Source organism: Panicum virgatum, chromosome 1K (assembly GCF_016808335.1).
Source record: "Panicum virgatum strain AP13 chromosome 1K, P.virgatum_v5, whole genome shotgun sequence".
NCBI lineage: Eukaryota > Viridiplantae > Streptophyta > Magnoliopsida > Poales > Poaceae > Panicum > Panicum virgatum.
This window is the reverse complement of record NC_053136.1, coordinates 44542382-44604275: the sequence shown is the minus strand read 5'-3', so window position 1 is coordinate 44604275 and position 61894 is coordinate 44542382. Positions and strand designations below refer to the sequence as shown.

At 50.5% G+C, this 61894-nt stretch overlaps 7 protein-coding genes and 1 pseudogene across 7 annotated transcripts; 5 read left to right on the top strand and 3 right to left on the bottom strand.

Moving 5' to 3' along the window:
• Positions 1-5951: 5951 nt before the first annotated feature.
• On the top strand, positions 5952-6954 carry LOC120711582. Its single transcript, XM_039997172.1, has 2 exons — positions 5952-6172; positions 6298-6954. The coding sequence occupies exons 1-2, from the start codon at positions 6078-6080 to the stop codon at positions 6587-6589; spliced, it is 387 nt and encodes a 128-aa protein (XP_039853106.1). The 5' UTR covers positions 5952-6077; the 3' UTR covers positions 6590-6954.
• A 6528-nt stretch (positions 6955-13482) lies between these two features.
• Positions 13483-14730, top strand: LOC120711579 (aquaporin TIP2-1). The gene is made up of 2 exons (XM_039997159.1): positions 13483-13718; positions 13846-14730. Exons 1-2 carry the CDS (start codon positions 13592-13594, stop codon positions 14466-14468), a joined length of 750 nt encoding a protein of 249 aa, XP_039853093.1. The 5' UTR covers positions 13483-13591; the 3' UTR covers positions 14469-14730.
• A 187-nt stretch (positions 14731-14917) lies between these two features.
• Positions 14918-16679, top strand: LOC120655699 (annotated as a pseudogene).
• Positions 16680-19063: 2384 nt separating this feature from the next.
• On the top strand, positions 19064-20735 carry LOC120657342 (VAN3-binding protein-like). Its single transcript, XM_039935645.1, has 2 exons — positions 19064-19588; positions 19669-20735. The coding sequence occupies exons 1-2, from the start codon at positions 19226-19228 to the stop codon at positions 20575-20577; spliced, it is 1272 nt and encodes a 423-aa protein (XP_039791579.1). The 5' UTR covers positions 19064-19225; the 3' UTR covers positions 20578-20735.
• Positions 20736-23115: 2380 nt separating this feature from the next.
• Positions 23116-25921, top strand: LOC120711570. Its single transcript, XM_039997147.1, has 5 exons — positions 23116-23651; positions 24493-24706; positions 24875-24968; positions 25160-25394; positions 25628-25921. The coding sequence occupies exons 1-5, from the start codon at positions 23281-23283 to the stop codon at positions 25656-25658; spliced, it is 945 nt and encodes a 314-aa protein (XP_039853081.1). The 5' UTR covers positions 23116-23280; the 3' UTR covers positions 25659-25921.
• A 549-nt stretch (positions 25922-26470) lies between these two features.
• LOC120711562 (acetylglutamate kinase-like) lies at positions 26471-28085 on the bottom strand. Its single transcript, XM_039997136.1, has one exon. It carries the CDS (start codon positions 27760-27762, stop codon positions 26722-26724), a length of 1041 nt encoding a protein of 346 aa, XP_039853070.1. The 5' UTR covers positions 27763-28085; the 3' UTR covers positions 26471-26721.
• A 13846-nt stretch (positions 28086-41931) lies between these two features.
• LOC120711561 (ethylene-responsive transcription factor ERF039-like) lies at positions 41932-43022 on the bottom strand. Its single transcript, XM_039997127.1, has one exon. It carries the CDS (start codon positions 42862-42864, stop codon positions 42157-42159), a length of 708 nt encoding a protein of 235 aa, XP_039853061.1. The 5' UTR covers positions 42865-43022; the 3' UTR covers positions 41932-42156.
• A 7669-nt stretch (positions 43023-50691) lies between these two features.
• On the bottom strand, positions 50692-52133 carry LOC120657333 (ethylene-responsive transcription factor TINY-like). Its single transcript, XM_039935634.1, has one exon. It carries the CDS (start codon positions 52056-52058, stop codon positions 51162-51164), a length of 897 nt encoding a protein of 298 aa, XP_039791568.1. The 5' UTR covers positions 52059-52133; the 3' UTR covers positions 50692-51161.
• Positions 52134-61894: the final 9761 nt, after the last annotated feature.

The window sequence follows — 61894 nt, the reverse complement described above, 5'->3', positions numbered from 1 at the left end:
GATGAAGTAATTTTCTTATACTACAATTGTATATTAATAGTTCTGGGCATGTACTATTGTTAGCTTGCAGTGTATGTGTTTACATCATCCAGTGTTTAAAATAGGGGCTAAGTTATTTAGGAGTTGGTGTTTGTAGTGTGATACCACTTCTATCGTGGACTAGATACCTACACTACACTAAAAGGACCTTCACTTAGATAGTAATATGAGAGACCAATTCTATATGGGAACTCAATTCTTTATTTACCATAATTTAGTACAACACAAGACTCTTGCACGTTTATGTGGCTACACTATCATGATACTACTACACTATATGGCAATCTTATCATCTCCTACTTGAAACCTCTTATGTCATGGTATGGCAAGAGGGGAGTGGAGCACTTCTATTTGTAGGACTCAATGGCTTATCTGGTTTTATCATATGTTCATCTTTAACACATTTCTTTACAAAAAAATCTAATTTTAGAATTTTTCTCATACTTATTTAATCATACAAATATCTAATTTCTAGAGTGTTCCATATTTCAACATGAAGCTTGGTAACCATAGTTCATGCATACTTTCTAATCGTCTAGAAGCTTCTCACGCGTTTCTATTTCAATACCATGCATAAATCTATGAGTAATTTTGCGTATAAGCATCTATGTTTTTGTTAAGTTTCTCAGCCTATAATTCATTTGCATGCCCCTTAGATTTAGTTTTATTTTCAGGCTGCAATTAATTTCTGTTCTTTGTCAAAGGCACACCGTGATCGATCGTTCTCTAAATGGTGTGCAGAAAGAAAGATTAGTTGCCTAGTAATCTTAACTTGTAATTGATCAACACACATGTGTTCTTGAGCACACTACAAGAATAACAAAGCGGTCATCTTAATTGTGATTAGTCCAACCACCATTATTACAAATGTATTCAATGGAAAAGAGTAATCCTCTCATAAAATTCAACCACAAAGCTAACATAATGTTCTGGTAGGTGATTTTTTTTTCTAACGGCATCCTTAGCAGTGCTTTTGAGTTAGCTGTTTATTGTGAGCTTTTCACAAGAATCTTCGATTAACAGTTTTAGAGTAGCAAGCCATTTATGCCTCGGTGGTGCTTGCCTATAATAATTTCCCCCTTCGTACTGCATGAAGAGATTATTTTTCTTTCATCTTTTGTGTTCATCGTTTATGCTATGCACTTTGCTGCTATGTGTTTATATCTATGTTTGCTTCAGTTTACCTACTATTTATCTACTGGCATGGGGTTGCACAGGGATCCGTATTTGGTCCTGACTATTTATCTAATGATATTGCACAGAATCCATATTTGATACTGATAGGTCCTAGTCGTGCCTTTGTGATGAATGAGTCTGTGATCATTGAGGCTGAGCTAAAAGTAAGGCAAATGTTAGGAGTCACATGTGTGAATGACAGTCAAATCAACACAAGAGGTGGAACAATTTTTTTGTTACGGAACAACTTTTTTGTTACTGGAATAAAATTTTAATTATTCCACAACAAAAAAAATTGTTTTGGTAACAAAAAAATATTCTAACAACAAAACATGAGTGAGCCGATTTTAGACCGAAAACACAAAATTCTAGAAAAAGTGGCCTGCTATAACAGCTCCACTCGGGGTCACACGTGTGATCCCGGGCAACTCTCAAAAGTGAAGGGTCCTGATGATGAAGACATGCACGTATTCGCTCAGGCCGGCAAAATTAAAAAAAATCACCGTTTGGTGTCGCGGAGATTACATTCGAAGGCCGATGTGGTATGACACTGAGTTATGAAGTTGGAGCACTTGCATGGGTGGAGGCCACAATATTTATCCGAGTCATTGATGGCACATGGCCAGTTGGTTTTCATGGTCAATTTGCTGCCCGCACCGCATCTTGTAGAAATGAAATCATGCTCAGTATTTCAGTTTAACGGCGATGACTTGACTACTACGGGTTTTGATGGCAACATGATACATTTGCGCCATGCTGTTTCCGTCGGAACTTCGGAACGGCTGGTGGTATCTTTACAAGGCTTGGAAAGGTGACACGGAAAAGATGGAAGGGTACGTGGTATTCAACCCGGAGATGTCAGGTAGAAGCTGTGGTTATCTTAAGGTTGTTGGCCCGTGTAATGTGGGGGGTACTTGTCGCCTGGTCGCGTATGCGGCCTGCGCGTGAGGAGCTGATGTCTGATTCGCAGATGCAATTGTGTTTCTGAGATGCTCAATGTACGGATGCTGCTCAGCAGAGATCTTCCTGCCCTCGCCGATTCGCCAGCTGCCCCGTCCACATCTCGCTGCTGCTTGCAGGCTACAGAAAACAGAATATTTTTCTTTTTAAAAAAAACAGAAAACAGAAGACTTGCATCCATCAACGGCAAAGCCAGGCACCCCTTGTAAAGTTTGGTTTATTTTAATATTTATTACATATAACCAGTAGACTAGTAGAGGAGTTAACCCCTCCTGTTTTTATTTTTTTTGTTGAAAAAAAGGCAGGCAAATCCTAGAGGCGGTGCCAGGGCGCGCTACCCGGCCCACTCCCGCGGCCCACACTCGCACTTTGTGAGCTCGCCGCAGGATTCAGTGGATCAGGCGTGCACTCTCTGTGCGCTCGCTGCAGGATTCATTGGCCAGCGGGCGTCCGGCTTCCGGCCGGCGTGCGCGAGCTGGCTCGCCGTCGCCGTCGCCGCCGCAGGGCAAATAGGAACAATCTCTGGACTGATCGGAGAGAGCGAGACAGCAAGAGGGCCGGTCGGCATCGCCTACCTGCCGCGCCCTGCGCGCGTCAGCGTTCATGTGCGTGTGGTGTACGGCCCTAATCAAGCCCGGCGGTGCGGCGGCACATGCCGTAACAGTAACCTGACGGCGCGGCGCCGCGGGGCTCGGGCGCCTGGACCACGGAAGGGGGAAGGGGCTCGGTCCACGCGGCCGCCATGGCGCCATTACCTCCCTGCGCCTACCCGCGGCTTCCGGGCCGCCGCCCAGCGCATTGGAGTCAGGAATTTATTTTTTTTATTATTAAAGGAGGATAAATCATGCTAATTTATATAAAAATTTTATTAAAATTCAAATTTTCAATATAAATTTAAGAGTCAAGGGGGGCCAGGCCCCTGCCCGCCCCCACCCCTGTCTACGCCCCTGCCGTCAGCTGCAGCTGGTTCTACGAACTGCTGGTGCATGCGAGACTAAGATCTTGTTTAGTTGCAGGTTGTAAAGTTTTTGAAATGATATCTTTTTATATTTGAAGTACTAAATATAGATTAATCACAAAATAAATTACAGAACTCGTCTGTAAATCGCGAGACGAATCTAATGAGCCTAATTAATCCGTCATTAGAGGTTGTTTACTGTAGCATTAATGTAGCAATTTAGCGTCTAATTACGACCTAATTAGGTTCATTAGATTCGTCTCACGATTTACAGGTAAACTGTGCAATGCGTTTTTTATTTCGTCTAGATTTAAATCTCCATGCAGGTGCCGGAAAAAAATAGAATTTTGAACTTTGCAATAAACAAGGAGCAATGACAACGAGGAGAACGAAACGAAATGAAAGCACGAGCGAGGTGTCTTTTCCTCGAAGCAAAGGAGCGAGGGAGAGGATCCAGAGGGGACCCGGCCGTTTAATTTGTACTGTACTCGCGTTAAGGTAGTACAATTAACTACATACGCCGCAGCAACCAACCGCAGATTATTTCACATTGCATCCCAAGGCCGGCGTCAATACTACGTTAATTTCGTAGAACACACACAGTGAGTGCGCGTGAGAGAGACATCATCTTTTTTTGGGTCGCCGGTTCCCTTCTCGTCAAAAGGTACAGGATCCGCGTGGCACGTATACATTGGCACGTTTATCTCAATGTCTTCATCATCACTAGCTCGCCACCTTCAGGATTACCCTCTACTCAACTGTGAATGTGAAGTACATCGGGAGTCTTCTTTCTCGACCTCTCCAGATCTCCACAGTAGAGAGCGGCGACCGGAGGGCAAATTCCCATTTCCTCCGTTGATTCGCCGTCTTCCTCGTATCTGATGCCCTCGCCGGCGTCGCAGTAGGAGGGAGGCCGGTTGAATCGACGGCGGATTTGAGTTCCCTTGTATATAGCTAGCTATATAGTAAGGTTAGGGTTACGGTGGCGCATCTCCGATGGCTGCCGGTGCTTTTGCTGTCCCTAAGCGCCGTGGGAGGGTGCAAGTGTCGTAGATTTGGTGAAGATGTCGGCGAATCTGCAACACCTTCCTTCAGCGATGCTCCAGGAAGAATAAAGGAAGAGCTTGCTGGATTTGGACTTGCGAGTGTTTCAGATCCCGACCGGTTCTTCTACTGTCCCTCCCTTGTCCTCGTCAGCGCTGGTGCGGGCGTTTATGACGGAGAACTTTGGAGGTTTGTTTACCAACTTGAGAAATCGGGTTGGTGTTTAGATCCCACCTTCTCTGGTGGTTTGCATCCCCTTTTGGGTGTCTTCTTTTCCGGCGTGTTGGGGTTGATGCTGCCTGCGGCGTCAGTTCTCTTCTTCACCATTGAAGAGATGGCCTACGGCCATCTTCCTCGGTCTATACATTCATCGACTTCATGGCATGTTGGATTCCCCAACATGCTACTCTTGGTGCCATTTTAAAACTTTGAAGTTGCTTCGTCGGGATGGTGGACGGCTTCAGTGCGTCTTCTCCGGCCGCCGGCGACAAGCACAACCAAGAGCTTCTTACAAGGACTTGTGTGCAATTCTATTTTCTTTCATGGATGTCTTTATAAGTTGTACGATGTAAACTATCAGATTTTTCTGTGAAATATAATCCCAGTTTCTCAAAAAAAACTGTGAATGTGAAGTACGTGCATGATGCTTAACACATGAGTATTTAGATATTTGTATAAAAACTAGCACACACGTGCACCCACACACAAAATACATAAATAAATAAAAAATAAAAAATGGTGCCCAAGTAAGCTCAAATCTCTTTAGCACACTGGTTTAGATGCAAAATTTGAAATTTTAAAAGTGTCACATCGAATGTTGCGGTCCTATATGGAGAATTAAATATAGATGAAATAAAAAATTAATTGCACAGTTTGCTTGTAAATTGCGAGACGAATCTAATTATGTTGTGATTAGATACTAAACTGCTACAGTAACATATGCTCTAATGACAAATTAATTAGACTTAATAAATTCATCTCGTAGTTTACAGATGGATTATATAATTTATTTTGTAATTAGTCAATATTTAATATTTCAAATGTGCACCGGAATATTTAATACAACATTTAATTAAACAAGGCCAGTAAACTTGAGCATCTTATCCTCGTTATAAGAGCATAGTACAAATAACATAGCGGGGAAAGAACAGATGTGCTCATTTTTTTTTTGGTTAAAAGAAAAAAAATCTTCTTTTCACCTCAACACATACTCACTACTACTAGTGCCGCCGATGAAACCATACCACATACTACCACAGGTAGTATCCTGCTGCTAATAAAAAAAAACGCAGCCCCAGGGGGGGTTTAACTGATCCCACCTTCTTTCATTAAGAGAAAGTGACTATGGCTTCTTCTGGCCGCGAAAAAACTCACAAATTCTGGCTCATGCCCGAGAGGGCCAAATCTTTTGGCGAGTACAACGAGAAATTTTTTTTCCCCACAAACAGAAATTCATTCTGAGCTGGCCAACTCGCCCAACCTTTCGCCCGGTCGCTGCTAATCACCTGGCAATCACAAATTAGAGCAACCGACCCTGCGATTCGCGCGCGCCAGTTCCCGCCCTTTACACGCACGTATAGACGCCGGGACACGTGGACCATCTCCCGCGCCGCCCGGCTCCCGGGGCCCGCAGCTCCTTCGTCGACCTCACACCTGGGTGCTAGGTGGGGCCCCCGCCCATCTGACGATCTCATCCCTCCCGGCCTCGCCTCCGTCGACATCTCGCGCTCTCGGATCAGTATTTAAGCTCCTCCTCCCGGGCCTCTGCTCCTTTGCGAACGGATCTCTTCCTCCTCCTCCTCCTCCTCCTCCTCCCTCCGGCGTCCGAGTCTAATAGGCGGCTACAGATCATCATCCGGTCCACGCGGACGCGCGCGTCTCCGGCCGCGCGTGCCCACCGATGGCGGGCGCCACCGTGTGCGCCATGTGCGGCGACGTTGGCTTCCCCGACAAGCTCTTCCGCTGCGCGCGCTGCCGCCGCCGCTACCAGCACTCGTACGCTCTCGCCGGCCGAACCTTACTATCCTATATACGGTTGAATCCAGAGCTCGCTCCCTTTACCGGCCGGACTAACCATTTTCGATTCGCTCATTTCGATGCATGCGTGCACGCACGCGCAGCTACTGCACCAACTACTACGGCGACGCGGGCGCGGGCGTCTGCGACTGGTGCCTCAGCGACGACGTCGTCGGCAGCGGGAAGAAGCGGCCGCACATCTCGTCGTCGGCGTCGTCGGGGTGCAGCAAGCAGCAGCAGCAGGAGGCGGCGGCGCAAGCCAGGAGCAGCGAGCAGCAGCCGCCGTTCCCGCCCAGCGGGTGCGGCAAGGGAGCCGGCAAGGTGGTCACCGGCGGCGAGCACGAGGGTGGCCGGCGACCCCGCAGGTACAAGCTCCTCAAGGACGTGCTGTGCTAGCGAGCTGCCCGGCTACCTACTAGCAGGCGGCCCGGCGTGCTCGGATTTACAATGCTCGGTAATTAGACAGGTAAAACTAGATTAGCTCGCTCTAGATGGTTCGATCTTTTTTTTTACCATGCATCCTTCTACGAGTGCTTGTGCCTTATGAGGGACTGGTTATGCATGTGTATAAGCTAGCTGCTGCCTTTGCCGAGACTCTTCTTCATCACATGCGTGTTGTGTTTGAGTTTGAGGTGGTTAGCACAGCATGTCATCGTCAAATGCGCTTGATCTTGCGTATCAGCAACTCATGATCAGCCAAGGGGCGGCACTTGCTTCCGTAAGATCAATCTGCATGCCGTCCGGGAAACCATGCGTTCTTATTTTGACTAGCCGGTGTGGTCGATGTGACGAAAGTGTTTTAATTTTACTAGTAGCTTAGGCCATAACCAAAGCACACTTCACCTACCCCTAAAGTAAAAGGAAAAAAGAAGAAGAAGAAGATGGACGTCTCAATCGAACCTAGGAGTCTTGCTCTTGCAGTACGCATGGGTTAGAACGAATAAAATGCTTGCGGAGATTCTTTTATTCAGGGGCAAGGATGCTAGTGTTCCTGTTGACACTGTGTCTGTACATGGTACCCATGCCATGCGTAGTAGTACTCCTTTCATCAGTCTCCTCCACGTCGATGAGATCTGGAAAACTCTGGAAGGTGGTCGGCTGACGGCAGTTGCTTGGCGCCGGTGGTGCCGCCTCTGGTGGTGGTGAGCTGCTGGACGGATCGGATGGATTCAGCCTGCACGCACAACGATCGACGCCATGGGAGATTGGGAGTGGCCGACACGCCCCATGTCGAAGCATGCCTGAAAGCCCCACTCCTGCAGCTAGCTAGCGAGAGCATCGCGATCGGGTTGCAGAGATCTTTGTGCAGTGAGCGCGCGAAACAATCCACCCATGAAACGCCACTCGCGGCGTTTCCCCTTGATGGTCCATCAATCCGTCTGACGGGCCAATCTGTCTGATGGTCAGCAGTGCCATGATAGCGCCATATGATAAACGAACGGTTTGTGCTCTGCCATGCAGCAGGCCTCTGATGGTCTCTTTGTTCAGGCATGTGAACCTTGTCTGATTAAGTACGGAGCGGGTCTTAAATTCTTAATTGCCTCGCTGGGTCGGATTATTAGCTGGTGGAGGAGATGTATGTATGAATTCGGTTTCTTCATAAATCGATTGGTGGGAACTGATGAATACTTTCCCTTAAGTTATCCACAGGCTTCAGTTTCAGGGGATTGAAGTCTGAATTTTTGTGTGTATTGGACGAACCTAGCTCCTAGCGGAATGATGATGGGTGAAATCCAAGCGTGTTAACTTTTAAGCTAGGGGGCATTTGCATTGGATGATGGGACTGGGACAGGATGGGATATCTTCCCACTAGCTAGGGAATGCTTTGATCTCATTCATGATGCATGTATCTATCGATCTCTTTTGAGGCACATGCATGCTATAATCAACTCGATTATTAGTATAAAGTATATATGTGCGCTGATGTTTACAATAAGACTCGGGAGTAGGTGCTTTAATTTATAGGGAACGTATCAGGTGTAAACCAATCTTTCTGTGCAAACTATGAAAACTTCAATCTGAGTCATTAGATCAACATCTAAGGGGTATGGGAGATTGTGTAATTTTACAATCTGAACCCGCCCTTGGATTGATTAATCACACTTTTTCAAATCTCCCCTCCCACCTCTCTGTGCCTCTCCCCTTGGATGTTGATCTGATGACCTAGATTGAAGTTTCCATAGTTTGCACGAAGAGGTTTGTTTGCATCTGATATGTGTTTATACTAGGACACAAAAAAGAGGGCTAGCTGATGCATCCACATGACATGCATGCACCAGAGACAAAGAGCATGTGTGGTCACCATACTGCTCCATCATGCGTTGACCCTACCATATATATATATGTTAACGAAGATCCAAGTGCTTTGCAATTAGTTGCCAACCGTGTCCGTTCATCGATCGTTTCAGTCTTTGCAGCTTAGCGGTAACGAGGCGCGCGGCCGGCCAGGTTCGCTTTGCATGCATGCGTCGAAAGCTGCGGGAGGCGAACGGCCGGCGGCGTGGTCTGCCCGCCGCCGGTGGCGCGGCGGCCGCCACCGCCTTGGTTCCCGCCGCAACGCGCGGGTAACGACGAGCACACTGCGCGCGCACCCTGCACCACCATTCTTCGTTCATTGGCAGGCGAGGTGACATTTGCTCTCGCGCCCTGCTAGATTCGGAGATTTCAGAAATAAGCGAGCGACAGGCAAGTGTGCGACTTAAGGTTTCCAAGATTAGTGGACAAGTGAGGATGAGATTTGCGTGCAGCCTGCTGTATGGTACCATCTCTCCTGCTAGAGTCGATCTGTCTGGACCATGACGTCTCGTGTCGAACGTATACAGTGTGTGGACCGTGGCGCGTGTGCGGCAGCGTTCGCGTCTGCTCGGTCGTCTACTGGCAAGCTGGCCGGCTACTTGAACTTTCCAGTTCCGTCGTCGTCCGTCCGAGGAGACAGTACCACTACGGGTCTCTCAGCTAGGGTCAAATTAACTGGCAAACTGCCGGATGCATGGATACTCTGCATGGTTGACGGTCCATGCATTTCAGCATTTGCCCTGTCATCTGTGGTCGAGAGGAGATGCATGGGCGGGCTGTATTAGAGCAAGGTATTGAACAAGACAGCAAAGCTGCAGTACGAAAAAAAAAATGTGAGAGGTAGTATATTAGTAGATGGCTACCGGTGGCAAACGGATGGGGAATACAAGCATGTTTTGACAGATTGGGCCAGAATTTACCCAGTGGGCCGCAATTTGAAAATGCTTCTGAACTGGACGTGTCCACGATAAGCGCATATTTGTCTTCACCTGGGCTCTTTCATACGACTAACTAACCTGGGCCCTGGTTACTCATGCACACATGCTAGAACCCAATTATAAATTTAGGCCTATAATTCCAAGTCCAGCCTTTATTAAGCCCAACCCAAAACGCTTCTCCAGATCAATCTGGCTCCTAACCTGTTCGCGCCGGCGCCGTGGTGTGGTCCTCTCCCTCTCCCGTGCGGCGTGGCCGCAACCCGCGTTGACCTCTCGTCTCCGTCCGACGCCGTCCTCCCTCCGTAACTGGCATCCGCCTCCTCGTAGTCAGGGTCGTCGAGGAGGGTTACCGCCACCTCGCCGAAGGTCACCGCAGCGTCATCACGTCAGCTTTGCATCCTCGAGCGGCAGCGCTCGCTCGGACTCCGGCGATTTCGTCCAACTCCCAAGCCGCAGCCGCCTGCCTGGTTATATAGGCCCCTGCCACCTGGGACGAGACCTGCATCTTCGCTCAGTCTAGGCTAGGGATGCGGTGGCTTCGCTGCTGCAGCTGCCTCCGCCTGCCCATCCGGCGCGAGCGCGATTTTGGCGGGTGTCGCCATCCGGAGTCCGACCGAAGTCTCCCAGATGGCCAGATCTCATCGGCGGCGTAGAGGAGGGAACCGCCGCCGGCAGATCACAGCAATGCGCGGCGGGTGCTCCAACATTTGACATTAAGCACCTGCCCCTCTCTAATGCAAGTTTCGTTCCTATTTATGACAGCATCTGTACATTGCAGGATTTTCAGACATGCATGACGAAATTTGGTGCCCGTACTGATCCCGAGGAAAAGAACATAAGCCCACGGAAGGCATAGTGGCATGTAAGTCAATTACATAGCTTCCTTCCAACGTATCATTCCCATCTGAATTCCTTAAGCTACCATCATTGCTGATATCCTGCAATCTGCTGGTTTATTTTCCAACTAAGGTTTTTTTGTCACATTTTTTTTGAACTTTGGCTAACAATAAGTTTCAAAATCTTTAGTCTGGAGATACGGAAAATCGTTTGTGGAGTGGTATCATAAATCTGTTGAATTTTACAAGTACAGTGTGATTGAGAAATGAGAATATAGTGGCCAAAGGTATGCTGACATGTTCAAAACCGAAGCATTTCTTTTCCGGAAGGTAGTAGCTGTGTACCAACGTAACCACTGACAACTCCCCAATGTACCCATTTATTTTCCAAATCGACAATTGCTGTAGACCAGTTACGAGTATGTGGAATACTCTTCTTTTCCCTGGAAAAATGCAACTGGCACCGATGGCATATCTAGCTTGTGAGATCTCAGATCTACCATCACCATGCACGCTGGTAATGGTACTAGTACAATTTTCAATTTTTTTATTTGCAATGGTACGTAGATGGCACCTAGGGATGAAATCGAACGGGAACGGGCGGGAAAACCCCTCAACCATTTTCGTTTCTGTTTTTTATACCGGAAAACGGGAGCGGGAGCGGAATAGCCGGGTACGGGAGCGGAAACGGGATATAACGGACACGGCAACAGGCGGGAACCGGAAAATCTACCGGAATGTATTATTATTTAATCACCACTCGTTTTGCATGAATATAACACTAGATACTCCTTTACACAAGCTATTTTTCAAAAATATGATTAATATTTCTTATTTCCTACTATTAAACTGTGAAATATATGTATTGATGTTGAGAAATATGTATTGATGTTGAGAAACATGAGAGGATATATGGCGTGTTAATTTATTTTTTCCCCGGATTTTATAAATACGGAAAAAAAATAAGGGATTATCCCGGCTAAAAACGGGATCCCGCAAATACGGACGGGATACACCCTCTCCCGCTTTCCGTCTCATTTCCGTATTTTTTCGTAAATACGGAAACGGTCGGGATAAATATAGAAATACGGGCGGGACGGAACGGAATTTTTCTGTCCGTTTTCATCCTTAATGGCACCGTCGGTTCCAACAGTCATTCGCCTAACCGACGAACCCAGAGTTCTGAACTTTGGACTTCTCTTTAACTTCAGAGCTCTGTCACTGAGCTCTGTCACTATGTTAACGTGGATCTGGAGTTTTGCAGGAGCTGTGAAGAAAGGCCGTACCTAACAGTTTCGCTCACGAGGACCGAAATTGGCAAGCCAGACAGTCAGAGAGACAGGGCTTCTTCGGCCAACTGGACAAGGGATTTGCCAGCCATGAGCTACGAGATTCCAAATCCGCAATTGCAGACGTGCCTTCTCGATCAGTTTGCACAAAGCGATAAGGTAAACAACCATTGGAGCGTTTGCATTGTTAACAGCAGGCTGTGTCTGCCTGGCACGGCGCGATGCGTCATCTGAATAATGCGGAGGGCAGGACAGTAGGACAGGACACCTAATCCCTGCAAATTTTAATGGCTATGAGACGCTGATCATGGCCCAAAAGTGCTAACCACTGCATTACAAAAACGTGTGGGTGCTGCGAGTTCCAACTTGGCTGTTGTCACGGAATGGTAATGAAAATGCGAAAGATTCTCTCTGCTTCGTTAGAGTTTTGTAAATTGGGATGACTTCAGCATGACAAGAGCACAAAACCTTACATATTTGGTAAGACTTTGACTTGAAACAAAAACCTAAAAGAATGCTATAGTAGATGTTACGAACAAAAAAAAAGGAAAACAGAACTAGCATTAGCACTTACTGTTTGATCGCGGTTGATCAAAGGTGTATGGTCCTCAAACAAAGCTGTCGATGATGGTCAAAACACTTCTGCTACTCTATATCATGCAGTTGTCCTTTGGTACATCTGAAATTTGATCTCTTTTTTCTTTAGAAAGAAGTTTGATCTTATCATCACCATCAGAAGTTCAGAAAGCCTTAACGAAACAAACGGAAAGGAATACCATACTTGGCTCAAATTCGTATTCAGTAATAAAAAGAAAAGGTACCCAAAAGGTTGTTCCTAATTACCATCAGAAGTTCAGAAAGCCTCAATGAAACAAACGGAAAGGAATACCATACTTGACTCAAATTCATATTCAGTAGTAAAAAAAAAGGTACCCAAAAGGTTGTTCCTAATTATATGCTGAAGTCGTTGCCACCGAAGGCAGCTGTACTATCATATTGTCGTGGTTTTTCAATTGCTGTACCTGATGCAAACGTAATGGGTTTACTAATCCTGCGCTCACCGACTTCAAAATGAAGAGTGCTCATTTGGTCCACGTCACCATCGCCGCCTCGAACTGTCTAGAATGGCAGGCAAAGCTGATTGGACAGGCAGGCCGCGAAAAAGAGCACCGATCACGATGGATGAGAGTTCCCAGCATTGCGAGCAATGATTATCAGCCACACGACTTACTCCAAAAGAACAAAACCCCTCCGAGCTAACCACCACCGTCATCCACGCCTCTCAGAAAATGAAATCTTATTGTCATGATCTACATCGACGTGAAACAGTCAGTCATGCTAAAAGTGCTAAACCTTTCATCGATCTCTCATGTTGGCGCATCAGCAAAAGAAACGGGAACATTCATCTGCAACGCAACTCTTGATGAGCTTTCGTTTGCTGAATGACCAGCGAATGAATTTCCAAGCATTTGCAAGACCATAGCATGACTTCTAAATTTCAGAAAAACAGACACAAGCCCCTAAATGGGCGTGGAGATAACGTATCCTCCAAATGACAGGCCATCCGACACTTGCAGCCGTTTAAATGTACGATTAACAAAGTACTTAAGCTCTAAATGAGATAACATATCCTCCAATTAGGGCGTTTAGTATTGTCATTAGCTCGTAGCCATGGCGTATCATCACCTCACATGGACGCTGCACAACTACTTCATAATGGCAACAGACATCTGAACAAAAGCATGGTGCGCGTGACCAGACCGGGCCGGGCTAGTGCCAATCATGGAACGAGCCAGTACTACCCTAAACGTAATTAAAATGTTTCCAGCGATTATCCACGCCGCCCAGAGTACTCTAATCCACAAGTTGAGGCCGCCCAGTAAGCCGTGCCGCGCCAGGGGGCGGTGCTGCGTGTATAAAAGGGGCCTGGGCAGAGTGGACTTGCCGCATCAGCGTAGCAGGCAACAGCAATCTCGAGGAGCAGGTAGTAGAGCGCTAAGCTTCCGGTGCGTGGAGCGAATAGCGGAAGCGGAAGCGAAGATGGTGAAGCTCGCGTTCGGGAGCGTCGGCGACTCCTTCAGCGCCACCTCCATCAAGGCCTACGTGGCCGAGTTCATCGCCACCTTGCTCTTCGTCTTCGCCGGCGTCGGTTCCGCCATCGCCTACGGTGAGTTGAGAGTTCAACTGTTCCGGCGGCGACGATCTTGAAGCGTGCCGTGGCCACTTCGACTTTTGCGTAGCTCGGCCTCTGTGCATGCTGGTCAATTACTTACTCGACGTGGATGCACGTGCAGGGCAACTGACCCATGGCGGCGCGCTCGACCCTGCCGGCCTGGTGGCGATCGCGATCGCCCACGCGCTGGCCCTCTTCGTCGGCGTCTCCATCGCCGCCAACATCTCCGGCGGCCACCTGAACCCCGCCGTGACCTTCGGCCTCGCCGTCGGCGGCCACATCACCATCCTCACCGGCCTCTTCTACTGGGTCGCCCAGCTGCTCGGCGCCTCCGTGGCGTGCCTGCTCCTCAAGTTCGTCACCCACGGCAAGGCCATCCCGACCCACGGCGTCGCCGGCATCAGCGCGCTGGAGGGCGTGGTGTTCGAGATCATCATCACCTTCGCGCTCGTCTACACCGTGTACGCCACCGCCGCCGACCCCAAGAAGGGCTCCCTCGGCACCATCGCCCCCATCGCCATCGGCTTCATCGTCGGCGCCAACATCCTCGCCGCCGGGCCCTTCAGCGGCGGCTCCATGAACCCCGCTCGCTCCTTCGGCCCCGCCGTCGCCGCGGGCAACTTCGCCGGCAACTGGGTCTACTGGGTCGGTCCGCTCATCGGCGGTGGCCTCGCTGGCCTCATCTACGGCGACGTGTTCATCGGCGGCTCCTACCAGCAGGTCGCCGACCAGGACTACGCCTAAGTCCGATGGACTCAACCGATCGAGTGCAGCGTTTCAGTGTCTCAATCGTCGTTTGCTTTGCTCTTCACCACGTCACATGGTGACAAATTTGTATTTACGAATGATGTGTCGTCCATGGTTCTTCTGTTCATTTCCCTTTTCTTTTTTGTTAAATCGATGTAAAGATCTCATCCGATCTGCGGTTCTTGTCTTTCAAGGTAAAAGATGTGTTTACTTTTTAATTCTTTCTTTTATTATGCAATGAATCTCTGGTTCAATTTCAGTTTTCAGCCATGTCTGAAATCCAAATTGTGACGGAACGCAACGATGCCAGCAACTGGTCCTGCGCAAACTTCCATTTTACGGGCGCGCCTTCGGCCTTTTAAACTAGCAACAGGCCTGCCAGTTTTGTCTGGAATTCTTGAATCGCACACGATAAAGAAGAACAACACCGAGACAAGTTTGCAACCATGGCGTCCGGCGTGGTGGTCTGCTGCTTGCAGCCGCAGTTCTCACCGTCGGCGATCCGGTCGTACCTCGAAGAGTTCATCTCCAGTTCCCCACCTTCCTCTTCATGTTCGCCACTGCCGACTCCGCCGTCTCTGCTCATCCATCAAACGCCGCCCCTGATCTCCTCTGTCCTCTGAAGCTTTAGGCGCTGTTTAGTTTCCAAAAAAATTTCCACAGTAATCGTAACATCGAATATTTGGACACATGTATGAAACATCTAATGCAGTTGAAAAAATAATTAATTATATAGTTTAATTGATTAGGACGAGTCGATTTTTTAAGCCTAATTAGTACATAATTTGATATTAATTATCAAATAACAACGAAATGTGCTACAGTACCAAAATCCAAACCTTTTCGCGAATTAAACAGCATTACACAACTGCTCTCGCCGAACTCACTGTCTGTTTCTTGAATTTTTTTTATGCGCCCTGCAGGTATGCTCACGCCGGACTCGACATCTGACACCTCATCCCTGGTGACCACCCCAGGCGTTCGAGGTTCTCACTGCGGACGACGCCAACCCCGCCGTCACGTTCGCCTTCGCCATCCGCGGCCACATTGCCGTGCCAAAGCCAAACTGCCAATCGCGCCGTCCTCTACCGCGCGCGCCGCGCAGTTGCTCGGCGGCGCCTCCGCCTGCCTCGTCGTCCATAGTCCACACCCTCTCCGCCGGCCAGGTACCGAGATCCGTGACCGCGCAACCGTCCTCGGTCCTCCCATCACGTCAGCATAGCGGGCACTTCTCCCGTGAACGAATCTGACGACGTATCTCTGAGCATTCCATTCCATGTGTCGTATGCCAACACGCCGGTGGCCGAAAATCTTCACGCAGGCCGTGCCGATGACGAGGGTCGCCGCGGACATGGCCGGGCTCGGCGCGCTGGTCGTGGAGGTGGCGGCGACGTTCATGGTGGTGTGCACGGTGCCCGCGGCGTGCGACGGCCACGGGGTCGGTGGCGATCGGGCTGGTGACGGTCGCGTGCGCCCTCGAAAAGGATATACATCGCGCGCGCTATAAATGATGGATCCATTGCCTGAAACATTCCAGTGTGATTGATCGTATAAATTGGACCCATTATCTCTTTCCACCTGTTGTTACGTGGCCCAAGGTAAGATTAAACTATCAAATGAGTGGAAGGCTCCTGTTATTTTCATGGAAGGCTGCTGCGCTATAAATGTAAAGTTGTTGGTACTCGTGGAGGGCCGTAAGATTGTTGATACTTTTAATGGTGACAACCAAATTTTATTGCTTTCTCGTTCCGATTTTTTCTGCTTTTTCTTCTTCCGTTGCTAGTTTCATTTTCTCCGCTCTACTTTTCTCTTCCATTACACTTACTCTTCTATCCATTCTTACAAATCTTTTTAGTCTTATTATTTTATTCTTTTCTCCTCTTATTTACTTACTTATTTCTTCTTCTACTCTTAGAAGTTGTTTTCTTTATTTTATAACCATACCATTCTCTCTTCTTTTCTTGCATGTACACAAATTCATAATTGACTCTTTAAAAAAAATGTGTCTCACACGTTCTTTATTTTTTTATTCTCTTTCATGTTTTCTTTTACATTATTTTTTCCTTCCACTTTTTCTTCCATATTTTTCTTTCATTTTTTCTTCCATTATTTTTTTCTCCCTTTTAACATATTTTATCTTCTTTCTGTTTTTTGTACTTTTGTTTTCAGTTTTTCTCCCTTGAATTTTATGTTGTCTTCTTCCGTTAATAAGAATAAATTATTTCTTTTGCAGATTAAATTGTTTCATGATTTTGACTCATTTGTTTGCTTTGTAGATTAAATTTGTTCCGTGTGTTGATTCATTTGTTTGTGATTCATTTTTCATATCTATCCTATACAATCAAATGTTTGAGATGTATAATAGTTTGTTCGTTGTTGTACATTATTATGTGTTTGTTATATTTAATTTTTTGTTCATAAAATAATTATTTGTTCCCATGTTTTGAAATTAATTATTTAGTTCTGAAGATCTTGTCAAAGAAAGATAATGGTACATTTCAAATTTACGACAAGAAATATAATGGTGCAATCCAAATTTAATTTGGATGTTAGGTTTAATAGTTATAACTTTTTTTAAATTTGCATGCATATACATAATGTCATCTTTGTTTATTCTTTTATATGCATGCGTAGAATCTCTGTCCTATTTAGCTGACAGCATGCATGTACCAAATTTTTTATTCGTGATGTTCAACAGTGTACTATTATCTGTTCATCGGATTTAATGTTTTGTTCCCAAAGAGATATGTATTTGTTCGCAGTAGTCCATACGTTCAAGTTTTATCAAAATAATATTTAAAAATAAAATTCTGTAAATATAGTCAAGTGTGATCTTGACGAAAGAAATACAATGCTGCAATCGGAATTTAATTTGGATATTCTCTCTAGGATTTATGGATTTTTTTTGTTTCGAATATGTTTGCATGTGGATGATGTCATTGTTTTGTCTTATCTGCATGCGTATACATATATTTTTCTTTCTCCGTACCCAAACAGTAACTTTTGATTGGAGAAATACGGCCCACGCTGCTTCTTCAGGTGACGGTGGGACGATGTATAGACTCAAGTGGTGTACAGCCGCCCCCGTGCGCCGTGGCCACGCGCGCGTCAACAACCCCCGCGCGCTCCTTCCGGCCCGCAGTCGTCGTTAGTGGGGACGACATCAAGAACCAGGCCGTGTACTGGGCCGGCCCGGTGATCGTTGCGGCCCGGATCGTCCCCACTTTAAAGCCTATTTTGGCTCAATTATTTACTGCAAATATATTTAATATTTTGATAAAAATAACTCAACATTTTATTAAATACGTTCAACATTTGACTTTCAAAATGTTGAAACTGTAAAGACAAAATGTTAAAATTATAAATATAAAATATTAAAAATATTAAATAAAAATGTTGAAGATTTCTTCACTGGCAAGACCCTCCGCCACCACCGCATCGCGCGCCCGCAGCAGCATGCACACAGCAGCAAGCAGCAGCAGCCCGCAGCGGCGGCCACGCAGCAGCAGGCAGCCGCGAGCAGCAGCACGCGGCACGCGGCGTGCGGCAGGGAGCAGCAGCACGCGGCCCGCGGCCCGCGGCCCGCGGCAGCGAGCAGCGGCGAGCGACAGCGAGCAGCAGCAGCCCGCAGCGGGCGGTGCGCGACGGCGAGCAGCGGCGGCCTGCACCGCAGATCGCGGCGGGCAGGCAGGCAGGGGCGGCGGCGGCGCGTGACGAGGAGGGGGGCAAAAGGAGGAAGAATGTTAGGTTTGAGAAAATCCAACAGATAAAATAGTTTGCACAAATCTTAAACACTGGTGGGGAAGAAAAAATCTTTCGCAAAATATATAGAATCCACGGTCGTCGTCAGTGGGATGACATCAAGAACCAGGCCGTGTACTGGGCCGGCCCCGGTGATCGGCGCGGCTCTTGCCTCGTCGCGGCCCGGGATCGTCCAGATGGGCGTTCGGGGTTGTGGCCCATTAACGTAACGAAGTGGCATGTTGTAGCATCTGTTTGTGAACGATGATCAGCGTTGCGACATTGCATCTGTAGTTCTGGATTCAACTTGAAGTCGTGAGCAGTGATTGTGGTGATCTTGTCTTGAATCTTGCCGAGCACCTTGGCCTTGCTGTGAAATGCCTGTTCGTTGCGACAATCTGTCAGTGTGCTTGTCCAAGAGGATGTAAACAAAACATCATGAATCAGATGATCTCTGAAGTCTGAAGTTCTCCGAGCACAAACACTAGCTAGTTACTCCAGCTTTTCCGGGGCCGGTGGTCGTCTAGTGTGCCACAAAAATTTCACCAGATGTCCACTGATCCACCACCCCCTGCGTCCTGACTCGTGTCCGTTTGCTCCGACAAGCTCGGCGTGGATCCACCCGTGGTACGAATAAAACTAGCACGGAATGTGGGCTGGCAGGCTCACGAGTCCGAGGAGCAGTCCTCATCCCCTGGCTCGGCGTCTTCTTTATGCAGCCACGCCGACAAACCCCGACGCGCCTGTCTCCCGCGCGCCCTCCCACGCCGCCGGTGCAGCGTACGCGGTCGGCAATGGCCTTTTCCGCAAGCAACACTGCCTACGTGTCGCCCGATCCGCGCCGACCCACGAGGGCAGGGGGAGGCAGCGGCGCCAGAGGCCGAAGCCTTGGTGTTTCCTGCCGCCCCCGCAGCCTCTCCCCCGTGCTCCGTGCTTGCCGATCTCAGGCATCATCGGTGCTCCGCCGCTTCGGATATAAAGGCGCCGTGGGGGGTTGGCACCGGCTGGATGCGATGCGGATGCAGATGCAGCACAAGGAACACACTGTAACGGTCGAGGAAGGGAGTGAGGAGCTGAGGATGGAGGGGCAGTTGCTGGCGAGGATGAGGAGGAGGGACCACCTGCTGCTCCCGGACAGCGCCGGGGCGGCCGGGCCGCTGGCGGTGCTGTCGCCGCAGACGCCGCTGGAGCCCATGGAGTTCCTGTCGCGGTCCTGGAGCGTGTCGGCCTCGGAGATCTCCAAGGTGCTGGCCGGCGGCGTCGGCGGCGGGAGGCGGAGCTCCAACTTCGTCGTCGACCGCCTGTCCGGGATGCTCATGCCGGAGACGCTCGCGCTCGCCGCCGCCTCCGGCACTACCATCAGCCCCCGCAAGCGCGTAAGGATCGACCCGATCGAATTGATCTACATCTCTGCGATGCTAGTGCGGTTGAATCAATAGAGTGTTCTTTGCCGCAGACCCTCAGGAGCAGGAGCGCCATCTCCGCGCACCAGGTCCACCACTCGGTCCATCACACGGTCCACACGATCGGGAAGTGGTTCCAACACTGGGACTCGAGCACCCGGGTGGACAAGGCCCGCGCCGAGCGGGCGCGCGTGCACGCCGCGGTATCGGTGGCGAGCGTGGCGGCCGCGGTCGCCGCCGTGGTGGCAGCTGGCGCCGCGGGCTCGGGCGCGGACGTCGAGGGCGCCAGGATGGAGACCGCGCTGGCGTCCGCGACGCAGCTGCTGGCGTCGCACTGCGTCGAGATCGCCGAGCTCGCGGGCGCCGACCACGACCAGGTGGCCTCCGCCGTGGAGGCCGCCGTCGACGTGCGGAGCCCCGGGGACCTCCTGACCCTCACCGCCGCCGCGGCCACGGCCCTCGGGGGAGCCACGGCGATGAGGCACCGAGCGCAGCGGGAGGCGAGGAGCAGAGCCGCTGTGGCGCCGTACGAGACGAAGGCCGGGAGCCACCGCGCGGACGTCTGGTGCAAGGAAGGGGCGCTCCTCAAACGCAGCCGCAAAGGCGCCCTGCACTGGAAGCAGGTGGCCGTGTACATCAACAGCAAGTCGCAGGTGATCGTGAAGCTCAAGAGCAAGCACATCGGCGGCGCGTTCTCCAAGAAGAAGAAGGGCGTCGTGTACGGCGTCTACGACGACATCCCGGCGTGGCCGGCGCACGCGGGCGGCGGCGCGCCAGGCTCGGCGGCAGAGGCGTGCCACTTCGGGCTGAGGACGGCGCAGGGCCTGCTGGAGTTCCAGTGCGAGAGCAGGGCGCAGAGGCAGGACTGGGTGGAGGCGGTGAAGAACCTGATCCGGCAGGTGGCCGGCGGGACTGCTCAGCTCGAGCACTCGTTCGAAGCGCTCAGGCTCAGCTCGTCCTAAGTTTGGACGTGGCTGTCTGGTCTGGTGTGTAAATACTATGCACCCGTTTGGGTTTGTCCACTCGGTTTTATCGCTGGGAGCAACCGAGGTGCGCTTTGCAGAATAATGTGCAGAACTGTATGCAGTAGATAAACGTTAATCTCAAGAACCCAATCTATCCTCCTTGTCCTTGATCACTGTCCAGTGCCCAAAAAGTCATTTCCCTGGAGATTACTGATACACTTTTTCAAAATGGGGGCTATTTATCCTTTTGGAGTTTTATAAAGCTCTAATTGATCCAAAGAAGCCACCTTTTGATCACTTTTGCAATCTCACAGAGGGTTTTAGTCTGCCGAAACTCTTTGTGAATTGGCCCACATGACAGACACTGAACACAATATTAGGTGATCAATTTTCTTGCCACATGTATGCGCCATGGGTGTTGTGTCCCTAATTTGCATTGCAATTGTAATTTTGTTCTTATTTTTTGCAACTTTATGATTTACTCTCACTATTCACAAGTCAACGGGATAAATTAACTGTTGACTAGAGGTAAAATCGACTTAACTTGTGAATAGTAAGGTTAACATCACAATATTGAAAAAATAAGGGTAAAATCATAATTTGCACAGCAAAGTGCGGGGGAAACACAAATGCTTGTTGGGCCGCATATCCGATGGACCAGGCCTGTTTGGCTGTTTCCAAATCCCGGCCCAACAATGAAATGAAACAAATTTTCTGCTATTTCGTTTCGCAACGGCGACAAGAACGGAAGAATCAACCGGCCACCATGGAGGCGGACCCGGCAGCGTCAAGCGGCGGCAGTTGGGTCACCGCGTCATCCGATCGTCGTGCGATGTCTTGCCCAGCCCTGCCGGCGGCCTTCGTCCCGCCTCCCGCGCCCAGGGCCCTTGTTCTGCTCCGGGTCTCCGCGCGCGGTGTCCTCGATCGGTGGGGCTCTAGCCGCTCTGCCGACTGCCGCCGCGCCTCGCCGCGGTCGGATCTCTCTTTTGATTCCTTCCTGCCTCGGCACCCCTCGCTGGCTCGTTGCTTCGCCGTCCTGTTTTTGGGCTTGCCCCTCCTCGTTCGTCACGGAGGAGGGATGGTTGGCCGCGAGGCTCCCGGGCCGTCGCTGTCTCCTGGATCCCTTCCGGCCCGGCGGCCGGCGCACGCTTCGTGCCATGCCAGCGCTGCGGTTTCGAGTTTCGACGCGTCGCAGCTAGGGGTGGTAATGGGCCATGGCCCTAATGGCCTCTTCACAGCCCAATAAAACCCTTAAAATTTTTAGTTCAAAAATACATATGTTTAGAGCCCGGCCCTTTTAGGGCCCGATCCTTAGATTTTCTAGTGCAAAATGTTGGGCCCTTTACCACCCCTAGTCGCAGCTCCTCCCGTTCCATGTCTGTCGCGTTACGATTTCGACGTGCGGCGCGTCATGACGTGAAGGCAGCACACTCGCGGATCCAATTTCGCACGCGGGGATTATATTCAGGCGTCACGTGAAGGAAGGAGCTCGCGGCCGGGATCGACGCGAGAGGTCATTCCGTACGTGCGTTAGCCGGCATGGCTTTTCATGCCTTTGCGCGCGTTCTCGGAAGTCGAAAAACGGAACGGGATGACACGCAGATTACACTACACGGGCTTTGGGGGAGCAGTAGCGTGCGCGGACTCTGAAAGCAACTGCGTGTCGGACCGAGAAAGTTCGGCGGGCGCTACGTACTGACATCATGACGTGACGTGCACCAGCGCGAGGAACCCCGTACATAACCTGACACCTCCTGGGACGTGTGGGTTGGCGTTGCTCCTTGGCTGGGACGGCGGCTTTGGCCATTTGCGGCGCAGGATCTTGCGGCCGAGCCCGAACGGCGACGTGGATCGATTCGGCCCGCCCCGTAACGAGAAGCGGGCAAATAAAGCAACGGTTGCCGTTGCGGGGATGGAAAACCGTTGGAGCACAGCTCAAGCTACATGGGCGGCTTTTCTGCATGAGCATGGGATTAATGCTGTTAGCTGTGGTTATCTTTTCATTTTTGTTATGCGTACAATAAAATTTCCTAACTACATGTATGCTATCTGTCTCTATCGTCAACACATAGTACCTCACCATCCATTTTCTTTTGCTAAAGAGTCTTCTTGGTTCACTTAAATTACAAGAAAGCATCGTAGCAACAAAGAGTATTCTAACTAAACTACTAAAGGGCTCCCTCAATTCAAAGTATGAGGTCGGTTCGCCTTGACAGAATGAGAGCGAAAACCGTTTTTAGATGATAATTTCTTTACTAGAAGGAGAATAAATTCTGCTTCGAGATGATCATTTTTTTTACTGGAATACGTTAATAATTGTCATCTGTGGATTCTTTTCAAAGACCGGTCAATTGCATAATATAAAAACCTAACTTGATGGAATCATATGCCAGAGGAGTATAGTGGTACCAAGAAGCATGCTCAACACCACAAGAAACCGCCCGAGTAGTTTGGGTGACCCCTAGCAATACTCAACCTCCCTCAAGACAGTATATATAAGAGCATAACAAATTCATTGGGAGATTTTTGCAACTCCTCGAAGCTCCAAAGGCCCCCAAAACTCCCTTCCTGCTCAAGCCATTTTTTTTTATCTATATCCCATTGCGCGGAGGCAGTCACAGACGAGAGCGGATTGGATAGCGCGCGCGGTGCAGGCGACCAGACCTCGGAGCCGACGACATCTGCTTCCGGCCGGCGACGATGAGGAACCCGCCGGGCAGGCACCTCCTCCGCCTCACCAACCGCGCCGTGCGCTCTTCCTCCACCTCGTCGGGACACGGCGCCGGGGCCGGCGCCTCCACCTTCACCTCCATCGCATCCCCGCGCCCGCGCACCGTTGCCGGCGGCCTCCCCCTTCGCGCCAGCTCCCCGCCCCCTCCCTCCGCGGTCGCCGCCGCCGCGTACTGGGAGTCCCGCGCGCTCCACCCAGACGGGGAGGAGGGGGGCTGGGAGGAGGTCGTCCCCGGGGCTCCCGGTCCCGGAGAGATGGAGCAAGAGGAGGAGTACAGGGTGGTGTTCTGGTCCCCGCCCACCATAGACGAGGTCACCGGCGCCGTCACCAGCATCCAGGAGTAAGATTTGCTGGCGCACCTCGTTAGAGCAGAGTTATCTCGCATACTCGCTTAGATTGGATCTACCTTTGCGTTTTGATGTTCCTTGTTTTGGCGATGGGCGTGATTGCTTAAGTTAACCTTCGCTTCGACGGGATTGAATTAGATTGGAGCTGTTTCTTTATGTAGTTTGATGTGAGATACTCCTATATAGATTCTGGTGGGGACATGAAAGCCTTCCATGCTTCCTGTTCATTGGTTTGGGAGCGTTCTATTGGTGGTTTGTTTGTCTTCATTCGTGATTTGATCTGGGTGGTCCCTGAAATCGTCGGATGGAGACCAGGGGAGTTGCATGGACAGACATCCACAGCAACTTGCCGTACCAATTTCGTCATCCAGAATTCATGAACCATCATAAATGAGGTTCTGCTGATGCTGTTTAATTTAATCATTGGATTGCTCTTTGACCTGACTTTATGGTAGTCTGTTGTATGGACTGTTATAGAATGTTCGGATGCACCTGATTATATCTAATAGCTGCGATATGAGGAATTAAAATAGAAATTGTGGTAATTCCTAGTGCATATTTGCTTGCAACTTTTTCCAACATATGGGTTGTATTACTTGCACACTTTGGTTCATTCCTGCAAGGTGATCACCAGAACTATCATTGCGGCGTTAACAGTTTTGCATTTAGTTTGTAATCCAAAAAAAAAAAGTATGCTTCATGAAAAGGATCTTTCCACCCTTAAAATGAAGCTGTAATAAACCTTTGCGCATTAAATCGCATCGAAACATTGGACTTTAACTGCTGACTGCTGTTGTTCTTTGCTCCATCTAATTGAGTTATCCTTTCTTTTAGGGTGTTTGAGAACCCTTTTGATGTGGATTCGGATACAACCAACAGACAAACAGCACTACTGACCACCTCAGGACATTCATCTGGCAATTCATCAGGATCAGATGACTGGATAGAACCTGCCGCCTATGTTCTCAACTCAACGGCTCTTCTTTCGAGGGAACATAGGAATGTTTTGGATGCTTTCCGTCTGTTGCAAAAGGATCCTACAATTCAGGTTTTAACTGAACCAATTCATCTTATATTTCACATAACTTAGATACTGGTATTATATAGTATATACCACATCATGTTACATTGCCCTGTGATATTTTGATGTACCGCTCGTAAAGTTTCTGAACAGCTTATCTCTCCGTTACTGTGTTAATCTTGTTCATCAATGCAGAAAATGGTTATGTCTCTGTCATGTGATAAGGCTGTTTGGAATGCTGTCATGAATAATGAGGCAGTTCAAGATTTCAGAAGATCTTTACATGATGGTAAGTTGCACAAAACTTTCACGCACATGTATGGACATACATCGTTCTGTTTGTTAATTCCAAGCAGTTCTCTGTTCTGTTTGTTAATTCCAAGCAGTACTCTGACGAACCGGCTGATCTTAGCTGTGTAACTATTGCTTCTCGTTTTGGTCTCTATGTCGTAACTTATGTCGTCTAATCTCATCTTCCAGGAAAAGAAAATGATAGAAAGGGAGGCGCTGGTGGTCCTTCTGAAGTGCTTAAGTGGATCCTGGACAGTGCCCAGGCAAAAATATTGGAATTCCTTGAGAATGTGATGAAGATATTCAACATGCTGATCCACCCTCAAGAGGATCAAGAGAAGCCAGATGCATACAGCGATGCAGTGAAGGTGTCGTTCATGCTCACGGTGTTTGTCTTCATCGTGGTGGCCATTGCTCGTATCAAGTGAGCACAACAATCCGTCGACTTTACATTTCTATGTTTCGTTGTCTCTTGACTACACACGGGAGGAACTCTAGTCAGTTAGTTAAATCAAGATTGGTGATGGCAGCATTAGTTTGACAGGCCTAGAATTTGCATTTGCCACTGTGTGATTGTGGGGAATTATGACATATCATTAACAGTATTATTCTTGCATTCAGCGTGCTTATGCTTTTCCCTGGTGCTTTTGAATACAGTTCTGAACATTGGGATTTCAAAGTGTGGTGATGCGAGATTCTGGCATTCTTCAAGCCGTCTGAACATGTTTTGTAGAACAAGCCAAGCTTCATAACTTAGGTCCACACGAAATTATACATGTTTACCATTTGACCCTGGCAGCTCATGCGAGGGAATGTTGTTCTAGGTCTTATTGTCTGTGCGCTCAAACCTTGGAGCCACAGAAGTTCAGTTCGGTGAAGTAAAACGAATAAATTCTCATCAATAAAACTCTTTGTATAAATAAAGTTGCAGGTTGAATTTGATTTGATGCAGTCCATGAATAACATAGCCCACCAGGTCACGGCAATACACTCTGGTTCAGTTGACAAACACTTTGGTGCGTGTGCCAAACAATTCCGGCCATTAGGCCACTCCCAGCGGAGGTTTCATGAGAGTTTTATACACATTAAATATAGTGTTATGTCACCATTTTAGATGGTGTGGCACTGATTTAATGAGGAGAGATTAAATGAATTTCATCTAGATGAAACCATGTATGCACGGTTACCAACGCTTGATGAGTCTTAGAATTAAATAGAATGAGAGTCTATGAAATAGCAAATACTCCCTCCTTCCCCGTTTATAAGGCATGGTGGAACATGACACGGTCTTCTAAACAACACTTTGACCATTTATTTATCATATATTATATCACTTTTGATTATAAACTTATAATCATTGTAAAATATATTTGATTATGAATCCAATCATATGAAATTTGCATTATAAAAATAAAATTTTAATAGTCAAATTATTGGTCAAAGATGACAAGGTTTGAATCTTGATATACGTGTATGCCTTATAAACAGGGAAGGAGGGAGTATGAAACAATGATGAGTCTTAGAATTAAATAGGATGAAAGCCTATGAAATAGCAAATATGAAACAATGCATCGTGGGGGTGAGTTTCATCTATAATTTCATTTGTGTTTTGGTGATGTGGCACTCTTGGAAACAACAAAATGAAACTATCCATTGGGATTGGCCAATTCACCACTCACCTCTCATGCAAACAAAACACGGCTGATGTCAAAAAAAAAACAAACAAACTGCTCCCCATAAGCTTTCAAGCTTCAGCCGGTGATCATGGTGCCGGTGCCCTCGTCCGTGAGGATCTCGAGCAGCAGCGAGTGCGGGACGCGGCCGTCGATGATGCTGGCGGTGCGCACGCCCTGCGCGATGGCGCGGACGCAGCACTCCACCTTGGGGATCATCCCGCCGCCCACCTTGCCCTCCGCAATCATCCGCCGCACTCCGGCGGCGTCCACCTCCCTCACCAGGCTCCCGGGGTCGTCGCGGTCCGCGAGGATCCCGGACACGTCTGTGAGTAGCAGCAGCTTCTCGGCGCCGATCGCCGCCGCGATCTCCCCGGCCGCCGTGTCCGCGTTGATGTTGTAGGCCTGCCCGGCCTGGTCTGCGGCCACGGTGGCGATGACCGGGATGTGGCCCGACGCGATGATTGGGTGGAGCACGGAGGGGTCGACGCGCGTCACCTCGCCGACGAAGCCGAGGGAGGCCGCGTCGCGGGAGGGCCGCGCGGTGAGGAGGCGCGCGTCCTTACCGCAGAGGCCGACGGCGGTGGCCCCCGCGAGGCTGATGAGGGAGACGAGCTGCTTGTTGACCTTGCCGACCAGCACCATCTCCACGACCTCCATGGTGACCGCGTCCGTCACTCGGAGCCCGTTGCGGAACTGCGGCTCCACGCCGACGCGCGCCAGCCAGGAGTTGATCTCGGGCCCGCCGCCGTGGACGAGCACGGGGCGGAGGCCGACGCACGAGAGGAGCACCAGGTCGCGGATCACCGACGCCTGCAGCTCCGGCGACTTCATCGCCGCGCCGCCGTACTTGACCACCACCGTCTTCCCCTTGAACCGCTGGATGAACGGGAGCGCCTCCGACAGCACGTCCACGCGGCTCAGCGCCGGCGCGGCCGTGGACGCTGGTGTGGGCTGTGCCGCCGCCGCCACAGACGCGGCGGAGACGCGGAGGCCGCCCCAGCGGCGGGAGCTGGACGAGGGTAGGGGCGTAGCGACGCGGTTAGCGGCCGGGCCAGGCTTCGGGAGCGCCGCGGAGGGGGCGGCGAGGGCGGAGGGGTGGGGCTTCGTGAGGAGCATGGCTGCGACGTGGCCCGCCGCGGTGCTCGACGAAATGCCTCACCCGGGGGACGGCTTGTGTTTGGTGAGGTCTGGGTGTCGAGCGGGAGCGGGCTGGTGCTCGGCGCAGGATGTGCCGCTGCGGCGCAGCGGAAGTGGCTAATTGTAGATGGGGACGGCGCCGGCGGCGGAGTAGGTGGAGGGTGGCGACACCGGAGCTGGTGGAGCCGCCGGCGGTTGACCAGAGCACGTGTTTTCGTTTCGGGATCGACTTGCTCGCAGAGTCGAGTTTTTTCGTGCTCTAGCTTTGACCATATGGCACGGGGTAGCAGCAGCACATTTGATTGAGAAATTCGGCCCAAAAATATGAAAAGCGCAATTCCCATCATGAGATGTCTTGGTCCTTATGAACTTTCCGGTGGAGTTTCTCTGTCTTTTTCACAGACATCCGATGGAGTTTCAGTATTCTGATGCCGACACACAGAACAAAAAGGAAAAAATTATCAAAGAAAAAAATTAGGGTTTCCATTTTCTGACGGGCCCCAGCCCGGGCTTGACAGTTTCAGTATTTTGTTCTTTGAGCTCAAATCAACTTTCTATGCAATGTGAGAAGGCCAGTATAGCCCGGCCCATTATGAAAAATAAACCCGACACCCTTTTTATGACGGGTTAGGTTTGATCAGCCCATTGACAATACGATATATATGGCGACCGCGAGGGCCTAATATCATCATGGTAGCCTTCATTTTCTTGGGCCGTGAATCGGCAGGGTGGCTCATTTTTGGGAGTTTTGGAGATGTTGGACTGTAGTGACCCATTTATCCCTTAACTTTTACTGTACATTTATTTTTCTGTTCCTTTCGCAGATACTGAGATCAAGGTGAAATACTGTGTGTTCGTAGCAGCGTGCAAAACAGCCAGAAAGCTTATACAACAGCTGTATAAATCTACTATGTCAGCTAAAATACTTCGTGTACTTGGGGCTGTCCGCTGTCGGCATACGCTACTTTGCGCATCGAGTAATGATTAGTTTCCTGGCAGAGTGTTTTGGACGGGCCCGTTTGTAATCTCTGGGTGTGTTTAGTTCGCGAAAAGTTTGTGAAAAAATTGTTGTAGCATGTTTCGATTTTATTTGGCAATTATTGTCCAACTATGGAGTAATTAGTCTCAAAAAATTCGTCTCGTCATTTGCAACCAAACTGCGTAATTAGTTATATTTTTAACTATATTTAATACTCCATACATGTATCGTAAAATTCGATGTGATGTGCGTCAGTGAAAAATTTTGGTAACTTTTCGCGGAACTAAACACATCCTCTGAGGCCCTGTTTGGATCCAGGGCGCAAATGTTTGGCTTGTCACATCGAATGTTTTTATGTTAATTAGAAGTATTAAATATAGATTAATAACAAAATCCATTTCATAACCTCTAGGCTAATTTACGAGACGAATCTAATGAGCCTAATTAATCTATGATTAGCCAATATGATGCTACAGTAAACATATGCTAATTATGAATTAATTAGGCTCATTAGATTCGTCTTACGAACGAGCCTAGGGGTTATGCAATTAGTTTTACAATAATATCATGTTTAGTCTTCCTAATCGGCATCTATAATTTTGATGTGACAAGGGCAAACTTTAGCCCCTGAAATCCAAACACCCCCTGAAGTTTTTCCATCGCCAATTCGCTCATTCGCTGGCAGCAGTAGTAGGCTAGTAGCACGCACATTGATGTATGGTTTCCCTTCCCCTTTTCAGCCCCATACAGGCGAGAGTCATGTCAATCAACCACCGTATTCATTGCGGATTGAAGGCTGGATACGCCCGGCGCCTCTCACTAGTCACTGGGATCACGCCCATTCATTGTGGTAAGCTCCCTCTGCTGCTCCCGACGTGGTGCCGGGTGGTTGGTCACGGCGGCCGGCCGGAGCCCGGAGGCCGGAGCCCGGAGGGGTCATGTCATGAAAGGCAAGCACCAAGCCGGCATGCCGCATGCAAGCAATGCACTTTGAATGAATGAATGAATATCATCAGAATATGAATGGACGGATGGGGTCTCCTGCGTAGAAGTATCATTCGTGTTTTGACCGCCTAACAGTGCTTTGCTGCCATAAAAGCGTGCCGCTGTCTGGCCATTCCTTCAGGCCCGTGTTTATGCTGCGCGCCACCTGTTTCCTTTTTTTTTCAGGTCCTGTTTTGCGTGGAGGTCTCCATGCGCATCCCTGTCCATGATCTGTAGCAGCTCGTGTTTTCAGGCTTAGCGAATGGCGGTCGGTAACAAAGCTAGGCTGCTGCATTGGCGTAGCAATTGGCACATCCGGAATCATCCGAGGAGACACTTTTCCGAGGGGGGTAAACCCTCAGAATCCCCTACACACACAGCGCGGTTGACTGGTTGGATAGTACTCGTAGTCGTGACGTGTAGTCCTCCTCCCGGACCGGTAGAGTATTGATTGCCGCGAACACTGCACGTTGCACCACCGACCTCCCGCCGGCCCTGCTCGGCTGCTCCGGTGTCCGGACCAGCACGGCAGAGCAGTCCGCACGTCCCCGGGCTCCCACACATTCAATGCCTTTCCAACTCATCCATCGAGCCCGACCCCGGAACACGAGCGGCGCGGCCGAGCCCAACAGTCGCCGGCTCATCCCTGGCGCCGCCCGCCCGCCCGCCCGCCGGTGATCAGGCCCCGCCGCCGCTCCTGCCGCGATCGCGTGGACCAACCGAGAATACGCGGCGGCAAGCCCGGCAAATGGCACTGCGCGCCTGCGCTAGCCACGAGGCCTTCACGACCTGCTGCTGCATGAGCGCGCCACCGGCGCCGCGCGGCCACGCCGGCGCGCGCGTTCCAGCCGCACCGCACCTGTTGACCTGTGGACGGAGCGAGCACTCACGCCGGCGTCGCTTTGGCGTCGGTAGGTGCACTGTGGTTGTCGCCGGCTTCGTGAACGGTGAACGGAGATGGATATTGTCGTGGTGCTGCTAACCACAGCCGGGTGGCGGAAGGCACCCGCCCTAGCCCAGAGGGTGTGTACTCGGGGGTTAGCTAGTCTTAGATCAATCTTCCTCAAGAACTCGATGAACACAACGGGATTTAGAGTGGTTCGGGCCGCCGGAGCGTAATACCCTACGTCCACTGTGTGTTGTATTGCCTTCCACGAGAGTGAGAAGGTGCGAGAGTTTTTGCATGTCTGGATTGTGTAGATTGTCCTGTGCACAGCGGGCACCTCCCTTTTATATCTCAAGGGGGCGCGTACACGACTGTTGGATCCCCGACAGGTGGGCCCAACGATGCGATATAAAATAACGAGGTGTTCACACATTATGGCGTTGCAGGCGAAGGAGATCTCTCTCTTGGATTCGCTCGCCTGCTCCCGGAGCCCTCCGTCCATCATGTCTTGGCGCTGTCTTGTCGAGACGGAGCGCGACGCAGCTAGTAGCATCGCTTGTTACGTAGCTGAGCGGCTGTGTAGGGTGCGGCGTAGGCGGCATGATGGAAAAGGGCCGGGCCGTCGTATCCATTTAATGCGGCAGACGGGCTCTGCGCGGGCGCGGCTCAGGCGGCTCCACTGTGCTCCTTGGTAATACGCGGCGCGCAGCGGGGCCTGACAAAAGGCTGTCTTGTGTACCGCGGTGGCAGAGCACGCCTTGTCCATCGCATTAAATGCGGTAGGTGGGCGAGTCTTCCTGCGGAAGACTCGCGCACAACCCCACGTCTCCGGGACACGTGGCGGGTCCGGACCCCTACACGGTGAGGGGAGTCCGGACGGGCGCAGGAGGTTCCGGACCCCTCTGGGGGTCCGAGGCCCCGGCGGTCAGCTCGGAGCTTCCCTTCTGTGTAGACACATGGCGTCACCGGACCCATCCTCAGGCGGGGAACGGTCCGGGGCCGTTGGCCTGGTGAGGGAAAAACCTGGCCTGTGGGGCCTGGCTACTCCATCTTTCCCGCGCAGCTACGGGTAACTTACGCGGGTCCTGCCTTGCTGCAGTAAGAGTGGGTATCCCTATTACAGGGTACCGACAGTGGCCCCCGGGCCCACCTTGGGAGAGGTACGAACCCACAGGTGGGGCCACTTCAGCGATTTGGCTCTGTATAGCTTGAAGCTCCTTTCCGCAGGGGTCTTGACCGGCTTTGACCGCCCATTGGGTTGGTTGCTGCTTCATCACGTCGCAATGGATTACTGGCTACGGGCCCCACGATCAATGGTTCACCTAGTCACACGCGCGACGTTCGGCATTGCTGCGGCCGGAGTAAACAGGTCATTTACCACCGGCGCAGCTCCCGAAAAGCTCGGCCACGCCTGCGATTAATGCGCGCACGTCAGCTCGGCTTCCGCCTTGCTTCACGCGCGCAGGCGACGGTTCGGATCCCGTCTTCTCGCACCCTCGTTGATTACCCACCCTCCCTGACATGTGGGCCTGGGCCCCCACGTCATGGACTGGGCGGCCAACTCCGGGTGCGGGCGTCGCTTGAGTTCCGGCGACGGTTCCAGGGCGCGCCGGTTGAGTCAGGCTTTATAACGGGGCATACCGCATTCCACGGTTGCTTTCCCGCATTCGTCTTCTTCCTCCAGCCTTTGCGCCCCTTTGCCTCCGAGCTTTCCTCGCCCTTCTCTCCCCCTTACACAGGCTCCTTCCTCACTCACCAAGAGATGGCATCCCTCGTTCATCCCCGTCGCTTCCAGACCGAGGGTGAGCTGAACACAGTGCGTCGCCTGCTTGGGTGGAGTGCTCAGGAGACCGGCTGGGGGGTGCGAGCAGGCTCGGTTCCCCTTGGCAACCTCCGCGCCGGGGAGTTCGTGCTATTCACCTCGCATGTCTCCGCCGGCGTGGGACTGCCGATTTCTTCATTCTTGCTGCTGCTGCTGGAAGACTTCGGCCTCCAACTTCAGCATCTGACGCCGCACTCCCTCCTCCTGACGTCCATCTTCGTGCACCTATGCGAGATGTTCGTAGGAGTTCGGCCCTGCGTCATCCTCTTCCGCTACTTCTTCATTCTGGTGAGGTCCGGAAGGAGCAGGGACGAAGTGGGAGGGTACTACTTCCAGATAAGGAGCGACCTGCCGACTCCTTACATTCCCGGCCTTGCTGGCGGAAGGTGGGAGGAGTGGCGCAGGGATTGGGTGATCGCCACCACCGAAGCCAACGAGCGCCTTGCCCTGCCGATCGCGGGGCCCGCCTCCGACAAAGCATCCTGGAGGGCCAAGCCGTCGCTGCAGCCGGAGTTCGACTCCGTGCTGGACAGGATCAGGTCGCTGGCGGAGAGCGGCCTCACCTCATGGCACGTGCTCGGCGACTTCGTGAAGCGGCGGATCGCCCCCCTGAAGCAGCGGCCACGACCGGCGTGGAGCTTCACCGGCCTCAACGATTGCAGCAGGACCCACCGCGGGGAGGGAAGCGACCTGACCCAGGAGGCCTTGGAGGTCCTGGTGCGGAACGTGACGGGAGACACCTTCATCCCGGAGAACCTGATCCTCCCGCAGGGCATAGTCCCCCTCTGCGAGGACTCCGCAAGGGTGGCGGTGCTGGCAACCCTGCCGACTCTGGACGACGGGGGACTGGCCCCACGCCAGACCGGAGGCGACGCGAACCGCGGGCTCCGGATCCCTGGCACGTCCGGGGATCAGGCTACGCTGGGCGCTGCGGGGTCCGGTGTCACTACGAAGGGGAAACAGGCTGCGGCTAGCAGCGCGGCCGCGGCCGGTTCTAGCCGGGCTCAGAGCAGCTCCGGTGCGTCGTCGGGGGACGCAGGCCGGCGGAGGCTACTCCGGGGCGACGGGACCCTGGTCTCGGAGCCCGCCGCGAAGCGCCAGAGGTCTTCTGAAGGTGCAGGCCAAGGTAGCTCCCGGGCTGCCGGCCCCCACGGGTCCTCTGGCGCAACTGGACCACCACCATCGCCGCCGAGGAACTCATCGCGCCGGCAGCGAGAGCAGCAGCAGCAGGAGCAGCCGCAAGAGCAGCGGCAGCAGGCGCACGGACGGCAGCAGCAACAACAGGTGCGACCCCGGGTTGCGCCCATGCCGCAGCCGCAGGAACAGCAGCAACGGGTGCAGGCCCGGGTTGCGCCTGCATTGCAGCTGCACGGGCAACAACAGCAACAGCAACAGCAACAGCAGCAGCCACAAGAGAAGAGGCCCGGGCTCCAGGGACGCTGGGTACCCGGTACTGCTGGGTTAGTGTCATCCTGCTCTCCTTGCCTGCGCCGGTGTTCTGTTTGTTTTTGTTGATGGCTTTCCTGCTTTGCTACCAGGCCTTCCCGCCCCAGCGGTTCTTCTACCACCGTTGGCACATCAGCAGGTGTCCGGGCGGCGGCGACCTCGGCATCGACAGCGACGGTGGCAGCAGGTGCGGGACCCTCAGGTACGACGTCCTGCTGCTTACTCCGTGGCACATGATGCGATGCTGACTGTCATGCCATTTCCAGACTCTGCAGTGCTCAGTGCAGCAGCGGCGGCGGCGGTGGCGCCGGTGCTGGGTGCAGCCGCACCCGATACGGTGGTGGAGGTGCCAGTGCAGGGCGCAGCCGCTCCTGACGCATCGGTGGAGGGGGCACCCGGTGCGGCCGCGTCCGTTACGGCGGCAGCGGGAGTGCCGGAGTGAGGCTCGGCCGCGCCCGACTCGGCGGCAGCGGGGGCACCAGAGCTGGGTCCGGCCGCGCCCGACTCAGCAGCAGCAGCGGGGGCGCCGGAGCTGGGTCCGGCCGCGCCCGACTCGGCAGCAGCAGGGGCGCCGGAGCTGGGTCCGGCCGCGCCCGACTCGGCAGCAGCAGGGGCGCCGGAGCTGGGCTCGGCCGCTCCCGACTCGGCGGCATCCGGGGCGCCGGAGCTGAGCTCGGCCGCTCCCGACTCGGCAGCAGCGGGGGCGCCGGAGCTGGGCCGGGTGGCGGAAGGCACCCGCCCTAGCCCAGAGGGTGTGTACTCGGGGGTTAGCTAGTTTTAGATCAATCTTCCTCAAGAACTCGATGAACACAACGGGATTTAGAGTGGTTCGGGCCGCCGGAGCGTAATACCCTACGTCCACTGTGTGTTGTATTGCCTTTCACGAGAGTGAGAAGGTGCGAGAGTTTTTGCCTGTCTGGATTGTGTAGATTGTCCTGTGCACAGGGGGCACCTCCCTTTTATATCTCAAGGGGGCGCGTACACGACTGTTGGATCCCCGACAGGTGGGCCCAACGATGCGATATAAAATAACGAGGTGTTCACACATTATGGCGTTGCAGGCGAAGGAGATATCTCTCTTGGATTCGCTCGCCTGCTCCCGGAGCCCTCCGTCCATCATGTCTTGACGCTGTCTTGTCGAGACGGAGCGCGACGCAGCTAGTAGCATCGCTTGTTACGTAGCTGAGCGGCTGTGTAGGGTGCGGCGTAGGCGGCATGATGGAAAAGGGCCGGGCCGTCGTATCCATTTAATGCGGCAGACGGGCTCTGCGCGGGCGCGGCTCAGGCGGCTCCACTGTGCTCCTTGGTAATACGCGGCGCGCAGCGGGGCCTGACAAAAGGCTGTCTTGTGTACCGCGGTGGCAGAGCACGCCTTGTCCATCGCATTAAATGCGGTAGGTGGGCGAGTCTTCCTGCGGAAGACTCGCGCACAACCCCACGTCTCCGGGACACGTGGCGGCTCCGGACCCCTACACGGTGAGGGGAGTCCGGACGGGCGCAGGAGGTTCCGGACCCCTCTGGGGGTCCGAGGCCCCGGCGGTCAGCTCGGAGCTTCCCTTCTGTGTAGACACGTGGCGTCACCGGACCCATCCTCAGGCGGGGAACGGTCCGGGGCCGTTGGCCTGGTGAGGGAAAAACCTGGCCTGTGGGGCCTGGCTACTCCATCTTTCCCGCGCAGCTACGGGTAACTTACGCGGGTCCTGCCTTGATGCAGTAAGAGTGGGTATCCCTGTTACAGGTACCGACAGATATGTGCTGTTGGGTTGGTCTGAGTGAGAGCGCCCTGTCGAGCAAATCATGTGGTCGCGCCGGCCCAGCCGAGACTGAACGAACGGGACGCACTGGGGCTCGGGCCGGAGCTGTGATCGACCGCGAGAGTTTGCCAGCCGCCCACCACGTAGCATGCAGATTGCCTGATCTCCTGCCGTCCTGCTCCCACTGTTGCCATCCTGACCAAGGCAGCATTCCAGCTGAAACCATGCATCTCTCCTTGGACCCTATCTATCCCCTCTCGCATGCTCTACGTACGCTGGAGGTCGACACAACTTTTGCGTCACGCACAATTAATAACGCGTGTGAAGAATCGTGTCAGCCCTGAGTCCTACAACTACAAGTTAGAAGAAGCAGCTTTGGCACGTACCACGGCAATGACACGTGAGCCTGCCGCAGTGGTGCCACATAGTACTAGCTACAATACTAGCCTAGGGCATTCCTTCCTTGCTTGGCGAGCGACCAACCAACAGAGGCCGGATGCTTTGCCACAGAGGCGCTTCTAGGAATCGATCCCAGATGCCTACCATCACGCGTACGTGGCAATAACTTTCACTACTGTTTTAGTGTTCCCCCACATTATTGAAGCTGACCCGCCTGCATAACCGTACTGTGGATCCTATTTATTGAAGTAGGAGTAGTAAAAAGCCGGGGACGAGGCCGTACGTACGTACGCTCACTTGTAGCTGGCGTTGCCGGAACTGGGGGCCGGGCCGCCCGCTGGCCTGCCTGTACAACGCCGTCATCAGCCTTCACGAGAAGTTGGAATCGGATTCCTGCCCTCTTTCACCCCCACGCCCGCGCCCGCGTAGGATTCCCTCTGCTATCTCTCTCTGCCTCTTTGCCTTTGGTTTCAGCAATCAGGATTGGAGCTGCTCCAACCTGGAATGCTTTCGACAATCATGCGCTCGTGGCCAAGGGAAAGCGGGTTGCAGGGAGCCGGGGCACCTTGGGTGACGCGACGCGGCCAAGGGAACGGTGACGAGTGATGACTGGTGTGGTGACACGAGCACGTACTCGCCTGGCGGAATCACAAGGCCAGCACCAGCCTCGCTCCAGCCGCCGCGAAACCGCGACATGTTTTCGTAATGCGAGGCACGAGTAGTGCACGTCTTGCGGAGCGAGGAGCGCACAGACATCCCCGGCGGCGATGTCATCGAGCACGTGAGCCCCACCCAAAAAAAAAGGTGGCAGGAACCTAGTACCTGCATCGGCATTGCTTTATTCAGGCCTCTTTCTTTCGTGCTTTCCCTAGCGCCGTTCAGGCTCCGTCCGCTGCAGTAGTGCTAGGGGTCTCTGGTCTGCTTTGTTCTAGAACCAGCCAGGACCATTTCTTTGGACTGTAGCAGAGGTCCTGTAGTACGTTCGTTTTGTGCGTATACATCCCCCCCCCCCCCCGCTGCTGGGTTATCAATGCAAGCACGACAGCTACACATACCTCGCCACTGCTCCCAATCATTGAATGAAACGAATCCAGCGCCAGTGCGCGTCGCGTACGATCGATGTAGCTTTAGCGCAGCACCTTCCTTTTCAGCTGCCTACGGATTTTGTCTAGCTCGCTCCATCATGACCGATCGAGCGAGGATGATAGCGTGTACTATGCAAGACATGGACACCGTATCATCCATGGCTAGATTTTTCCTGCCCACTTCTTATTACCAGCCATACCCACCTGTAAGTGCATGCCTGCACGACGCAAAGTGACCGTATGATCCGGTACGCGATCGATGGGTGCCCTTCGTTCCGATCCACTCGACTAAACGCTGGTGGAAGCATCGTTTCTGTTCGGCTGGCTGGGCCGGTGGCTAATGCTGATTTATTGTGGAAAAAATACTGCTGACTGGCTGGTGGCTTATAGCTAATACTAATTTGATGTGAAAAAAATACTGCTGCTAGTTGCCAGCAGAGCAATTAGCGTCCCTGCCTTTTTCATCGCCGGATAGGCCCCATGGGAAGCTTCGGCTCTCCTTTCGTTCACTTGTACGGGGGTTTTCGTCCTCGACCTCGACGGCGAGCCGCTGCGCTCCGGCAGCCAGGCGATCGATCGCGCCGCGCAATCATGGAGAATCTCCTCTCTTTGAACGGAACGCATTTGATCCACGTCATTACGCACGACGCTTTATTCACCCTGTCTCTACTCGATCAGTCTACGTGTGCGTAGCGGTAGTGTCCGTGTGCCCCCATCAGGACCGAGCTTTATTAATGCTGGTGGTGGGTAGCTAGGCAGTGCAGTCCCACACGAGCGAGCATGCAGAGATTGTTGCCGAGCCCGGGCCCGGGCCTGGGGCTGCCTAGCTTGTTTATCTCCTCCAAACGTAGGCAGTAGGTTTACTAGTCATGTCCGAAGTGATCTGCAGGGCTCGGGCCTCCGGTGGGGAGGGAGTGGGAAGGCATTCCAGCACGCGCGCGCCGTTGCATCAGAGGGGATGATGCTGCTTGCTCGATCGGCCGCGATGGGAAATGAATGCTAGCTACGGGGTCCGTCGGACACCTGGCGAAGCGTAGCGTGATCTGGATCGCAGGGCCGGTGCGTGCGCGGATCAGCGTCGGAAAACGATGGGGACCTGTGCTCCTGTGCAGGGCCGGGGAGCAAAAAAAAAAAAGGATCGAGACGCCGGCCATGGCGACCGTGCAGTGCACCCATGCCCATGCATGCATGCTCCGTCACCCGTTGGGCGTGACTGTTGCCGCCGTGCGATTGCGTTGTCGACGGCTCGTATCGTTTTCTTTTCTTTTCTGGAGGGGTGGTTTGGGGATGCGCATCACCAATTCACCATGCGCCGGGCGGGCTACGTGGGAGACAAAGGAGTCACTCAGGTGACAGCGAGCGCGACGCCGACGGGACACCCACCCCCCGCGCGCTACCGGCCGCACTCCCTACTGTACTATACTTGGCGGGGTACGGGATGGGGCTGTACGCTAACAGTATCGTCTCGTGTTGGCGACCTCGACGTGGCCATGCATGCATCAACGGCACGATCGCCACTGTTGCATGGGAGAACACCACGTCGTCCTCATTCATTCATTCGCCCGGCCGCAGGCGACAACCAACCAACCACAGGCCGGCCGGATCCCTGGCCTCTCGATACGACTGGTTTTTTCTCCTGCCCGGCTGGCCGCAAGTGCAGTGCTCGTTTCCCCCGTGCGGCCGTGCCTGCTGGCGTCCCCTCCGTCGTGCGCGCGCGCGACGCCGCCCGCTTTGCTGATGCAGCCTTTGCAGGCAGGCGCTGCCATCCACGCTGGCGGCACAGCACTGCCGGCCGGCTCCCTGCCGTGCCCTGCCCTTGCTGCCCGCACACCTCACCTGGTCTGCCCAGTTGGCGCGGCGTCGACGGTCGACCTCCCCCCCTGGCCCTTTTCACCTCGCCCCGGCATGGTCGACCGCGAGCGCCAAACCCCACCGTACCACGGGGGTCCGCCGGGGGGGCCGGAGGCAGCACAGCCCAGCACGGCCGGCCGGCGCCTCCGGCGCAGCCATTGAAGCGAGGCGCCACCACCTACTCCGGCGCATCATAAATGGCGGGCGCCGTCCGTACGACGTGAGCCCGCTCAGCCTGGTGGGGCTCTTGACCATTTCCGGGCGCGCCCTACGCCACCAGGCCGGGGGCCTCCTCGGCCTCGGCCGCTAGCGGCAGCGCTGGGTGGGGTGCCGGCCTGCTCGGCTGCCCTACCGCCATTATTGGTGGGACTTATTGGCGCGTCCTGGCGCATTAGTCCATTTAATCTCGTGGACGAAAGGAAACGGGAAGCGACCTGGCGTTGGACTCCACCCGAACTCGGCGAGGCGACACGACAGCATGGCCCCAGCCTTTGGAACGGGGAGGACAGAGAGAGAGAGAGAGGACGACCGCTAAAAATGGAGACCCTGCAGGCTTTGCGTGTGTGGGCGCGGTAGCTTCGCGTAGGACTTGGTCGCTACCCTCATGGGCCGCCGTAGTTGGACCCCGCCCGACGGGCCCATGAGGCCTCACGGTAGGTAGGTGGGGTGGCCGGACGTAGAGCATGCGTCATGCTTCTTGGACAAATGGACCCACCGGAAACTACAGAAATCTCAAATCTGTGTGCGTCGCTGCGTTGTTTTTTTATTAATTTTTTGGGGAAAATATCTTGCTGAGTTGGTTATACTAGCCACGATGTGGACAAAGAAAAGATTTGTTCTCGTTTTTTCCTTGATAAACAATTGGTGCTCCAAAGATGCTGTTGTCTAGCTCTGCCTTTATTCCTGAAGGCATGAGCCTAGATAAAAAATAAAAAAAGTTTGGCATTACATATAGGTTCCCTACAAGAATAAAACGGTATGGCATCATGCCTGTCCGAACCTACTTGATTAGCAATTAAATTCTTAACAGCCCACGTACAAGGAATTTAAAACAGGCGAAGGGGAGAGGTTTTAAGAAGTACTTATTAGATTCGTACCCAAATTTTTATGATACAGGTGCCAGTACCGACGATACCTTAATCAGAGTAGTACCGGCAGTACTGTTTTGAAAGCATGACCATGTGCAAACACATATTTTCGGCTTTATTAGCCGGTACTTACTCGCTAACAACACAAAGAAGGTGCCAAAACATGCACGCACCTGGCAGTGGTACTTTAAGTAATCGAGCGTTTGACGAGTTAGAATTTCACTACAGTCATTAACGTACTCCTTGCTACGACATTTTTACATCAGGGCCCAAGGGGTAGCGCCGCTCCTCGGCTCCTGGCACTTTTTTTTTTTGACCTCGCTCCTGATACCAGTTGCTATAAGAGTACATGGAACACGCACCCCATCGCACGAACTGATCTGGTCTCCGATCCGTTCCCTGTCGCATGTGGATTCCCGATGGATACGCACGGCCGGCCTACCACCACCCCCCGATTCTTGCAGGAAATGCACGCACAGATCAAGCAGAGCTGAGCTAGCCCGTAAAACAAGGATCCCGTATCCCGCGAACACGGACGGTGCCGAGCCTAACAATACTTGTTTCATACGCTCGATGACCAGCACTTTGTTTATGAGATGACCTGTCCAGCAAAAATGTTGGGCCTTCCCCCACAAGTACGCGCCATGTCAAAGGTCTCGTGCACGGCAAAACCACGGCGACTCGTACAGCCGCGCCACCGCCCGTTAACCCACCGGTCCGGGCCTCCCGCGGCGCTTGTGCAGCCACGCCACGAGCCGCGCGCGGCAACTCGCCGTGCGTGCCAGCACGAACCGCCTGTCCTCCACCAAGGTCCAAGCAGGGAGCAGTATGGTCAGCACCTGCACCCTTCCAGCGGCATTAAACTCGGTCGCTCGAGCTGGATAAAGCGGCGGCGGCGACGACGACGACGGGAAGAGGACGGAGGCGCGGGCGGACGGACGGGAGGCACGCCCTCGGGATCTCGCCTTATCCCTCGCGGTACGATCGGCGACGCCCGTCGCCCCGGCCAGGAAACCGTGCCATATTTATGCGGGCGCAACCACCCCGCGGTCCTCCTCGGCCCCCGGTTACCGGCGCCGTCCGCGTCACCCCCTCCCGGCCCCCGACGAAGCGTCCAAGGCGCCACCGCCGCGCGCGCGAGCGCGCAGGTGCGCGCTGCGCATACGGCCAAGCGAACGCGAGCTCTCCGGCACGCGGGCGCGCGCAAGGCCGATGGGGACGACACGACGAGGGCGACGCGCGCAGGCACGCCCGGGGACCAGGACCCGCGCTCCGATCGTCCCCTCCTCTCCCTCGCCGTTTCACGGCCGGGGCCGTCCGCCCTTCCGCCCGCACACCGGCACACGCACGCCGCTTTCCGCACCGCCGCCGTCGCTCTCGCGCCCGCGAGCCTCCGGCCGGTCGCCGTCCCGCGGTTTTTGGCGCGCAGTTAGAGGCTGCATGCGGCCGTCGTTGTTGCGTGAAAAGGCAAGGGTTCGTCCTGCCGGGGGTGGGGGAGTTCGGGTGAATTTCTTCGCGACCGATCGGTGCGTGCGCTTTTCCGTTTCGTGCCGGGCCGCCGGCGAGGAGCTGGAGGCTTGGGTTGGGGATGATCGACTGGCTGCCGAATCCGGCCGTAATTTTTTAAAAATGCGCGTCGTCTTTGGCTAAAGCGTTTCGTGTGGCATTAGTCGAATCGGGCTAGATAGATCGACTATTCACCTTTAGTTGGCGCTAGTGCTTGCTACTGCTGAAGAATTTTTTTAAACTAATCCCCAAAGGGAATGAAAGGGGTTAGTCGTGCACATATTCTTGCCCCACAATCCAAGCAAAGACAGGCGACAGGTTGGAGGAGAGTGAAGGGAGCGAGCGAGCTGGAGTGACAGAATTTTTTTCTTTCACGAAGCATGGTTTGCTTTCTAAATTTGGGGAGTATAGACACGAGGAGGAATGCCTCTAAATTAGGCCATTCATTTTCTGGTCCAGCGCTGGGATGGGATGGTTTGCAATTACACGGATGACGGTTTCTTTCTGGTCCACCGCGGCGATTACATACAGGACATACACGGAGCTCCTGCCTGCAGGTTGCAGCGGCTCGGTCTAGTACTCCCACAGCAGCGGCGGCGGCTCCTCGAGGCGGAACGCGGCGCCGGGGAAGCACGCGTCGTCGTCCCACGACGCGGCGCACGAGAGCTGGTGGCACGACGAGGGCCCGTGCCTGCTGAGGTCGAACAGGAGGTCGGGGAGGTCGAACAGCGCGTCGTCGGGGTTGACGTCCGTGTCCTGCGGCTGCGGCGGCGAGGCGGAGGCGGCGCTGGCGTCCGGGCCGTCGTCGTCGGGGTCGGCGGCCTTGCCGGCGCTGGCGGCATTGGCGGCGGGCGCTGGGAAGTCGGCCGCGGCGGCGAGCGCGGCGGCGGCCTGGACGTCCTTGGGCGCGGCGGTGGCCGGGCGCGGGAGCTCGGCCGCGAGCTCCGGGAAGTTGAGGTGCGCGGCGCGGCCCTTGATGGCGAGCGCGGCCACGTCGTGGGCGCGCGCCGCCATCTCGGCGGTGGCGAAGGTGCCCAGCCAGATGCGCGACTTCTTGCGCGGCTCCCGGATCTCCGACACCCACTTGCCCCAGGCCCGCATGCGCACGCCGCGGTACGTCGGGTGGTGCCCGTCCTTGGTGCGCCGGCGCTTCTTGCCCTTGCCGGGGGAGGAGGAGTCCGAGGACGACGACGCCGTGGTCGCGGTCGGCGACGCCGGCGCCTCCGCGGAGGACGAGGTGGTGGGCTCGGAGCCCGTGGACGAGTCCTCCTCCATGGCCATCGCTGCTGTGGTGGTGCGTGTGTGCGTTGGTGGAGTTGGTTGGCAGCAGGGAGCTGCTGCTGCCGCCCACCGGGAGGAGTGTGACTGCGCGGACGAAGGAGGCGAGTGGTGAGGTGGGAGCTGAGGGTGCGGGAGCGAGGGGGGTTTTATGATGAGGAGATGAGGCGCCGCGGGCGTCCTCGTGGCGACGTGGAAAGAGGAAAACGATGCCGCTGCGGCCTGCCGGGCAAGGGAATAGTGCGCCGGCCGGGAGAATGCCGATTGACCATGGGACACCGCGACAGGTTTTTGGGCCTGGGCTCGGTGTTTCGCTTCCACGCGATTACCGTAATCTCCGGCTAACCGCAACGTAAGCCATGCAGTAGTACAGGGTCAGGTACCCCAAATCAGTCATTCATTTTTTTGCCTGTCAGTGCTGTGTGTGCCCCTCTCCCCTTTTGCCGCCACGACCTGCCAATTCCGCTGTCAAATCACAGAACTTTGCAATCATAGCCTCTGAACCTCACCGTCCTCTTTGTACGTACGTCTAAGCATGAGGAAAAGAATAGGTACAGAGCAGTAAAACGGGACGTGTGTACGTACGTTTTCAACTGTAAAATGAACTCTGAGGCCAGCCGTTCTCGGACTGAGGCAGATTTTTAAAATGGAGTGCGATTTCAGTGTCCATGTGTTTTTGCCTTTTGCATTCGCTGCTGGTGGTCGTGGTGGGGGGAGTTAATGGCGAGCTTGTCACGATGACATCTGTGCGTGGCAGCAGCTGCTACATGTCCGTCATGCTGGTCACACAGATATACATACGTAGCCCGTGTCGCGCATGGAGCTGCAAGTTCATGAACCGGCGCACTTCTGTTTGGAGCCAATGCATGGAGACACAGGGATTCGGTGATGGGAGCGTCAGGACTCCAGAGCGCACACATGCTAAAATGTCTCCATATTAATACCTCGATCCGGATCCCAAATAGTCCTTCAAAAAAAAATTCAAAACCTGTTGAAACAGTATCTTATTTACATTTTTTCCGAGACTAGGATCGACCTATTTCCATTTCGATGAAAAACGGAAATTTCAAAGACGAGCATGTGCACCCCAACCTGATTCAAACTAGATCGATCAACGAACTCGGACAGATATTTCAAAATTTATAATCTAAATTTCAAAACCCTTAACGAGACCTAGTGTCGCGTGAAACGCGAGTCAGTATATGATCCATGGAAAGCAAGACGGCGAGGATGTGTATGAGCTTCGTCACATGACTGGAAGCCCGTGCATTTTTGCGAGTGCGAGTTAGTTGCCGGTGCGTCTTCTTAACGTGGGGGCCCGGAGAGCCCTCAGAAAAAAAAGTGGGGCCCGGAGACCAGTGGCTGCGCTTCACCAGCGTGTTACATGTACGCGAGCCAGTCCAGGCGCGTCCAACTCTTCCCCGATTTGGACGGGATCCTGTGACAGTAAAATGCACGCGTGACCTCACGCGATTTCACTTTCCTTTAATTATCCTAGCTACGGCCACAAGCTTTAAGGATTCCACCACGTAGACGAAGAGATTTTCCCCATATTTTCGGCACGGCTCGCCCCACCCCTCTGCTCGTCGCCGTCGCCGGCCGGGCGTCGTCGCCCCGGATCCGAACGGGCGGCCGGGCGCCGAGCCGTACGCGTGGGCGCCATGGCGCCTGTACCCCGGTCATGGTGTTTCCGCGGGCGGCATCATGGCCGCGCAGAGTTTGCCTTCGCGCGCGCACGCGCGCGCCTCGCGTTTTTCGCCGCCGCCGTGCCGTCCTTCTCGTCCCGTAGCGTTGCCTCATACTCTGATGGCCAGTGTGCTGATACTTCGTGTTGCGTGAGCCACAGCCAGAGAACCCCGAGACATTCTCTTGTAGCCTTGTGAAGACAAGGATTCCATTCCATGGCCTTGCCTGGGGTTGGGTTTGGGTAGGGCGACTCTGAAAGTGATCGGGTGTTCTAGTTTAAGAGGAGGAGGGAGTGAATTAGCCACTTAAAAAATTTAGACCTCCAACTAGTTTGCACAAAATTTAAACTAAAACAAGCTATCTAGATGTGCAACTATAGTTGTTCTAGTGTGAAACCTCTATCCCAAAAGAGTTTAGCAACCTATAACCTTTTCTATCAAAAACTACTCTATGAAAGTAAAAACATACACATTGCTAGTATGAAATACGGAAGCTTAAGGAGCGGGATAGGAGATAGCAAACTCTTGACGCGGGTGTTTATCCCGTGGTTCGGTTAGCCACAAAGACACACCTACATCCACGTTGTTATAGCACTCACTAAGAGTATTGCTACTCGCCCACCAAGTCTCTTTCGTGAACACAATCACGGTCACCTTGGCCCCGGGTTCCACTAAGAAGCTTCTCCACAAAGGATGGGGTCTCCACGTCCCCCGCACAAAGTGTCGTCGCCGCTCCACACCAAGTCGGAGGGTCGATGACATTGCCGGCGAGCTTCACGCTCAAAGGTGCCGGCGCACCAAGCTCTTATTTTGGTTCGCTAATGAACCACAGCACAAAGGCTCGAAGCCTTGCAATCTCACTCACTAAGAGCTAATTCTTTACACAACACTCTCAAAGTGTGCTAAGGGCTAAGGATATGATCTTGATGCTTTTGTATGATTTGGAGATGTTCTTGGGTGTGTGTGGGATGTCCAGCAACTCCAGCAAACTTCAAATGGCCGGGGTGAGGCGTATATATAGGCCACCAAGTCTTGTAGCCGTTGCTCCAACGGTCAGCAGAAATCTGCGTATCATCGGATGAACCGATGCCTTTGCCTGGGGTAGCGTCGGTTCATCCGGTCACTCTCAGACCCAAAGTAGCCGTTGAACTCCTGACAGCTGACTCAGTGACCACCGGTTGAACAGATGCTTAGCCGTCGGTTAAACCGGTCACTCACAGCACTCAACTTTTCTGCTGACGTCATTACACCGATGGTATGCACCGATACTTCACCGGTTCAACCGGTGCTGAAGACTTGGCTCTTGCGTGACTTGCATCGTCTCTGGAACACAGTACGCGCCAATGCACCGATGCCCCTTTTTGAACCATCGGTTCATCCGGTGCCTATAAGCTGACTTGGCTTCGATTTCCTTCTGCACCAAAATACCATGGCGTCGGTTCTTCCGACAACCATCGGATGCACCGATGCTCATGCGTCGTTTCTTTCGGTGCTACTGACCGAAGAGCTTTCAGGGCGCTGCCCTGAGACCCGTGAAGGGCGGCTCCCCCTCGACCCCCGTCCGCTAACCGGGTAGCGGAACCCCCGTAGGGGCGGTCCTTCAGGCCTTGCTACGCCTATCTTCTCTTTCTCTTTATCATCATTTAAACCTAAAAGTCTGAGAATGATCATCTTAACAATCATATTAATCCAAGTGTTGTGTTGTCATTCGATCACCAAAATCACTCGAAATGGCATGAATGGTGTCATGTTCGTTTCAGACTCGCTGATGGGGACTACCCAAGCCTGCAAATTCTGCTGGCATGAGATGGACGGATCTGCCGCTGATCCACCGTCCAACTCCAGCACCGGTAGATCTTTGGCGGTTTAAGCACGCCCATCACGGGGATAGTATTGCAGGCCTTGACAGATTCAGCCGAACAGCAAGAGGTTCTTTGCTCTTTGTTTTCCATTTGACGAAGTGGACAGTTAGGCATCCAGCGGCCATACAGATATTCAGTCCCCCCAGCAGTGACAACTCTGTAGTCTGTAGGCACCAAGGGCGTCGCGTTAGACTCGATCCGGTCGTAGCAATCAATGGCTGCCTATCATAGCCTGCTGCTGCATCTTTCGAAAGCTCAGAGCACCCGGCACGTCCTCCTCCGCCTCAGATGCGATGTGGCCGCCGTAACCGCTACCCTAATACCCCATTAGCAATCATGCATGCCTCCAACGTTCCATTAGCCCTTGCATGATTACTTTTTTTTGTTTCTGTACTAATACAAGCATTAGCAGGCAGAGCACAGCTCAAGAAAACCATACCGATCATGCCGTTACAGTTAGCTACTGTACTTAGCTAGCTAATGCCCTCTCGTCAGACGCAGGATGTATAGGGGCGTGTTGTTTATTAATGAATAACAAGGCATGATCATTACTTACTAACAAACAGAGAACCGTGCCGCGCCATTACTGGTCGCTCATGATTCAGCGAGCAGGCACGAATCTGTCCCGATAACATTTCCTAAAGCCTTGGTCCGAATTCCTGATCTTGGAGTGCGAGTTTATATGGGCCGGCCAGGAAGTCAAGCCCTGCTTCCTTTTTATATGGACCAAGGCTGCTGCATGCTTTGGACAGGATGATTCGGGAGAAAAAGATCTGTTAGGTAAAGAGGAATGGAGTAATCACGGTTTAATCATGGGTCACCCATCATTTCGGGCGACCCGGAAAGGTGTTTTGATGGATTAGAGGGGACACAGGAGATTAATTACTGGTGGCATGCTGATTATCAATGTGCAACTGTTTTTTTAGCAACCTCTGCAGGTGCTCTGCTTTTCATTATACTAGTAGAAAGCGATGGTTGTATTTACAAGGAAAACAGGGAAAAAGAGCTATGTATAAGATAAAAGAAAATTGCATAGAGGAGATTGCTTTTCATTATAGTATACCACGATGCCTTTCATTATAAGAGCAAGCAATGCGCTATTGTTAGGCCATCGAGTCATATGCGTTTTATTTTCGTTAAATGACATGCCACATAGGAAAAATGATAATATGACAAGTAATTTATGAGAAAAGAGAAGAATATAGTTTTATGGTAATAAAATTTGAAAGACTTTTTTTTTGAAAGACATGGTAATGAAATTTGGTGTATACAGTTACCAGAAACCATAAAACTAGAATGAAACTCCATTCCTACAACCCTAAATGCCGGCTTCGGTTTGTCTTATTGTTCTTGGCTGGTTCCGGCAACTGGTACGTGGAATAGCTTTGGGCGCAGGTTGCTCTTTGTTTAGACCCAAGCGATCTTTCTTTACAAAATGCGCGTGGATTCTGTCACCGAGCAATCGAATTAAGAAATACTCACGTGGAGCTCGTTAAGTTTAATTTGCCCCTACGCTAAACTATTGTTGTGCTGTGCAAGTCTTACCTGTATTTTTTTCTTCATTTTTCTCTCTTTCTTTCTTTCTTTTCTTTCTTTCTTTCTTTCTTTCTTTCTTTCTTTCTCTTGCAACGCCTTACGGTCCGATACTGGCCGGTTTATGTGTTCTGCATGATTAGACCACTAACCTGTATTGAATGAGCCATTAATTCTGCATGCAGCTCATGATCAGAGACGCATACTGTATAGTTTAAGTTAGCGAGCAAGGCGCCACACCTCTGGTGCTATCTGATATGCATGCATGCATGCACCTGAGATCTGCACCCATCGATGTTGGATTGGGTCTCCGATCACCTATTTTAGTTTCCCCTTCCGTCCCGTCCCGTTTAAGAATATAATTGGATTCACCTTTTAGCACCAAATACCATTCACTTGTTTAGACCCCCAACGAAAGGTACCCGGCACTGGCTGGCTGACGACTCCCACGCACTAAAAAACAGCTCACTGTACGTGATGAGGAGGAGCTAAACTAGTAAAGTGTCATGAGCGCATGATTAAAGCCAACGCAACTAGGAGGAGGAGCTAAACTAATAAAGTATCGTTACAACGTCCAAGAGACCAAAAGAGAGTCGCATGGCACGACATGACATGGCCGAGCGCATATGAGCCATGATCTGGTCTCAGTAAAACAGAAATGCTTATGTGTGCTAGTCTAGGAGCAACTGGGCACAGGACAGCATGCCAGACAGGGGAGATACGAATATGAGCCATGATCCGCGGAAACAAAAGCTGCTCGACCGCAACCGTACATAATTCTAAAGATATTCCCTCCGATTCTATTTATTTGTCGTTAAGACAAAAGGATTTAGTTGTTTTTGTGAAGAAACTTCAATCGGAAACGACAAATAAACAAATACAGAGGGAGTAGATAGATAATGCCAGAGTCATTGTGCACATGCAGAGATAAAAAGGTTTAGTTTTTTTTGAGGGCGATAAAAAGGTTTAGTTAATCAGGGCCAACAAGCTACCAAATGATCCTCCAGACTATTGGTAAGTTCTATGCTAATAATTGTTAATCGCCTGGTGCTCGTAGATCTATCTGGTTGAATTTTGCCGATCTTAGCCGATCTTGCTGGAATAAACACACTGCAGATTCGATCGCGTTTTCTATTTTGGGCAGCGATTATTCAGACAAACAGTAGCATCACTGGACGCGCGATTGAAATATAAGAGTGGCTGCCATTGGAGGTCGCCGGTAAACTCGATGAGCAAGTCCAAAGATCTAAACAATTCCGTCAACCGCCGTGGCCTGGGTTGCGCGCGGTCGTCGCCGTCCGCCGGAGCTGCCACTCCACATGGACTCGCCAGTCGCCAACGAACTCCACCACACCTTATCTCGCCAATAAACAAATAAATAATTGAACCGGGACGCTGTTGACTGTTTGTTACCAGTAATCGGATCGATCTCTTGGTGCTCTCCTGCAGCATGGGCAGTTAGGATCGGGAGCACACAACATCTGGCCCTTTTGGATCGGCAATGGCCATTAGGAAATGGTTTATGAGAACAGCAGTGATGCGTGAGGTTTGGCCAGGAGCTATTGGCCTAGAAAGTGAGCGGCTAAAGACAGACGAAGCAGCGTAGGGTGGTGGTTAGCTCGCTCCAAGCTTTCCTATCGAGAACAGGGCCGTCTCGCTTCTGGACTCTGGATTGTAGCTTATGCTCGCTTGCATGGCGCATGGTGATGGCATGATGCAACAGTGGCCAGTAGGATACGGACCTACTGGCTTCTTTTTTAGCGGCTGGCTGGTGTGGGGGACCTCTGAGGTCTGAATGGGATATTCCGAGATGCACACACGTCTACGAGCGTTGTCTTATTGACTGCGTACGTGCAAGTCTTCTTTATAGAACGCCATCTTGGGGTCGACAAGCAAAGGGTGGTCAGGTCTTTGAATTGAAATATCTTGCCCAGTTACATGGGTTTCAGAATTCAGACGGCTCAGCTGTAAAGGTAGAATCAGAAGCCAGCAGCAACTGTCGCAACGCCCACATTCATCTGGACCATGTAGATCACACTCACACATCACTAGGGGACCTGCACATCACAGTTCACAGATGCTTGTGAAGATTGGGCACCGCAGCATATGGTAATTCCAAGCGGCAATGCACCAAGACCCTCACGGCATCTCCATCCAGGACCAACCCCGGAGCAATAGTCCGCACACCACGCTACTGCCTTCCGCTTGCATTGGTGAGTGGCTGGTGACCCATGCCCTCGTGTAACAAGTCCCGACCCTATTTTTCCTAGACATGATACCAACCTACAAACAGACTTGGAATCCTAGCATAGTAGCATGCGTCCTGTCCCCATATATAGTCCCAAAGCTTGGTTGCACGTACCAATAGAATAACATTACGAATGAAATTCTCTCATCATGCACACATCATCGTCTTCCACACCAGCCATGGCTGGTACTGTGCGGTCATTGCTTGGGGGTCTTGCTGCCACTATTATCCCCCAAAGCCTAAGCCAACTTGCCTATTATTCTTCGTTGCCGCTACACTTTGATAGTGGCATAGTGCCCGTTCCTCACCAACAAACTCATGGCCCCCTTGCATCACCGCTGTTCACGCACTGTTATAGTCGATGCTTGATGGTATTTTTGCGCCTGAAGTTTTCACATGGATGCACTACAAGATAACCTCAATTGTACATGTTCTTACAAAAAAAGTCTAGAACTTTTAGTGAGTTTTCTTTGGAAGAATTTGCAAATTTTCCAGGATATATGGCGTTCCATTTCTTCTGAGCTTCCAGATTTTAGCAAATGGGCATTCAATAATTTACAGTAGGCATGCGCCAAGTAGTACAATCTGAATATTGACAGACATAAATAACATTCTAAATACAAGCCCTTCTATCTTTTTTCCATTTGGAAAAAGATGAAGAAAATAAATGTCAGTACCATGAATGGCCAAGCCGTGGAATCTTGATCACGAGCAGGAAAGTTAACTACTGAGATCTACTTGGTTGTTACAAATGTGTGAACCAATAACTGTGTATTTTCCGTTTTAAAAAAAAACTGTGTATTTGTAATCATGCTGGACTTGGTTACTTGGACATCATGTGTAAGTTTGCATCACCGTTGACGCAGAAACAGATCGAATTATAGTGCTCGGTAACTCCAGCATGTGGATCATCAGCCACAACTCTATCTAACTTTACATTGAATATGCTTGCCAAGTTTCCCCCTCTTGACGTCAGTGCTCCCACAGCAGCAACGGCTCGTCCCAGGACAAATCGTAGCAACAAGGCGTCGTTGGCGGCAACGCGACCTCGAAGCCGAACTCGAGCAGAACGTCGGGCAGCTCGAGGAGCGCGAGATCTAGAACGAGGCCATCCGGGTGCACCGCCGCATATTCAGACAACGACGCCGCCTTCTCTTCGTCTCCGGCATTGCCAGCGTCGTCGTGGCCGGGTGAGGCAGATGCTGCGGGCTCTTCGTCCTCGTCACTGCCGGCGGCGCCGTGGTGGCTAGAATCGCTAGGCGCGGCGGGCGCCGCGCTCTCCATCGCGGCCGCGAGCGCCGCCGCGGCGCGGACGTCCTCGGGCGCCGCGGAGGCCGCGCGGGGCAGCTCGTGGGACATCTCCGGGAAGTTGAGGTGCGCGGCGCGGCCCTTGATGGCGAGCGCGGCGACGTCGTGCGCGCGCGCGGCCATCTCGGGGGTGTCGAAGGTGCCGAGCCAGATGCGCGACTTCTTGCGGGGCTCCCGGATCTCGGACACCCACTTGCCCCACGCCCGCATGCGCACGCCGCGGTACGCCGGGTGCTTCAGCTCCCGGCGCGGCCGCCGCTTCCGGCTGCTCGCCGCGCTGGCGGCACCGGAGTCGTCCAGAGAAGCCGACGGCGACGACGCGACGGGGGAGCCGGGCCCCGAGCCGCCGCCGGAGCTGCTGCAGGTGGTGCAGGCGTCGGACGCCGGGGACAGCGCTCCCTCCTCTTCCATTACCGATGAACACCGTGCGCGGCTCGCAGTCTCAGCCAAGCTCATGTGATGAGTGAAGACTTTGTTACGAGCTCCGTGAGAGAGTGAGCGAGCTATATACTTGCGGAAAGGGATTAACAAATTCGCTTCGTGGAAGTGAGGAGTGCCCATGGGTATAGTTGTTTTGCTTTCCCGAAAGAAATGTGATTGGTATGCAGATATGATTAGAAAAAAAAGGCAAGGTGAAGGCGGAGTGTTACGACGAGCTTTGCTCCAAGGTCAATCATCACTGCGGCTGTGAGCTGTAAGACTGTATGTCTGTAACAACGCTTAATGGAAAGTCAACACTAACCTTCACTGCGCTGGGTCTTGGATGGCAAGCTCTGGACAAATAAATAAAATGATTTGCTTGCAAGACGTCCATTTCTAGTTTCCTTTTCAATTGGAAGCTAATTCTCATGTTCAGTTACTAGCAAATGGTCCTATGAGTCTATGACAATGGCATCAACAATTGACAAGAGCTTGGTCTCGTATTGAAATTCCTGTGTTGAACAAAGGAGCATTGAACATACATCAATGTCAATTAAAATCGAAACAAAGATCAAAGATGAAGAAATGGAATTGAAATCAATATAATTCTTAATGATTATGCATGATGATGTGTGACTCAAAATGGCAAATATTGTGAACTTGTGAAGGATTAGCAATGACATCTCTATGAAAGATTTAGAAGGCTTGGCGTCGAAGTACCTATGCAATGGAGAACATGAGAAGAAGCAAGTATTGGTGTCATGCCAATGGATTGATCAAGCTATGAGGAGTGTCGTATTGGAAAGAATCAACCATTTTTAATATGTGAAAAATAAAAGGGTTGTTGGTATGAAGGTGGCTCCTTATCATTCATTGATTCATATGAACATAAAAGAGCTATTCCGTTCTTGAGCACTTGAGGATAGATTGGAAGTGTAAGAGTGAGAAAAAGGACTGAATTGAAGCAGAAAATAGTTTAACTCGTTATACAACATATTGCTTATTTTATAGTCCAGTCATTATAATAAAATGGTCAAATTAATGTTGAAGAAGTCAGCGACAGTCCTATAACTACCAACTAGTAAGATGCTTCTTTGCAAATTCGACCGGAAAGACAGTCCAACGTGGGTCGCCTTTGTCACGAGGCATGCAACCACTTTACGTGAGGCTCAAATATTCTCATCGGTAGCGGAATAGAGATTAAAAAAAGAAAGAATATCTTGCTATTACTAATTGTAAGCTTTTTTTTTGTTCTAGGCGGATACTCTAAAAAATTCGGTCATCAATCCGATAATTCTAATTATAATACACTACAAGATTCATCATTTTTTCCTAGAGTTTCGAACGAGTGGCCGACAGATCGATTGTTTTACCCACAAGCAGGCATTCTGTCCTCAATTTTTGATCGGCAATTCCTCGTTGTTGATTCCAGCTTGCTCTTGGCAATGGCTCATTGGATACTTAATTACTCTCGGCCATTAGACCAAAACTTGCAATAAATCTACATTCCCGTCGGCCACTTACATATTACTCTCACGAACGGTTACAATTCTAGCTATGATTATCATTGGATCTATTATGTATCTTTTCTAATAAATTACTATTTCTATCATTATTAATATTTTATTTTTATTTTTATTTATATAAAAATAAAACCCACAATATGTGTCACCTTTTATCCATGTATGATGGAAGAGATAAGAATATCAATTCACAAATAAATGGTTCAACTAAATATATATCAAACACACGTGGAGGTGTGATGCAAAATAAAATCTATTGCAACTAGATAATGATAATTATGTATTGTAGAGTATGTGTTAGAATATTTAATAGATGAAAGAGGATGTGAGATAGACAAGTATAATTATTAGCTACAAATCTTGTTTTTATATTAATTCTAATTAGCCTGTGCAGTGCAGGAATCTTTTTTTGAACTTAGTGGCAGGAGCTCTGCTTTTTAATTAAGAGAGTAAAAGAAAATATTTAAAAAGTACAACAACGTGGTTTCTCCGGCCACGGAATGGAAAAGAAGAACAACGCTAAAGAGCGCTAAAGCACGGTGGCAAAAACAAGTGCCCCATCCCCCCCCCCCAAACAGAAGATCGCTAGCCTGCTGCGCTTCTAAACGCTGTTCTGTATAGCACAAGATCCTCTTTTGGTCGCTCCGCCACTTGTTGCGCCGATTGGAGCTTGTTTTCAAAGATGCATCGATTTCGCTCTTTCCACAAATTCCACATGATGTATATCACTAAGCCATTGAAATTGCGTCGTTGATTCTTGTGCATCATCTTTGCCATTGTCTCCCACCAATCGCTTATGCAAGTGTAGTCTGCAGGGTTGCTCTGTTGGGGGAGGGCCAGGCGCTCCCAAGACAGGACCTGGTTCCAAACTGCCTGGGCAAAGGGGCAAAGTAAGCAAAGGTGATGACCGGTTTCCAAAGGCCCATTGCAGAGGGTACATGAAGTTTGATGTGGCCAGCCCCGACGCGCTAGGTTGTCAGCTGTTAGGATTTTATTTTGGATGAGGATCCAGACGAACACTTTGCACTTGTTTTTAGTCTTCGCACGCCAGATAATGTGTGTCTTGAAACTCGAAAAGGATCCAATAAACTGAGCCCGATAAGCTGACCGCAGTGCAGGAATCTCATGGGTTGATAGGCTAGTTAACCCAAACTTTGGGTTAAGCTAAAACGTGTCGACTCGTTCAGGTTGAGTCCCAGCCCCATCGGTCATTCGGTTGAACACTTGAACTTGTATCAAGCGGGGAGCTTACATCAACCGTTCGTGCGCATGGTCCCTTGAGGCTGTGGCTGCACTGCAACTTGCTGCAGCTCGCGAGCTGAATTGAAGTACCACCAGGACTTCTGTGGACAGCTCGTACCACGAGTCCACGATCTACTAGCGGCACTTAATTAGGCTCGTGCAGCGATTAAAAATGCCCCGAATCTTGCACCCATGGATCCTGAAGATTTGGATCGTGCTTGCTAGTACAAGCAGGCTTGCAATAATGCAAACCGGCCGCACATATACTTGCAGATGGAAAAGCACTGCTAAGGCCAGTATTAGTGGGAGTGTCATCGACATAGTTACATAGACTGAAATCTTAAGAACTGTGCCAGTGGAGGATTATCACCATGACACTCCTCTCATATTTTATAATATTTTTCTCTTCTCTCTCCTTATACTATTGGTACATATTAGCAAATTTAATATCATAACACTCTTATGACTCTAGCACTGAGACTGGCCTAAGTAGAGTACATGATGTGGCATGTGGGTGTATATGCTCCATGCATGTGATTAGGAGTAAAAGGCAATTCGATCATGAACTAACCCCCAATTGCTCTCCCACTCTCTCATCATGTGTAGAAGCGTCCTTAAGACCCGTTTCGATCCATCTAGCAAATCCATTAGCTGATTAGCTTAGTTCGATTGAACCAGCTAATTAGATAATTGTTATTTAGCTAGCTATATATAAGGACTTTAGTTGCATATTAGCTGCTGGTCCCGTTTGAATCCATCCTAGCAAAAATTAGCTACCTACCAATTAGCTGGTGGATCCAAACATACCCAACCTTAGTTCACAAGTCTCAGCTATATATCTCCCGCAAGCTCAGAATGAAGAAAAAAAAATGATATGCGCGGCAAGGAGGCATACCCCACCGGAAGAAATATGTGAGGTTTTGAACCTGCTCTGCTAGCTCTTCTCCAAGGACACTAGCTAGTATCACTAAGAGCAGGTATAATGGTGAGAGAGGAGCTGGCTGGGATCTGATGTGGCATAGGAGAGAGAATCAAGCGGACGGGAAGCAAAACACCGGCTGCTGCCGGCGGAGACGCGCTGCGCGCTCTGCCATTGGCTGAGCAGCGAGCAGCAACGGGCCCACCACCACCCCACGCGCCTTTCCAGCCAGTGGCCGGCGGAATCTCTAAAACTTGCTCTAAGATACTAGCTTCTCTGGTGCAAAACGAAGAACACTGTAGCTTGCCCTAGCTAGCTTGAGGTCGGGATTCCCTGACCCCCAGATCCCGTATTTTGAGATACCCATATCGCCATTAAACTCTACCTAGCTCCCACGAGTATAGGAAAGGGGGGGGGGGGAGGAAACCCGCAGGCGCTCGACATGAATACATGTATCCCAGCTCACCGATCGGCGACCTGCTGGAGCAAAGAGAGAAGAAAAAAGAAGTCCCTCATGGGGCTCGCGCGCGGCCTCGTGACTCGCACATAAACAAACCCCCACCATCGCCCTAGTTTAATCCCATCTAAAGCGTGTTATACCATCAGTGCTTAATTAAGCTCCTTTGCTAAAGCTGCCTCTAGCTAGTAGCTAAAGCCCCTAGCTAGGCCCTAGTAACCTCACATGAACACTTGAACAAAACCCTAAAGAAATCCCCCTCATGGCCTCATGTGTGTGCCTCGCCTCACTAAACTGGCGCCTCGCCGAGCTTAAACTAAGACCAGCACGAGTTAATCTATCTATCTATTATATTAATAAGAGAAGGTTAAAATAAGTCGAAAGAAGCTATCACGTTCGCCGAGAGAGTTTAGAAATTCCCATATTAATAGAGAAGATTTGCACCGTTGGATTTTATGAAGATCTAACGGTCTAGATCAACTTAAGAGTCCATATCAAATATAATTAGAAAATAGCTATTTTCGAATTTAAAAAAAATTAGGACATGACCAAAGAGTTCATGCCGAATACGATAACATGGACATGGATTCTATGTTTCCCTTCCCTAATCACACACGTACAGCACCTCCATGCATCCTGTCCTCTACGTCGCTCACATTATTAAATAGATGCAAGCTCAATTTTAGATAATGAGACACCCGGTCTAGATAGATGCAAGCAAATAAATCCAAGAATTAGCAACATAATTATTGATGAAAAGAAGTTCAATCCAATAAAGAACAAGATCTCGATAGGGTTGGACGGTTGGCTAGGCTGCAATCCGCAGATGAGAAAAATCAATTTGGACAAGAAGTAATTAAATTGAGTCATGAGAACTTCGTTTAGGCAGGAAACAACTCGATCCCGCGGATGAGGAGCTCGATTTGAGTGCTGCAGCTTCCATCCTAAGGCTATGTTTAGATTCCAAAAAAAATTAGGACCTGCAGTAATTTCGAATGTTTGACCACTAATTAGAAGTATTAAATGTGGATAACTAATAAAACTCATTCCATAACCCCGAGTGTAATTGTGAGATGAATCTTTTAAGTCTAATTGGACTATGATTAGATAATATTGTGCTACAGTAAACAACCTCTAATGATAGATTAATTAGGCTTAATAGATTTGTCTCGCGATTTCCCGTCCATCTGTGTAATTAATTTTATAATTAGATCATTTTTAGTCCTTTCGGTTGAAAATTGCTACAGTGAATTTCGTCTAAATTTTTCCAGCGTCTAAACATAACCTAATTTGTTTTATTTGCTGTGCATACAGAAACTGATCAGCCTGACTAGCAATTCGACAAAAATAAGAGTCACGACTTGCATATGCCAGTACTAGGGCCTATGGAATTGTGGTTCAAATATTCGCCCTACATATATCGATCAGCACCATATTAAATTATTTCAACTTAGGCATTCAGCGGGTTTGTTCTCTGATGTTGTGGAGTGCGCAAAACTATATGTTGAACTATTCAAATAGCAACAAGCTAGCAGCGTGCATTACGAATAGCAAGGCACCAATGTGGTTGAGCCCGTATCCATAATAGACGAAAGCACGATACCCTCCATGCGCCATGCTGAACCATGCACACGTGTGATATTCTTGATGCGTAGGCAAAGCGTTAATTTCCATTAATATGAAGAAAAAATTAACCTTTCTAAGTATAATAATTAATTATTTATCTATTATCAAATGTAATAGTGTTAAAGGAGACACAACGTGGTCTAAACTAACTAGAAGAGTTCATGTTGAATTCAATGAACATGCAATATTCTAAATTACCCAAAGTCCGTATTACCAAAACAGAGCCCGTAGCAAATACAAAGCTCGCATAAGAATCCATATTTTCATTAGTGTCTTGACTTATACCGTGTTTTAAAATATTACATATTCCATTATCTATACATAACTTGTGTGGGGGAAAAGATAAAGAAGGAGCAAAGTAGATCGGATAAAAACTAGAAAAAGAGAGAAGAGAAAAGAAAGATAGAAAAAATGACAAAAGTGAGGGGGGAAAAAGAAAAGATAAATTTTTGGCTTATTCTATTATTATATTACTACTATGTTACTTCATATAAAATTATTTTATTATAAAATCATATTATAAATTGTAGGAGAATAATAAAATTTATTTGTACGGAATCATAAGCTAGGAGCACTTTGCATATTTAACATCTTCCATGTATTCATGAAAAAATAGAAGTAGTTTTACCAAATGTTTTCCAAACTCCATCTCCATTAGAGAAGTTGTTCCATCAACGGAGCTACAACCGGAGTCGTTTCAGCCATAGCCGAAGTCCTGCCAAACTAGCCCTAAGTTGATAGTCTACAACAAAATAATTCAATCCAGTTGGTGTTGTTTCTCCTCTTCGCTTAGGAAAAAACAGCAAGAGACACAATCTAAACTCAGCAAGTGAGTCGAACAAACAGGGAACTACTCCGTTAGGTGCGTCGGATGTGAAATACACTAATTGATTTCAAATGTGTGGAGAAAAAAGCGGAAGATGGAGAAATCAATCGAAATAGCTCAAGGAAATGGAAGTCAAAAGAAAAGAGTTAGAAACAACAGCGAAGACATGTTTGGAACTATACATCGCCGAGCTGACAAAAGTATGAAGTTGACCAATTATGCAATCAGTTAGATGGGCTAAAAATAAATAAAAAAATCTACATAAATGGGGAAAATACCAATAGGTTTCACTAAATAAAAATTAATATATAGATATATAGTAATATAGCATGTATATAAGTTTTGTATGGACAAGTGAAAATGAATAAAAAAATAATATGTTTTGACCGAAGCCAGCAACGAGGCCCAACCTTTTTCTAAATATTGTATCCATGATTATTTTTAATTTGCTTCCACAATAAGCTAGTCCTAAGTCTACTAGAAGCTACTTAGGTATTCTAACAACTAGGTTTGAGATCTTTTTGCTAAAGAATAATAAAATATTGCAAGGTACAAATCGAGGTCAAACATCTATTCAACATGACCCAATATTAAATACGATTCTCAAATTGATATTTTGCATATTAAAGTATTAAAATATGCAAACGTGGTATAGAAATAAATGATTGATATAAACTTCTATACATAGAAAGGTACATGTAATATTAAACGAGGGCGAAAGATAGGTAAATAAAATAACAAATACATCTTTTCTATTAAGGTAAAAATACAAAAATAATTCAATAAAAAACTAGCTACCCGTGGCTATAAATTCGGAATTAGAAGAATATAAGGAAATTAGAAATTAACCAAAGAGTTCATGTTGGATACAATTATTAAATATATAAAGTCATAATTATAAAAATAATAAAATTAGAATTATTAGCATTAGCACTTGATATAAAAGAGTTACTATTAGCAAAATCGCTAAATTTAAAATTAAATATATAAGAAAATTAGCAGTTCACCAAAGGGTCCTTATCGAATATAACTAATAAATATATAAGTGCAAGAATTAAAATATAGAAAACAATTAGTAGTTAGTTTGTATAATGATTAAGAATCACTAAATAAATAGTTTAGGTCAAATGAAAATAATAAATCCTAAATTTGAATTATAAACGGGGCTACAAGTTCTCAAACATTTCATGTTCAATTAATTAATAAATAGATAAATTTAGAATTTCAATGAATAAACTTAGTAGTTAATTTGTATATGAATTTTAAACAAAGTATTAAAAGAAGCCATCACATTCGCCAAGACGATTTAAAAATTACCATATTAACTAAAAAAATAAAAAATTGATGAGTTAGCCACGAAGAACCTCAGCCGAATAGTAGTATATTCTACATAATTGGAAGATAGAAAAGTTGCTAAGAAGTGATTTTGATATGAAGAATGATGAGCGGATGAGAGTCTCTAAACATGAAAAATACATAGATAACTAGCCTAACAAAATTAGAAGCATAGCGATGACTGCATGGTGGTGCATCTATATCATAGCCACGGCATAATATTAGCCATATCACCAAGTTGATGATTGCTCTAACATGGATTGCATTGTCTCTATTACCAAAGCATGACGATCATCACTAGCGACACCAAGAAAAACTGAGATAGTGATGTTTTGCTACGTAATATTGTCATTTGATGATGACCGAGAGCTAAAAATATTTATAAGAGAAGAAGGCACGATAGATGATACAATCATTATGGAGTGATGATGCGAGATGTAGAACTAAGCAACTTGAAAATTGATGTTTGAGATGCACGCCCGTTGATAGCAATCCAAATGTAGTGTTCAAAAGTAATAGCGTGCACCATCAGTGATGCATCTTCGGTTACCATAGTATAGCGGGCAAAGGTTTTTGGAATCATTATGGAGATAACTATACCTAAGATAATATGAGAGCATGCATTACGAGGCTATATCAACGGGTGATTGGAGGATAATGAAAAGAAAGTATATTATACTTTTATTGGTATCTAGATTAAACCACTTACCAAAATCTTCTTCTACAAATTTTGGAGTAATTTATTTATCATGCACCATAACTAGAACATTCAAGAAAAATCATACATCACAAATATTTTTTAAAAGTAATATTGATGTCAAAATAAAATATATAAATATTTAGTTACTCCAGTAAATACCCAAAAGATGTATTTCTATATAAAGCATTCATTTTTCTAAATTATAATCCAAAAACACACCACAAAATATAATAAAAAAATAAAAATGTACCTGTGTGTCTGGACCATGATCATTAGAACAAGACAATCACAAGGATACAACTAAACAAAACTATTTGCATTCAACTTTTCTAATATAAAAAAAATCTAAAAGTTTAGAGAAAAAACTAGATACCCGCGCAAATTGCGCGGGGCACCTTGCTAGTTAATAAAAAGTAACCGGCAGATCATGCGACCGAGCGCAGGACGAAAGCGTGCTCGGAGAAGCGTCCAAGCTGTTACAGTCTGAAAGCTCGCCGCCCTTGCCAGGTAGCAGTATAGTACGTAGCATCTTGCACTGACGACTCATCGATCGGTGGTTGTTGGCACGTCGACCCGTCCGGCCTTCCCCATGGCCGCACCAGGCCGCCCCCATGCCGCGCGCGCGGAGTCGTTGCTGCTGGCTTGCTCGCCGCTGGTATTTTCGCATCGAATGAATTGGCACCGGCCGTTCCGACGCCAGCGCGGGGGCCGGCCGGCCGGTGTCCTGCTCCTGCAGCACCGGAACGACCGCGGCACAGAGGCCGCGCGCCGGCTGGTGTCCCTGCTCCAAAGCCGCCTGACTACAGGCTACAGTGTGCACACTACACACTACTGTACGTTGCTGGGGTCTACTATCTGCACCGTCGTGTCGCGGTCCACGTTTCCCGTGCGTGGGTTGTTGCGTGATTTCGACCGATCCATCGGTCGGGCCACCGATCCCTAGCTTTTCCGGCCATACATCCAGGTCGCGCCGCGCGACAAAAGCGGCCCCGGATAATTACGTGTCATCCCTTCTTTAAACGTGCACACTTTGTTCTCGGGCCATGATTAGATTAATAAAAATGGAAGGGAAGGGAAGTAAATGTGCAAGCTCGCTTTACATCCTGTGTGCTTTTCCACCCGGATTGTTGCCCCGGGATAAAGCGAGTGGATGAGAGACGGGCGATTTTCTTGCATGGCAAAAGACAAAGATGATCTTTTAAATTACCGGGCCATTACATGCATGCAGGCCAGGCGTCATAAAAGATCAAGCACTATTATTAGGTCGGAAAAGATGATAAATCAAAGCACCAAACACATCCTCTTAAGCATCTAGTAATCGATCAGGCTATGCTCGTGAGCTCATCAGG

Coding starts and splice junctions, on each gene's coding strand:
- LOC120711582 (XM_039997172.1), top strand. CDS start 6,078: ATGGCGGGCGCCACCGTGTGCGCCATGTGCGGCGACGTTGGCTTCCCC. Junction 6,173..6,297: donor CGCCGCCGCTACCAGCACTC/GTACGCTCTCGC, acceptor ACGCACGCGCAG/CTACTGCACCAACTACTACG.
- LOC120711561 (XM_039997127.1), bottom strand. CDS start 42,864: ATGGCCATGGAGGAGGACTCGTCCACGGGCTCCGAGCCCACCACCTCG.
- LOC120711570 (XM_039997147.1), top strand. CDS start 23,281: ATGAGGAACCCGCCGGGCAGGCACCTCCTCCGCCTCACCAACCGCGCC. Junction 23,652..24,492: donor GCCGTCACCAGCATCCAGGA/GTAAGATTTGCT, acceptor CCTTTCTTTTAG/GGTGTTTGAGAACCCTTTTG. Junction 24,707..24,874: donor AAAAGGATCCTACAATTCAG/GTTTTAACTGAA, acceptor TCATCAATGCAG/AAAATGGTTATGTCTCTGTC.
- LOC120657342 (XM_039935645.1), top strand. CDS start 19,226: ATGCGGATGCAGATGCAGCACAAGGAACACACTGTAACGGTCGAGGAA. Junction 19,589..19,668: donor CCATCAGCCCCCGCAAGCGC/GTAAGGATCGAC, acceptor TCTTTGCCGCAG/ACCCTCAGGAGCAGGAGCGC.
- LOC120711562 (XM_039997136.1), bottom strand. CDS start 27,762: ATGCTCCTCACGAAGCCCCACCCCTCCGCCCTCGCCGCCCCCTCCGCG.
- LOC120711579 (XM_039997159.1), top strand. CDS start 13,592: ATGGTGAAGCTCGCGTTCGGGAGCGTCGGCGACTCCTTCAGCGCCACC. Junction 13,719..13,845: donor CGGTTCCGCCATCGCCTACG/GTGAGTTGAGAG, acceptor ATGCACGTGCAG/GGCAACTGACCCATGGCGGC.
- LOC120657333 (XM_039935634.1), bottom strand. CDS start 52,058: ATGGGCACTCCTCACTTCCACGAAGCGAATTTGTTAATCCCTTTCCGC.